Below are 56,812 nucleotides of genomic sequence, written 5' to 3'. Positions count from 1 at the left end.
GATTTATAATTTGTGAGAGTTTGGCCATTAATAAAGAATTCTGAGAATTTCCCCATATAATGAGTATATGGGGAAATTCTCAGAATTCTTTATTAATGGCCAAACTCTCACAAATTATAAATCATAAATTTAATCGTTTTAATTATGCTTATTAATGTTTAAGGCTACTTAAACTGTAAAAGAACTATAAACAGATAGTGGTGAAATGTCTACTTCCAGACAGTATAATCCAGGACTTGTTTACTTTAAAATGTATGACTCATCTCCACTTAAAAAAACAGCCATTGGTTGCTGCATGAGAGCCACACAGTCTCAGATGGGCCAATCTTCCTTTGAGGAATGTTGTGCAGAGCTAAATTAACAAGTTTACAAACGTAATATGATTTTTTTTTAATTAGCATTGTTAGTGAAAAAGTTACAAGCCTTTGGCAGTTGCACATCTGAACACTCTGTTTGAATCAGTAGTACTTATTATTGGGGGCAGGGCTTCTGGCCCTCCAGATGTTGTTGGACTCCAGATTTCATCGTTCCTGACCATTGGCCATGCTGTCTGGGCATGATGGGAGCAAGAGTACGCTTCCGATCACAATTCAAAGTGTTGGTGCTGGCCTTTAAAGCCCTAAACGGCCTCGGTCCAGGATACCTGAAGGAGTGTCTCCACCTCCATCGTTCTGCCCGGACACTGAAGTCCAGTGCCAAGGGCCTTCTGGAGGTTCCCTCGCTGCGAGAAGCCAAGTTACAGGGAACCAGGCAGAGGGCCTTCTCGGTAGTGGCACCTGCCCTGTGGAACGCCCTCCCACCAGATGTCAAAGAGAAAAATAACTACCAAACTTGTAGAAGACATCTGAAGGCAGCCCTGTTTAGGGAAGCTTTTAATGTTTAATAGGTTATTGTATTTTAGTGTTTTGTTGGAAGCTTCCCAGAGTGGCTGGGGAAACCCAGCCAGATGGGTGGGGTATAAATAATAAATTATTTTTTTAAAAAAAGAGTCCAATCACATCTGGAGAACTACAGGCTCCCCGCCCCAGACTTATGTACATGCCATAGGACTGCAGCTAAGGATTACAGTCCAGCAATTATGTCATATGGCGGTCTCGCTACAGTTCCATAAATTGACACTGTATACAGCTGTATACAAAGATGAATAGCTTCCTTGTGGTGCCTAGCCAGTATTTCTCTCCCTCCAGGGTGACAGCGACAAGCCAATGTTTGGAAATGTAGGTACCCTAGGTATGCTCACTGGCAAACTGGGATTGGCAGCATCGTGTGTAAGAGAGAGACCCAGGATGCATTATGTGTGTCAGCTGAGTGAGCCAAACACAAAGTTTTTGTGCAAGACCAGCTGCAAGAGATGTGGGTAAGGATACCATTTTGTTGTTTGTGTTGTAGCAGTCACACACACACACACACACACCATTCCACATTCAGAATTTTGTTCATGAACCCCCAGTCAGAAGAGCACCTCTTACTGAAGTGACACCTCAAGCTGTCACACTAACACCTTTGATGGGTAGGCAGAACTTGAAAGCCTGCAGGCCCATTAATAAACTTGTTTTCTTTAGCTACCTTCTGTAGTAAGGAATCAAATTCCAAAATCTGATCAGCCTAATTTGCATGTTTGCTCATTAGGTGTCAGGACTGGTTCAGCTGCAGGTCAGCATGGAGTCTCAGAGATGAGCGTTAATAAAGTTAATTCTTTATTCAAGGAAACAGAATACAAACAGGGAAACCTACAGGGAAGATTGGCTCCCAGTAAAGCAGTTTCCAGAACTGACAATCTATGCCTCCCTCTATTCCTACTTTTCCTCAGCTGGATGTTTTCCAGGCAGCCTTAAACTCCATCGGGGAGGAGCTCCCTGTGCTCTTTGTTCTGCTACATGCAAGGCCCGCCGTGCCCCTGGAGACAAAGGAGGAGGGGAGCTTAATACATTAGGATCAGCAGGCTGCTGTGAAGTTGCTGCAGCCTCTGCCCCCTCTTCCTCCTCAGCTGCCTGTCCTGTGTCTGCCCTGCTTTCTGCCTCTGGTTCCTTTCTCTCTCTGAAGCCTGTTGCTTGTTCAACATCCAAGCATTCTGCTCCTGCCCACTTCATCCTCTGACCTGTCTTCAGTGTCCCACCACCACTACCTTGGCTCTGATCCTTCCTCCTCTGAGGCTTCCCTGGTGGGTTCTCCAGCTGGAGCCTCCCACCACTCATCATTTAGCCAGTCCCTGACATCATGCAAACCATGCATTGGGTTGGGAAGGGGTATTTCCCATGATTTGCATAATGTGCAAATGAGCAGTGTATGGCATCTTGGGGCAGCTGCTTTGTTGTTTAGTCGTTTAGTCGTGTCCAACTCTTCGTGACCCTGTGGACCAGAGCACGCGAGGCACTCCTGTCTTCCTCTCCCTCTCGCAGTTTGGTCAGACTCATGTTGGTAGCTTCGAGAACACTGTCCAGCCATCTCGTCCTCTGTCGCCCCCTTCTCCTTGTGCCCTCCATCTTTCCCAGCATCAGGGTCTTTTCCAGGGAGTCTTCTCTTCTCTTGAGGTGGCCAAAGTACTGGAGTCTCAGCTTCATGATCTGTCCTTCCAGTGAGCACTCAGGGCTGATTTCCTTAAGAATGGAGAGGTTTGATCTTCTTGCAGTCCATGGGACTCTCAAGAGTCTCCTCCAACACCATAATTCAAAAGCATCAATTCTTCGGCGATCAGCCTTCTTTATGGTCCAGCTTTAAACATCAGCTGCTAGGGCCCCAATATTGTGGCAGGGCCCATTGTTGATGCCTTACTTGGCCTCATCTTGACTTTTTTTTCCTGGCCCAACATTCCACAAGCGCAAGGCAGCTGGATGTAGCCACCCTTTTAATTTTGCACAATGCTTCTGGCCTAACGGGGAATTAGCAGGGCTGTTGAAGCCAGCCACCCAAGACTGCTTGGAATGCTTCGCAGGAACATGCTACTTCCTAAGGAAGAGACTGCAGCATGTTTGCTCTTCCCTGGGATTTGTAGGTTAGGGTGGTGTGGCAGATAAACTAAAGTTTGGCTTGGTGTATTTATCCCAGTCCAGGAACATTAGTAATTTCCTTGATCACAATCTGTAAACAAACTTTGGTTACAGATCATGGTTAATGAGAAACCTTCATCGTGATCTCAGGTCTGGACGACACACTAAGCCAAACTTGGTTTACCTGACACATTGCACTGAACTAAAAAGTCAGGGGAGGAGCGAAGTAGCTGCGATCTTCACCTAGGGAGCCAGCAGGCTCCTGCTAGGGCTAAACCATGGTTTGCAAACATAATGAATAACTGGTCTTTGTTTAGCATCAATAGCAGGTTTCCTCCTGGGACAAAGAGCAGCCACTAGCAGCTCAAGACTGTCAGGAGGGACAAAAGGTTAAAAACCTTCTCTCCCTCCCCCAATAGGTATTATCTCCCTCTTGTGATTGCCTTCAGCTGATTAACATTCTGTGTCCTTTTAAATGTATTGAGGGCGATTATTGTTTTGTCCTTGTACTTGTCTTCTATTATGTATCTTGTGTATTTATGCCGTGAACTGCCCTGAGCTCTTTGGTGGTATACAAATTTAATTAATAATAAGAAATCGTACAGAAAAAGTAAGCAGCCAACTGCTGATCAGGCAGTTAAAACCATGTCTAGTCTGAGCCCAACATTGCTTTTCTTAATCTCACAACTGTCTAATAACAAAAACAAAAAACCTATACCCTTCTGCACTATTAACAAATGCTAGTCTGATATTGACTTAGTCTTCATAGAGGTGTTACTTTACAGTCTTTTATAGATCAGATCAGCGGTGTAGCTAGCCGCTTGGGTGCCCGGTGTGGCTTATGTGTCCTGCAGATGGGGGCAGGGCGAGCTGCCCATGGGGGGGGGGGCATGGCAAGCCAAGTCAGGGCACACTGCATGGAGCCTCTCCACAGCCGCCCCCTCAGCTGTAGGGCAGCTGAGGCAGTGGGCAGACGCAAGCCCCGTGCTACTCAAAAAGCAGCGTGGAGCTTGAAGGCAGTCCATCCACCGCCTCCCCCTCAGGAGAGACACGTGGCTCAGGTACACTGCAGGCCCCGTGGTGTGGCACCCAGTGCCCCCCACCTCAACTAGCTGCCAGTGGTGAAGGAAGAGAGGTGCAGTGTGTGCGGGAGTTATTTTTTCGAAAAAAATGTATCATGAGCCCAATTTTTATTTATTTATTTTAAAAACACATATTTTTGCCATTTTGTCACACACACACACACACACACACACACACACACACACACACTGTGATGACACCCAGGGTGACCCACTCACCGCACCCCTCTTCCTACACCACTGGATCAGATATAGATCATGTCACAATACTGAGCATCATAATCTTACAGATCACAGGTTCTTAAGGTTTCCCACCTTCAGTTGTTACTTTTATCATCTTTTAATCCAAGTGTTTATTCACCAATTCTTTCCTTTCACATCAAAGTATGTACTGTTATAATCTTGTGGGTGTTGCCTACAATATGAACACAAAAGGAAAGCCAGTTGTGATTGCTGTCCTTTTACTGGGTGAACTCACACAGGGGTGTGGAGGGCCTAGGAACCCAGACAGAGTAAAAGCAACAGAGCAGGCTGGCCTCCGTGACCTCAACTGTAGCTCATGATTCCAGCAGAACTGAAGATAGACCTCCATACATGCAAGAATTTATCACAGGTGATACCAACACGGATACAGACCTTATCTGCACCTTATGTAACACACTCCGCTCTGCAATACAGCAGGTGCCAATGACTGTTTGTTTCTGGCACCTATTAGAAAGAGTTCTTTGCCCAGGTGTTTCCCAGTCATTGCTGCCAGGTGTGACTTCCTTTGGGGTTGTAGTGACATTTTGCTGCAGTGACACCTCTTTTACTGGTTTTATGTTTACTGTTGTTTTTTCCATAAATCACTTTTGTTTTTGAGTTAAACACAAGTCTCAAAGTAGGCAGATAAATAAAAGTGCAGCAAGCTGCATTTGCTGCAGGACCAAACCATACTGCATGTGGGAGACTGAATGTTCAACTGCTCCTTTCCTTTCCTTTCCTTTCCGTTTTCCTTTCCTCTTTCCTTTCCCCTTTCCTTTCCTTTCCTTTTCTTTTGATGGCCACAGTTGTGGCTCACTGTTAAGGAAGAGTCAGCTGAATTGCATTCTGCCATTATACTGAGAAAATAGGTTCACAGTGGAAATCAGTTTTATGGCTTATAGTTAGAAAATGGTTCAGTGGACTTATGTGATACAGTGGTACCTCTGGTTACCAACGCTTCTAGTTATGAACGCTTCAGGTTACAAGCTCCGTTAACCCAGAAGTAGCTGCTTCTGGTTGCAAACTTTGCCCCAGGATGCAAATGGAAATCGTGCACCAGAGGCGCATGCCCCATTAGCAAAAGTGTGCCTCAGGATAGGAACGGTTTCAGCTTAAGAACAGACCTCTGGAACGAATTAAGTTCGTAACCAGAAGTACCACTGTACTTTGCTGTATAGCCAAGGTAAGCATGAGGATCATTCATGCTGGATTTAGGGTAGAACAGATAAGAAATGACTTATTTTGAACAAGTTGATGGAGTGACTTTGGGAAGTTGACAGGTGGTGCACATTTTTCTACCTGCAGCGAGTTGGGGAGAAGATTTTGCCATTCATACTGCATCCTTTGGGAAATCATTGAGCTAGGGAGATGTCTAGCATGTACTGTTAGCCACAACTTGTGTACCATGGCTGTAATTTTTATTTTAAAAGCATTTTTGTGGCCAGTGTTATTCAATGGGAGACAGATCAGGTGTCAGCCTTGAAATTTCTACAATTCAGGTAAGCCAAGACGTTCCACTGAGTGAAAGGAGACAAGAAACCACAGACAAATAAAATAAATAGTTTAAGGGGTACACAGAGAATATCCCTGAGGTGAACAGCAGCTGGATTTCTGTATAAACAACATATGAAGGTGCATGAGAATATTGACGGTGGGGTGGGGAGTCTTACAGCACACTCTTAGCCTTATCTACTCAGAAGTTAGTTAGAGCCAGCGTGGTGTAGTGGTTAAGAGCGGTGGACTCATAATCTGGTGAACCGGGTTCGCTTCCCTGCTCCTCCACATGCAGCTGCTGGGTGACCTTGGGCTTGTCACACTTCTCTGAAGTCTCTCAGCCTCACTCACCTCTCAGAGTGTTTGTTGAGGGGGAGGAAGGGAAAGGAGATTGTTAGCCGCTTTGAGACTCCTTACGGTAGTGATAAAGCGGGATATCAAATCCAAACTCCTCCTCCTATTGAATTCAATGAGGCATCCTTCCAGTTAATTGCAGCCTTAGAGGGAACCTGTGTTTAATAATAATTTTATTTATAACCCCGCCCATCTGGCTGAGTTTCCCCAGCTACTCTGGGTGGCTTACAATGTATCTAAAAAACGTAGTAAAACCATCAATCCATAAAAACTTCCCTAAACAGGGCTGCCTTCAGATGTCTTATTAAAGTCAGATAGTTGTTTAATAAGAAGCAAGTTAATTGCTGAATTTCCTTTTTCTGCTGCAACTTTTAAGGCTAGTCTTGCCAGTTGATCTGCTTGGCCTTCTCCTCCTGTGCCTTTAATGACCACACAATGTGCAGTGGGCTGGGGTGATTATAGGGCATGGGAACCAACATGAGCACCTGCTCATGTTACCCAATGAACTGGCTGTTATAGGCAGTAAAGCAGTAGCCCACAAAAGTTTGCCAGCCCATTAAGGGCACAGGGGTCTAGTTAGGAAAAAAGCTGGCAACCTTTGTTTCTAACCTTATTTCACTTAATTAGTCACCTAATGGGTGTAAGTCGTTTGTGGATTGCTAAGTGGTATGTAATTTCTTACTGAGGCTATTTCTTCCTTTATTTGCTTATAATAAATATGAAACAAGCTCTACAGCCAGAGACACCCAGGAGAGTGTCCAGTAGCAAGCTCTTTTTAGACTAAAGTGTTTAAAGAAATATCAGATATTCTTAAGGAACCTTTTCAGTTTCCTCCACGAGTAGTACTCCTTTACTTGACGATACAAATGATGGCATTAAATCTAAGCACTTGTTGACCTTTTATTTGGTAGATGCACAAAAATGAAAAATGCTGTCTAATCTTCATGTTTCTTCTTGGTTACATAACGCTTGGAACACCGCATTTCTAGAAAAGAACTTGGCATATTAGAGCTATAAATGTAATAGCAAAACTGGACTCCTTCCAAATACCTTGATGGAATTTTGTTTCCTATGTCAATGCAGAACAATTACAACAAATTACAAATGTACAAATTACACCTGTCGCCTTGTATGCATAGACAAGGCGATACTGTGAAAATCCTGGCATCACCTTCTGTCCTTATTTGATATGTACTGGATCTCCTTCTTGCTCTTTTACATTATGTATTCTTTCTTTAGTGTTATATTGAGATTTCTGTTATTTTTATTGGATTTTCCAAAAATGTTACTTAAAAAACAACTCCCAGAGTCGCTTGCAACAATTAAAAGAAGACAGTCCTTGCCTACAGGCTTGTAAACTAAAAGATATAATGCATAAGGGAAAAAAGACAGTGAAGAAAGAGTGAAACAAGCAAACAAAGATACCAATTTTTAAAGTTAATTGTTGTTGGCATCAGCATCTGTCCGTCTCAAGATGCAATGAATTGCATCTCTGGTGGTGAAGTCAAACCACTGTTAGCAGCACTGAAGTGATCTTCCATGGAGTGCAAGCCTGGGCAGTGTGTGAAGGTCCTGGGCTGCCCAGGTGACAAGCTATGGTTAACTTGTTGCCTGTGGAATGTAATTTATTAAATTTGCATACTGCCCTTCATCTGTAGATTTTGGGCAGTTCATAACAAGACCATTGCCATTGTGTTGTGTCAATCAGGCCACTGAACCAAAAGCATATATAATGGGGACTGGAATGCTCTCCACAGACTGAAAATCATTTTTACCTATGCAGAATAGCAGTCATAGGGAGCCCACTGCTGCTGCTGTAGCCCAGCCACCCCCCCCCCCATGCTATTTGCTTTAGGAGAGAGTTCCCATTTAGAACCAATATAGGTTTTCTTCCCACTGTAAACAGTAACTACAGGAGCAGAGGTTACACCCCCCGTTGCTATTTACTTAAATAAAAACCCAACCTCACCATTAATTATGTAAACAATTATTATATCTAGTTTTAACGCAAGTCCTGATATTTCAGTTCTTGAATTTTGTTACAGCTCAAACACACTTTTAGTTGTTGTGCCTACTCAAAATAAACTGGCAAATAAATAAATACTTTAAAATAAATAAATAAGCTGCCAAAGCAAATTGTTGCAAGAGCCACCAGCAGCGTAACATTTCATCCCATTGTAAGTCACACACACACAAAAAAAACCAATAGCCTCAGCAACCAGGTGACAAATTCTGAAATCCAAGTGGCTGAATACAGGTGAGCACAACGTAGTTTTATTGAAACGTGTTTACAAGGAGTGGACAGAACAGGCCACGTATTTATAAGAATGCAAGGATAAAGAATTCAAGCTGCCATGAAACGATATTTACAGACATTTTAGCAGCTGTACACAAGGAAGCTTGTAATGTGGCACAGAGAGGTACCTCCAAAGAATAGATGAACTGTACATGTAAGTAAGGCATCTTTTACAAACGCTCTTTTACATGAAGAAATAAATGCAAGCAGTATTTCAACTGTTTATACACCTCAAAGTAAAAGAAGATCAAGCAAGAACTCTCACTTGTGCTTGGGGTGGGGGAGGTTGAAGCAAGGAGGGGTGTAGAAAAACTGGGTGGTCTTAGAAGGGTATTTCCTCTAAATCAGAAGAGGTTCCAGCTTTGCCTAGGGATCACTGAAGAAGAACTGTGAAATGCAGCAGTCAGTTCTTGTCTTAGCTCTCTCAGCAGAGGCACAGTAGACTCGCCTTTTGTGTTTAGAATTCTTTCAAAGAATTTACTCCACAAGTCACTGCCAGCAGACCTAAAACCAGATAGGAAAGCAATTTTCATTCAGAATGTCACACACATGGATGCTTGGGGATGCTTGCTAATATGTCAGTCTCTCAATTTTCACTGAAAAGGGTATTTTGAGTCCATAGTTAAAAGTAGATAAAATTATTAAATTTCTAGCCTATAACTTTTAACACAATTTTTAGAACATAATTTACAGTAATACTGTAAACTGTACACTGACTGGATGTGGCAGATTTGAAATTTACTGCAGATCACCTGGGACTAAAAACAAGCTAGTTGCCAGTAACTAATGCAGAGCTACAAACTGAAAAACTTGCGGACTCTTTACTGTTTGCTTCATTATGCCATATTGATTCATTCAGTTTGTTTACCCAAAGGGCAGGCCCAGTTGAAGACAAATAACTCCAAGGAGATATATATTCACTGCAGCTCTTGCCTCTTGCAATGCACCTTTTCCCTGTTAACCAACATTTTTTTTTTTTTTTAAAGTGTACTGGTTGTACAAGAACCATACTGTAATAATTTTCACTGGCTAAAAAAGGCAACACCACATTTGCATTCACATGCTTCATTAATTCAAGATATGTACTCAGAGTAGTGCAACAGAATTCAGACTTGCTTATAAGATATGTGCATTGTGTCATGGAATTTGAACTTTAAGTCTGGTTACTAATATTCGGCCACGTTTCAAAAGCAATATATACACAGCTCTTTAGAAAGTTAGTTCCTGCTTTAATGCTACAGGAATGCAGAGATCTCCTTTCTAATTTCATAGATAGTATATGCAAGTATTGACCATCCCCCTTTAAAATGGAAAATATAGTTGCGCTTAATCCAACAATCTAAACTATTTTGCACAGAGTGCAATTTAGCAAATATTAGTTGATATTTGATCACTCAATTTTGTCAGCCTACAGCTTTCTGCTTAAACAGCAGCACTGGAAATCTTTGAGGACATGATAAAGGTAAAGGGACCCCTGACCATTAAGTCCAGTTGTGATCGACTCTGGGGTTGCGGCGCTCATCTCGGTTTATTGGGTGAGGGAGCTGGCGTTTGTCCGCAGACAGCTTCCGGGTCATGTGGCCAGAATGACTAAGCCACTTCTGGCGAACCAGAGCAGCCCACAGAAACGCCATTTACCTTCCTGCCGGAGCACTACCTATTTATCTACTTGCACTTTGTGCTTTCGAACTGCTAGGTTGGCAGGAGCAGGGACTAAACAACGGGAGCTCACCCTGTCACGGGGATTAGAACCGCCGACCTTCTGATCGGCAAGTCCTAGGCTCTGTGGTTTAAGCCACAGCGCCACCCGCGGCTCTTTGAGAACATGGTAACATTCAGCATAAACCTTTGCACAAGGAATCAAACTCTGCATGTGAGAGTTCTGTGGCACTTCAAGTAGGAATGGGGAACCTATGAACGCTCCAGAAGTGCTGGGCTACAACCCTCATCATCCCTGATCATTGGCCATGCTGGCTGGGGTTGATGTCCAACAGCATCTGGAAGGTTACAGCTTCCTCACCCCTGACCTAAAGCATTCCTCCTACCAGCTCTCAAGAAAAACCTCATCCAAGAACCAGGAATGAAACAAGTTGAAACAAAAAGCATAACAACACCAGCAGCTGCAAACCCCATGTAGTGCAAATGTGTTTAGTATCTGTATTTTAGAGAACCAGGCTTGCCTAGACAGAGTGTTAAGTGTTAACCGAAACACCTTAGTCAGTTTTGCCTATCTGGAAATCTATCTACGTAATTTAAGATTCAATTTAAGAACAGGAACAAGGAGTTCCTGCATACATACACAAACACTTTTGGCAAAGGTATCTCTTTTTCTGCAATATTCTGAACCTTCCAATCAACGTAAGAAAGCGCTGAATATACTGCTCCTTGCAAACCCATCACACCCACACCATGAGCCAGCTCCATGAAGAACTGCTGCTGATGTAAAACTCTCTATATTAAGCCCATCTATAAAAGCAGATGGCTATAAAAAGGCAGCTTTGTTCCAACTCTTTAGAACACATAAAGTGCAACAGATTTTTTCTGCCTTGGAACAGACTTAAACAGGAATTGCCAGGATGGTTGACAGCAAAAAGGAAAAGCATCAATTTGCATCAAACAACCATCTATATACCCCCTTGATTCTACTTATGTAGGGGATTAAAATCAAAATATAATAAAGAGACAGGAGAAGTTAATTGGTAAACATTGCACAGCAGACCACTCTCCTGGGCAGCCTTCACCATTCTGATGCCCTATGGATGTTCTGCACTGCAATGCCCATCAGAGTCAGCCAGCCCAGTCTACAAAAAGTTAACATTCCTCCTTCAGAGAAAAGATTGGTATACTACAGATCTAAAACACATATCATTCCATGTCTGAGATAAGCCAGCAGGTGCAAGGTCAGCCAAGTCAGTTTACTATGGCAATGGCCCAGTGCCATCTTTATAAGTAAGGCGAGTCAGTGAGTGCTGTCTATGAGTCGGAGTCTGTGTTATGTCTTGAATTGCTGGAGCAAAGAAATATTTCCTACTTGCATATAGATGTATCTGCAAAGCCTACAAACTATATGTATACAGCAACGTCCAAAACTGAAGCTTGATCTTCTGTACTGGTTAACAATTTGGGACCTTAAGCTATCTCTATGTGGTGACTAGAACTGGGGGCAACTTCCACCTGGGGGGTATCTCACCTAAGATCTCCAACACATCATCCCTGACCACTGGCCATATTGGCTGAGGCTAAAGGAGTCAGAATCTATCATCTGGAGGGCCACAGGTTCCTCATCCCTGGGTATACGGCATTGGGAAACAGAGAAGCAATGGTGTCACAGCTGATGATGTCTGGCCTCTGACACCTTGGCTTCCAAGCTAAAGATGTTGGCCATTCCTGAACCAGAATGTAGCAGTGGTGTGGATATAAATTTGCTCCAGAAAATCAAACATCAAACTGGCTTGAAATTCAGTTGCACAGCTACATTGGTATCCCTTCTCCTCCCTCAAGACCTGTTAGCATCCTTCACTTTACAATATAAATAGTTGGGGAATAGGGATCTCCTAACAACTCTTAGCACCCTTAACCACACTTCCCAGTGTTCTTTGGGGAAGCCATTGCTGTTTAAAGTGGTATATTACTTTAACTATACAGTGCAGATGGAGCCTCCAATTTGCTCTGTTCATCAACTGATCAATACATGTAGCCCTAACTCAAACATGCACATACCATTAGCTGGCAGACGTTATCACTTCTACAACTATGAATCAGAACCAGTCAATAGAGGAGATAGAACTAATAGTCTAATACAGGAGATAGAACTAATAGTCTAATACTTACTGAGATAAGTCTCTCATAGTTTTCCAGTGGCCTTTCTCCTGATAAACTTTCATGGGCTCCCCACACAATATTAGATGTATTGTGTCTGCAATGCCAAGCAAGTCCACCTAAAATCACAACATCATTAGTCAAACTTGGTACTGTCCTCACCTGCAGTTTTAACACCCATCATCATTTAAGTTGCACAGTAAAACAATTTGAAAACTACTCCAGAAATACCATTATCAGCTTCTATGATGTCATTATGGGGTCTTCCAGTAAGTGATGCAAGAATTTTTTTTTAGAAAACAATTCTTACAAATTAAATATAAAAAAGCAAATAGTGGCAATTAGCTGCACATGGGAATAAAACAACAGGAGAAGTAGGCTGCCACCTTCTTTTAGCCAATAGAAGAAATGAAGACTAAGGTGAAAGGGGTGTTCCCATGTAAGAGAGTCTTGCATGGTTTGTGCAAAGAGCTCCACAAATCCAGACTACATGCCACCTACATAAAAGGTCAGGACATCTGATTTTTCATAATGGCCAAGGGCTATCAACAATATTTTTTCTACAGATACATGTATTCACCTGGTGAGGAAGTGATTTATCATCAAGGATCTGTTTCCCGTTCTGGGTCTGAGCTATTGGAAAACTTTTTAGTGAATTCACTGCTGGCTGCAGCTGCAGGTCTAAGCTGTGGGAGAAATCCACTATTTTGAGAGCACTGGTGGTTTCAGCGACAGCGTTCGGATTGCAGATTCTGAGGAAAGATTTGTGGACACAAGTTTCTTGAATGCTCCATTGCACTTGCACTTCGCTATGCTGCTAACTCCCTCTGGTGTTTGTCTTAAGAACTGGTACTAAAAGGAGTTTACACTAACAGCAAATTATTCTATTATAGTTCTCAGTGTAGAATTACTGTGGATGAAAAACACGTTTCTGCTCCTTCTCCTTCTGTCCCCTTATTTCCCCGTAAAAGCTTCTCCAGAGGTTTGGGAGAAGGAGTTGAAGGAAGAAGTCTCATTGCATTAGTGCAAGTACACTTAACCAACATTACCTTTTTTCCCTATAAGAACACATCATTACAGATTGTAGAATAATCAGAATCTCACCCTCTGTTGGCATTAACCAGTATAGGACCATTTCTGCTATAGTTCCTACGTTTGAAAGCCAACATCCCCAGGGTACTTGTAGAAGTAAGCGCATAGTATAGCTACATATTTATGATCAAGACCATCAAAGGCCATTGAAAGATTCAGCCAGGTCAACAAGCTGCTTAGAAGCCTCAAAGAAAGGTAGGACAAAAATAGAATCCACAAAGCTTTAATTTACTAGCAACAACTTTCTACATTATGATACTGTAATGATACAGTATATTAATAATAATATTAATAAATACTCTGCATAGTCTATTTACTCACAGCACTAGTACAAAACAAACATCCGACATTTAAAATTCAAGCCATCTGAACACCTTCTCCTCCCACCCACCCCAATCCAAATGACTTGTATCAATTCAGGATTAACTTTAGAAAGCACAAAGCCCAAGGTATGGGGTCACTGGAAAGGAGCAGCCAACCTGTCTCCCAAGAATAGTGTCCTTGGATGCAAATTTCCATGGACTATCTCCACTCTGTGTAATTTCTCCACCACTTCTAGAAGATTGTTGACAATCCATGTGACTGCTTCTTGGGGCAGGGTATGAATCATATCCTGAGAAGGAAAGAGCAACATAATCTATTACAGTACTATGCCATCATGGTCCAAGCAGGTACATTTGATCATAGGTGGGAACCTATTGGGCTTGAAGAGGGTTGTCAAAACATAGAAAATAGCAAGCGTAATGTGTATTATAAGGACTCAGAATTGGCTTCCCCTTACTCAACCAAGTGATCACACTGATAAAACAAGTCTCTTGTACTTTTCCACATTTATATGACCAAGACTCTGGATGGATCATTTAAACAGAAACATGTACTTTAAACCATTTAGCACAAGTTATACTGGAAGCATTTGAGTTCATGCATTAGCATCAGCATTCTACTAGCTGGGGGCAAAGGGATCTGCATTATTAACTATATGACTGGGGAACCACTCAACATTGTAGCAATGTGCTTTGGTACAATTGGGGTTACGGTCATACTCCAGATCAGGGCTAGGCAACCTAAGGCCCTTGGGCAGGATGTGGCCCAATTGCCTTCTCAATCCAGCCCACTGACAGTCCGGGAATCAGCATGTTTTTACATGAGTAGAATGTGTCCTTTTATTTAAAATGCATCTCTGGGTTATTTGTGGGGCATAGGAATTTATTCACCCCCCCCCCAAAAAAAATATATATAGTCTGGCCCACCACATGGTCTGAGGGACGGTGGACCAGCCCACGGCTGAAAAAGGTTGCTGACCCCTGCTCTAGATAACAAGCATGGAAAATCTCAGAGTGCCAGAAAACAAGGCCAAGAGGATGCATATATCACCCGCACCTTAGGATTGATTCTCGCATACAAGTCCTGCTTGGCTTTTTCCTGCACTGTATTGCTTGAAGATGCAAACTGTAAACTCAGGGATTTATTTATGTAGCACCATCCAAGTTGCACATCATACTTGATGCAAATAATGAGGTGACTTTCTGCCCAACCACAGCAGACTTACACTTTAAACAAAGGCAAATGGGAGGTGACGGGAGACGGGGAAGGAACTGAAGGCAGGGCTAAACAGAAGAATACTGTATGCTGTTACTGCAGTTCCTCCAGCTTAGTTATGGTAGGGATATGGGGGACTCCTATAATCACTTGGTGGGGGAAATTAGAGAAAATGGCTTCCAGCTCTGTCTATGCACTGCCTAGTTCATAGTAAACGTTTCTTCACACGGTTGTGTCTATGCTCACATGGCCACATGGAGAAGGATAAGTGGAACCAACATTTTCAGACTCATTTTCAATATGCACCTCAACTCTGCCCATCATACTAGGGTTATCCACACTGACCTGGACAGTAAAATCATTTATCCCCTTGTGCAGAGTCACACAGCCATTGTGATATAAGAAACAAGAGCAGTTTGCATTAAAGCTCTGATCAAACTCAGTGCCTAGACGCTCTTGGAGTTGCAGTGTGATATAGAAGTCCCATGGCAGAGGTTCTGAATACACCTAAACAGAAGGAAAATAAAAATACCTATAGTTGAAACTGCACCATTGACCTAAATGATTGTTCACACAGAATCCAGATGACTTCTGTGCTGGATGGCAGCCTTTATGCAGCATATTATAATCCTGAGCTGACATGACAGGCCTCACAGCATAACTAGGAAGGACATTTTTATACTGTCATCTCACCCAACGACATCCATGCTTACAATGTGCTCTAGAATTACTGCCAATACAACTTATATTGGATAACACAGCACAGCTCCACCAAAGCAGTTTGGAAGAGATGTGAATGCAAAGTGGCCCTTCCCAACCTAAACATCTTACAGGGAAGTTATAAATGACCTGAAGAAGTGTGCATGGACACAAAAGCTCATACCAATAACAAACTTAGTTGGTCTCTAAGGTGCTACTGGAAGGAATTTTTTTTTTTATTTTGTTCTGAATTAGAATGTTCTCCTTCATGAAGATGCAAGAATATGGTAAACAAAAAGAGAAATCAAAACACGAGGACTCCTCATTAAAACTTGCAATCTTCATCAAGACTCTCACCCAGCTGAATGAAAAGTAAAGTTATGTTATACTGCTTATTTAAACTGAACTGCTAAAAGCTGTTTTCCACACACCCCACTACCAATAATGTCTGGAACAAGCAAGCCTTCAACAGCATGATAGAGCCCATTCGGAATATTAAATATAAGATAATAACTAGTAAAAACAGCACATGACGGAAATAGTATATCATTTAAACATTATAAAACCCCAAGAAGTCAAGGAAAAAAGAAAAGGAACCAAGGACATTAACCATAGGTGATCAAGGATAAGACCTTCTCCACTATAAAACCAGTGTGGTTGCAGTCCCTTCCCAAGAAAACTTCAACTGGTATGAAGTCTCAGTTATGGACACCAGGTTAATACAGTTTTATTCTAACATGCTGTTAGCTGAACTGAACTTATGATTTTTTATAACTGCTGCTCTTTGGATAGGCTATGCCCTTACACTTCAAAGTTGGTTTTATGGTGCCTTTCTGCTTTTATGCTGTTGTAAATTTAAGATACTTTATAATATCAACACAACAACATTTTATTGTGTATTTTTGTTCCTAATTTGGGAGCTACCTTGGAGATTTCAACAAATTGAAAAATGGGGCATCTAGCTATTCAGAACAGAAATAAGAGGGCCCCAACACAAGTCAAGGAAAAATAAGAAGGGGGTTGATAAAGGAGTAGTGAAGATAAGGAGGACACTTATATACCTTTATTAAAACTGTATTTGAGTCTTCATCTGCACAGCTGGTTGCTACAGCAGAAAACAGCTTGTCACCTTCACTGATCAGATGCTCCTGAGTGATAGAGTATTTCACACCCCCTGTTGAAAGAGAATTTTAAGACTGAAGTAATCATGGCCACCACATGTTGAAAGCAATCTATGGAGAGAACATTCTACAATATAGATAATTAAAACTTAAGAAAGCTGACTTCTGTTGCCTTTAATGTTTTCAAACCTGAAGTGTGAATCATGAATAAGATCATCCAGCCCTTTCTACAAATTTGCAAATAACATGTTTTTCAATCACTGCCTCACAATGGGCAGGAGTCAACTAATGAGTCCCACCAGCAGAAGCACTGTGCAAGGACTTCCACTTTCTCCCCCCCCCCAAAAAAAAGGCTTTGGGGAGGGAAAAGAACCTACAGAACTGCATGTGGAGGAGATTTGAGGAGGGGGTCATTACATCTGGCAAACCAAAATGCTTTCCCTGACATAAATTGTCTTACCATGACATCAAATTCCTGCCCAGAATTGACAGGTTCTGGCTTCCGGTCGGCGCCAGCGCTTAATGGCGGCTCTCTCCCCGATCTCCGGAGAGAGGGCTGCTTCACGAGTTCGGGTCTGACCGCTACGGCGAAGCGGGGACCCCTAAAATCACAGGCGCGGAAGCCTGTGAACAAGGAGACTCGGTGGGCACCTTTTGCGCCCCCCTTTACTGCAAAAGAGCCTTTTTAAAGGCTCCGGAGGAGCATCGGGGGATCGTGCGGTGCTGAGAGTCGCTACCCAGCCCGTGAAGTGAAGCCGCGTCGCCATAAGCGGAGAGCGCCGATTCCTTCCTGAAATCTGGACTGAAATTGAAATACCCGTAAGTAGGATTGGGAAACCTACTGGGATTACAAAAAAACGTTTGAAATTTGGCTGAAAACGGGGTTGGTAAATAAAGGAAGTCTGCCTCCCCCGGTTTGCATGGTTTTTAAAGCAATGGAACTGGAAAGCTGCAATTGAAGGAAAAGTAACTTTGAACTTTTGAATTACCTAACTTTGGCATTGAACTTTAACTACCCCTCCAGCAAGCAGGAGCAGGGGGGGGGGGAGAAAAGGAAATTTGGCTTAACCTGCGTGAGAGGAAATTTAAGTGATTAATTTCTGCTGTCTCTGACTCTGGGAACGGACTGCCTGGGTGAAGCGCTTTGACAGGAACTGTCTGATAGAACCTGCTGCAAAGCGGAGAGCTTAAATAGATACAATTTTGGGGACTTTACAGATACAATTTTTGGGACTTTACAGAAATAAATACTGTTGCAATTGGAAGACTGAAAGCTTCTTTCTCCAAGAGGGCTTTTGGTTTCTTTGTTTCTTCTGCTTATTGGATATAATGTACTGCTCCCTCTAGAGGGCTGAAAGGCTACAGTTTGTAACATAGACTGTCAAATAAAAACAAGTCACTGGATTTTTCCACTTAAGAGCTGTTCCTGTGGGAACGACCTTGGGACATGAGTGGTTCCGCAGAAGACATAACAACAAGATCTAAGGCTAAAGCTGCACAAAAGAAAAGAGGCTCAATATCAGGCTTAGCTGGACAGGAGAAAGGAATAAATGCATTCATGGAATCAGTGACTCAAGCATTACTCAAAATAAATGAATCTTTAGAAAATTTGACCAAGCAGAGCACGGAGAATACCAAACAATTGACAGAACTTACAACAAAATTGGACTTGAATACAAAAAGTATTACATCTAACACAGAAACTATAAATAGATTGGTTCAAGAAAATGCTACAATTCGAAAAATTGCAGAAGAGGCTAAAGCCACTGCTGAAAACACACAGGAAAGTTTAATACCAGTCTGCAAGAAGTTGGACCAACATGAGGCGGCCTTGTCTTTGTGGGAGATGCAGAGGAAAGAGAGGAATTTGAGACTTAGGCTGGTCCCTGAAAGTGAAGGGGACAACCTAGTGGACTTTCTCACAAAAGAATTATCAGAATTTTGGCAGGTAAATTCAGAGGAAGACGACTTTAAGATAATAACCGCCTTCAGACTGGGCAGAAGGCAAGGCAGGAAGATCCCAAGGGATTGTCTGATAACTCTGAGATCCAAAGAGGAAAGAGATAAAATTTTAAATTTACATTACCAGAGAACCCTTCAGATTGGAAATGCTTCTGTTCAAATTTACAAGGACATCCCAAAATACATTCTGGAGGTAAGAACTTATTTTAAGAATCTGGTTGACCTGCTGAAGAAGAATAACATACCTTTCAGGTGGGAATTTCCACAAGGCTTGTCTTTTAACTTCAAAGGAAAAAAAGTCAAAATAAGAACAGTGCAAGATAAAGAACAATTCCTAGACAGAAACGAGGAGGACCTTGTGAAAGGAGTGCTTGACTCGACCTCTGATACAGACCTTGGAAACTTGACATTTGGACTGAAATCACCTACGGAAGAAGAACAGCTGCAGGGAGCAGCTGGAGGCAACTAACTAATAATGTCTCTGCAATTTTTAACATGGAACTGTAATGGGCTCAACCTTCCCAGAAAAAGGCGCGAGGTCTTTCATATTTTGAAAAGAGAACAATTGGATTTGATATGTCTACAAGAAACCCACATAACAAGGGCACACAGAAGATTACTTACAAATAAAAGATTAGGACAGGAATTTATCTCATCAGATAAAGTTAAGAAAAGAGGAGTGGTGATCTATGCAAAGGAAAAATTGGCCCCAAAATTGATCTTTAAAGATGAACATGGAAGAACTTTGGCAATTGAGATACAAATCCAAGGAGAAAAACTTTTGATAGTTGGCATCTATGCACCAAGTGAAGGGAAGGCAGAATTTTACAAGAAATTGCATGAGACATTAATGGACTATTTGGATCATAAGGTGATTTTACTAGGAGATATGAACGGCGTGGTCTCTACAAACATGGATAAAGCACAAAGACAGGTGGTCTCTAAGGACGGGAGACTACCTAAGACCTTCTTTGAAATGACTGAAAATATAGATTTGATTGATATCTGGAGAACAAGAAACCCTCTTGAGAGAGAGGGAACATTCTTTTCAGAGGCACAAATGACATGGACAAGAATAGATCAAATATGGATTACTAGTGGAATGGCTCCAAGGATAAAAAAGGTGGAAATCTGCCCAAAGACATGCTCCGACCATAACGCAGTGAAGATGGAAATGAAACTAACAACAGCTGGATCCTTCAGATGGAGAATGAATGACACCCTATTCAGAGAGGTGGAGATTTATAAAAAGGCCCAAAAAACCTTGAAGGACTACTTTGAGATAAATCTGAGGACAGAGGTCAAGAAAAGAGTGATTTGGGACGCAAGTAAGGCCGTGATGCGAGGTTTTCTGATACAACAGAACTCTTTAAAGAGAAAGAAACAAAATGAAAGGAAGGATAAGATTCTGGAAAAAATAAAAGAAGGAGAAAAGAAACTGAGGTCTAAACCAAAGTCTCATGAAATCCTGAGAGAAATTAAGTTCTACCAAATGCAATATATGGAATTGATGAACCAGGAGATAGAATGGAAAATTAAGCAAATGAGACAGAGGACATTTGAATCAGCGGATAAATGTGGGAAACTTCTAGCATGGCAATTGAAGAAGAGACAGAAACTAAACACAGTCACAAGCTTGGAGGTGGATGGAAAGAACATTTTTAAACCAAATGAGATTAGTAATTGCTTTCAGAGTTATTTCAGGAGATTATATGCACAAGGGCCGGAAAATGAAGGAGACATGGAAGATTTTCTTAAGAAATATGGATTACAAAAAATTTTACAACAAAGTATGTTGACTTTAAATGAGAAAATAACAGACCAAGAAGTGGAGGGTGCCATTCAAAATATGCAACTAGGGAAATCTCCAGGACCAGATGGACTAACCTCCAGATATTATAAAGCATTGAAAGAATGGTTAGTACAGCCGCTTAAGGAGGTTTGTAATGAAATATTAGAGGGGAAAAAGGCACCTGAATCGTGGAAAGAAGCTTTCATCACACTTATACCAAAGACTGAAACTGAAAAAAACCAGATTAAGAACTACCGCCCTATATCACTACTTAATGTGGATTACAAAATATTTGCTGACATTTTAGCAAAAAGACTGAAGAGGGTGTTAATGGAGGAGATTCATAAGGACCAGGCAGGCTTTCTCCCAGGAATACACTTATCAGATAATGTAAGGAACATAATTGATATTATGGAACTGCTAACTGTAAATATTAACACAAAGGCAGTCCTGATTTTTGTGGACGCGGAGAAAGCCTTTGATAATATCTCTTGGAAGTTCATGAAGAAGAATCTTCATGGGATGGGGGTAGGTCAAAGGTTTGAAAATGGTATAAGTGCAATATATTCTGAACAAAAGGCTAAGTTAATTGTAAATAATGTGGTTACTGATGAACTTTCCATAGAAAAAGGGACACGGCAGGGGTGCCCGATATCCCCATTACTTTTTATATCAGTCCTGGAGGTTTTGTTGAACATGATCAGGTGGGACCAGCTGGTAAAAGGAGTTCAGGTCGGAGCTAAACACTATAAATTGAAGGCATTTGCAGATGACCTAGTATTGACTTTACAAGAGCCAGACACTAGTACAAAAAGTTTTAGAGTTAATTCAATTCTTTGGTCAGGTGGCATGATTCAAGTTGAATAAACAAAAAACTAAAGTTCTGGAAAAAAACTTAACAAATGTTGAAAGAGAGAGATTCCAAAATGAAACTGGGTTAATGGTGGCAAAGAAAGTAAAATACTTGGGGATTAACATGACATCTAAAAATGTGAACTTATTTAAAGACAATTATGATAAATGTTGGACAGAGGTAAAGAAAGATCTAGAAATATGGTCGAATTTGAAGCTTTCCTTGTTAGGCCGAATTGCAGTGATCAAAATGAATGTATTGCCTAGAATGTTATTTTTGTTTCAGACATTACAAATTGTGGATAAACTGGATTGTTTCAAGAAGTGGCAGAAAGATATATCTAAATTTATCTGGCAGGGCAAAAAGCCCAGAATAAAATTTAAGATACTTACTGATGCAAAAGAAAGAGGGGGGTTTGCCCTGCCGAATTTGAGACTGTACTATGAATCGGCAGCTTTCTGCTGGTTGAAAGATTGGCTACTTCTTGAGAATGCAGATATTCTGGATTTGGAAGGATTTGATAATAGGTTTGGTTGGCATGCATATTTATGGTACGACAAGGTTAAAGTTCACAAGGGTTTTAAAAACCATATTGTTAGGAAAGCACTATATAATGTTTGGATTCGGTACAAGGATTTGTTGGAAAATAAAACTCCTAGGTGGTTATCACCTATGGAGGCTAAGGAGGTGAAGAAACTTAACACGGAATCCAAATGGCCAAAATATTCTGAAATTTTAGAAGAAGAAAGCGGTGAATTTAAACTACAGAGTTTTGAGAAATTAAAGCCCAAGGTGCGAGATTGGCTTCATTATTACCAAATAATGGAAACTTTTAAACAAGACAGGAAAATTGGCTTCCAGGTGGAGAAATCGAAATTGGAAACAGAACTGTTAGAACCCAATACTAAGAATGTATCAAGAATGTACAATTTGTTGCTGAAGTGGAATACAATAGATGAGACAGTTAAATCAGCCATGATTAAATGGGCACAGAACATTGGACATGACATTATGCTTGCTGACTGGGAACAGTTATGGACCACCGGTATTAAATTCACGGCATGTAATGCCCTAAGAGAAAATATTATGAAAATGATTTATAGGTGGTACATGACCCCAGTTAAGCTTGCGAAGATTTATCATCTGCCCAATAATAAATGTTGGAAATGTAATGAGACTGAAGGTACCTTCTTTCACCTTTGGTGGACCTGCCCAAAGATTAAAGCCTTTTGGGAAATGATTTATAATGAAATTAAGAAGGTACTTAAATGTACTTTTCACAAGAAACCAGAGGCATTTCTCTTGGGCATGGTCGGCCAATTGGTGTCAAGGAAGGATAGGACTTTTTTTATGTATGCCACTACAGCAGCAAGGATCCTTCTAGCGAAGTATTGGAAGACACAAGAACTCCCCACACTGGAAGAATGGCAGACGAAAGTGATTGACTTTATGGGACTGGCAGAAATGACTGGCAGAATCCGTGACCAAGAGAAAGAGATGGTGGAGGAAGACTGGAAGAAGTTCAAAGCTTATCTTAAGAACTGTTATAATATTGATGAGTGCTAAAGTGTCAAGGGGAAGGAAGATGCAGAATTACAGCTGACAATGTTTGATGATTTAAGGTGAAATTGAGAAAGACAACAAATTTAAATTTAATTGGCTAAAAGGGTTGCTGAAAAACTGTAAAATAAGGATGCAAAAAGGGTGAGGTATGGGGAAGTCCGAGAAAGGAGGTTTATGAAAATGAGGTTAAGAACTTATATTTGTGTGTTTGTTTGTATTTGTTGACGTTTTTATGTTGTTGTTGTTGTTTTGTTTTAAAATTGGAAAACTAATTAAGATTATTATAAAATAAAAAAAACAGAATTGACAGGTGCTGTCATATATTTTTTAATTAATTCGGACAGCTACAGCTCGCTTTGCTTAGTTACTATGTATTTTGGAAAATGGCCCAAGTGTTCTCTATGCCTTTGGATACCTCTTAAGATATTATAACCAAACTTTGCATTTTGGTTCCCAAGCTCAAAGAGCAGGCTTTTGTCTGCTTGGATACAATTAGAGAATTTTGCTTCAAGCTGCAGGCTTCACCTTTCAAAACTGTACTAGTTTTGGTATTTCTTAGAATTTCTGAGCAATGCCAAGTACAAGGCTGCTAGTGTTACATAACAAAATACTAGTTCAAGCAATTAAGTAATCCATTCAAGATACCACAAGCTAGGCTTAAACACCGTATTTTTTGCTCCATAATACACACTTTTTTCCTCCTAAAAAGTAAGGAGAAATGTCTGTGCATCTTATGGAGCAAATGTGTGGCTCCCTTTCTGGCCCCGCACCCTTGCCCAGGACTCCATTGTTGAATGTTCTGCAGACGGAGGCTGTTTGTTTCCCCAACTACATGTGACTGGCTGATTAGATTATCTATCTGGAAACTGTAGAAAAGGCTCCCTTTCCTTTCCTAAAGAAGCTGCAGAACTGTGAGTTGAACCCCATAAACACAGGATTTTTTCCCTTTGCAAAGTAAGCTCAACAACTTTGAGCTGATCCTCAAAATAGGGGTCTTTTCCCCTTTGCAAAAGAAGCTGCACAAGTGTGAGCTGATCCCCCCCAAAAATGGGGCTTTCCTCCTTTCCTCCTCTAAAAACTAGTTGCGTCTTATGGAGCAAAAAATACAGTATTCATAATATTACAAAGTTTACTGACAACTATTCTTCCACACAGCAGCATTATGAGACCAAGCAAAGTGAACTAGGTGGGAAAATAAAGCATACTGGTTTGAGGAGCTTGTGTGCGCACATTTTTTATATTTCAAATAAAAATAAATCAGAAACATCATGTGCAAACTAGGCTACAGGTTTTAGTTTGCTCAGAAGAATTCTAGCATAACAAAAAAATCTAATCATTTTTACCAATACAAATTTCTTTTCCTAGCTCCATCCAAGGCATAGGCTGAGCCTCCAATTTAAAGTCAGGAGACTTTGTCAACAAGTCTGGAAGGGGTTGCAACAGTTGTTTGCGCTGCTCGGCATTCCACAGCCTGACAGGAGAGTAACCTAAAGCAGGCAAACAAGAAAAACTATCAGTTACAAGTTACAACTATTGATAAGGACTGCATGGGCATCTCTCTCCACTGAAAATATTAATATTTCTTTTATTTCCTAATACATTCTCAAAATTCAATCATTCAAGCAATTTAAACATTTTTGTTCTAGAATCAGTTCTGCTTTTTCTGCCTTAACACTTAAGATCACTTCTCTTTTAACCTCTGCTTACACTACTAGCTTTAGCTGATTTTTCACTGCCATTTGATAAAGCTATAGGATACACCCCATACCAAACACTGTCAATCATTAAGATAAAAATACTTATTGTTCCATCAGTCATTTATCAAGCTAAAGGTAAAAAGGTAAAGGACCCTTGATGGTTAAGTCCAGCCAAAGGTGACTATGGGGTGCGCTGCTCATCTCACTTTTCAAGCCAAGGGAGCCGGCATTTGTCCACAGACAGCTTTCCAGGTCATGTGGCCAGCATGACTAAACCACTTCTGACGCAACAGAACACCGTGACGGAAGCCAGATAGCATGGAAACACCATTTACCTTCCCACCACAGTGGTACCTATTTATCTACTTGCACTGGTATGCTTTTGAACTGCTAGGTTGGCAGAAAGCTGGGACAGAGCAACGGGAGCTCACCCCATTGGGTGGATTTGAACTGCTGACCTTCCGATCGATAAGCCCAAGAGGCTCAGTGGTTTAGACCACAACACCACCCACTCCCTATGGTCGTTTATAAAGATCCTGGAGGTAGAAAGCAAGTCATCAGCAGCATACTCACTAGAGCCATTTTCAACGTCACTGACTTCATCAGCTGAGGTATGACCCAACTCCAGCTTCTCTGGGATTTGTTGAAATTTAATGGTGGAGATATGTGATGGGGAACATGAAGACGCTGAAGATGCTGAAGAAATGGTATCTTCCTGACTTGCCTCCATAATTGGGCTATACATAATTGGGGAAAGATATTAAGATTTGCATCTGACAGATTTATTCAGACTCCCTTGACAATTCATAATGCAACAGTTTAAGATCTTATCCCTTTAATGAAAATAAGTTTCAAAAGCATCATATAAAGCAGGGGTGTCCAACAGGTCGATCGGGATTAACTGGTCGATCCCCAGGAGGTTGCAATCGATTGCGGGCTCATTTTCCTTTGCTTTTGCCTAAGAGCACCTGACCCTGGCCCCTCTCCCCTGCCTGGATTTTCTCCTGATATCTGTAACAGAAGATGGAGTTTTTCCTGCAAGGCAAAATGCTTTCACAGTGCTGTTTTGATAAGCAATTAATCCCATCCCCCCTTAAAAGTCTCCCCCCCAAACGGAACCCCAACTAAATGGGCATAAAAAAAGGTCAACAACTTTTACCGGAACCCCAAAAAACAGGGGTAGATCACTGTCAGATTTTAATTCTGAAAGCAGACCACAGTACCTCCAGAGTTGGCCACCCCCGATATAAAGCATAAATAGAAATGTACTAGTTCAATTTTTAAAGAAAATATTAACAGGGGCTTCAATATTCATACCAAACTGCCCTACTTGGAACCTGTTTGGAAGCTATTTCACCCCAGGATTCTGCACAGGATTCTTTTGGGAGTGGACCTCAAGATTGTGCACTCATCACCCATGCTCCTTACCACATTTTTGATACAAACCTGGGGGTGAAATAGCATCAAAGCAGATTGAGTTTTCAGTATCATGAATCCGTTAAAGCTTTCAAAATTCTCACAGGACCCAAAGAAAAAGAAGTTGTTTTTGGAAAAGAATCAGAGAGAGAAAAAGGCAATACAGGCAACAACAACAAAAAAAAAAAGATGTATGGGTAATGAGTGCGAAATAGTAAGCAATATCTTAGTATATAGAAAGAATGTCTCCATGCTGCAGCTTGCATGGTTGCCAGTAGGCAAAGAAGGCCACTGAAAAAATTGAGCCACCATGGAACACTGAATCATGCAGTTCCTAGTATATGAAGGCAAGGCATACATGTGCCACACCCTAGATAAAACCACATGAAGCCCACTGAATCCTCTTCAGGTACCTCAGCTTCTTTGTAGAGAGGGCCTCAGCATACTGATTTTCACTAAGAATTGTCTGCTGGCTCAGAGATGTAGGCTTAGATTCTGGATGTTTTTCCTTTGGTTTGTCTTCAAGCTTGTCATCAAGCTGATTTCTCTGTTCTGTTATCCCATGGAAAGGGGTTGATGCCAGGTGGGCAGCTCTAACAAAGTCACAGGTGTCTTCAGGATTAGGGCAAAGGGTTTTGTTCTTATACGAGCTTGTGAGAATTGCATCTTCATTCAACGGTTCAATTCCATTGAGTTCAGCCTAGAGAGAAACACATAATAGCCACCACCAAAAGGTATTTTTTGTTTTCAGACATTTTGTCCAAAAAAAAATAAAAAAAATCTACCTGCTGAACAGCATGCAGGTACATCTATGGTAAGAATTTACTTCTGCACCCTTTGCTCATTACCCAAGTAAGAGACCACCTTCTAAATGAAACATGGAACCAGGGAAATTAATTCAAGTCCAGCATCCAGAAGGGACCCAAAGTTTATAGCAGCTATGCAATAGGGCAGACCTCAACTTAAGATGGTTATTCTAGCTGAATCACCAGTTACGAAAGTCTGCCACAAGCGGCATCAGTACAAGGGGTTTTATAGGCAACACACAAACAGCTAAACATTTGAACATTCTTAAAACAAACATCCTTAGGATGGAGTCTGAATTAGGTCACCCATATGTCTTAAGTCAGGGAGTATCAATTTTGGATTTCTCAGGGGACATGCTCTTCTCAGATACTAGTCCTGAAAGCCAGAAGGAATTACACTAGACTGTGGGTAGGCAAACTAAGACCCGGGGGCCAGATTTGGCCCAATTGCCTTCTAAATCCGGCCCGCGGACGGTCCAGGAATCAGTGTGTTTTTACATGAGTAGATTGTGTGCTTTTATTTAATTTGTGGGGCATAGGAATTTGTTCATCCCCCCCCCCTCAAAAAAATATAGTCTGGTCCCCCATAAGGTTTGAGGAACAGTGGACCGGCCTCCTGCTGAAAAGGTTTGCTGACCCCTGCACTAGACAAACCAGCCCCTTCACAAAGTCAACAGCAGCAGCTTTAAGAAATAAGAGCTTTACCTTAGGAATGCCTAGGCTACTGAAATCAGAACATTATTATTAAAGTGCGGAAACAGAATTATCTTTAAAACTGTTGAAATTTATCTCTCACACTTATACTCTCATAGGGTTGCTGGAGGCCAGACAAAATTTGTTTAGTGGTCTGACCCAGCTCAGAGTTGTCCCACCCCACCCCCCGCAAGTCTACACTGGTGTGAAACTGATTTAACACAACAGATCCTTCACACATGATGGGTGACATATATTTAAAGGTAAGCAGTGCATACATATGTACACTTTGGTCAATGTGTGAAGTGGTCCTTAGTGACAAGATGCCACAAGTGTTCATGTGTGTGCCTTCATTTAAGAGGTAACAGGATATTCTACATAGATCTCAATAACTCTAAGCTATGAAAAACTTACAAATTTTTCAGGGGATATATTTTCCTTGGCAGTTATACTTTCTGAAGGTTTGCGAACAGCAAGAACTCGTCTGGAACGTACCACTGGAGGGCCAGTAGAAAGACTAAAGGAAAAAACAAATATATGAACAGGTTGACTTCGAATGCCAATTCATTCCATTCAAGAATTTCACCACTTACATTCATTTTCTTCTGGGTTACAGGATTACAACCATACTGTACAAATACAGCTCTACACGTACATTTAAAAAAAATTATAGGTGGTATAACCCGTATTTTAATAAACTGGTTTTTGTTTATTTGTTTGTGTCCCCCATCCCCATTAGGTTTTATTGTAATTTCATTGGTGTTAGCCGCCCTGAGCCTGGCTCTGGCCAGGGAGGGTGGGTATAAATAAAATATTATTATTAAAGCATAAAGAAAGATCAATGAATTTTCTTGATCATGAAATTGATCCCAACATAGAATGCTTTTAAAACAAATTGAGATCACTCTGTCTCCTGCTGAGAAATTAGTTACACACAGTTACCTGGTACTCGCATTTTCTGATGCAGATTCCTCAACAAATATAGAAAATGTCAAAGGATTCACTGCAGAAGGAATCTCAAAATCTGTGGAGAGGAGAGCCAGTAGACTTTAAAAGCTGTTTGGAATTATTTGAGAATATACTTTTTACTGAACACATTGCAAAGGTGCAGTGCAATCAGCCAATTCCAGTAGCCCATCTTCACATCAGCTGACCATCTAGCTCACCAGCAAGTTCCACTATAACAGTGAGGATGAAAACCTATAGCAGGAAGCACATGGTATCCACTAAAGAAGTTCTCAAAGCAACACGTGTGTGAAAGAATGCAACTGTTTCAGCCATTTTACATTCTGTTTGTTGTAAAAGGTTTAGAGCTTTCTGTGCAGGAAGACAAGAAGTTCTTCCTATGACACTTGACACACAAAAGGAAAATGGCAAGTCTAGCAACTAAAAGGGGGAGAATAAGCAAAGGTAATTAGGGGGAAATGAACACACATAGAATCTACTGTCCTGATTAGTGAAAAGGTTGCAAGACAGAGTAACATGATGAACTCAGACTAGATGTTCTCTTGGCCTAACTTAGGTCACATAATTACAGTTTTGTGGCTCTCACAGTGGCTAGGAATAGATTTTTTAAAAACAAAATGGGTTTGTTTTTAAAACTGTAAATTCTACACTTCTGTTAAACAATTTAGATAAACATGCTAGCTCCTACAGTTAATCTACAAAATGTATTTGAGCTAAAGGAGACTTCCTCTTGTCAAATGAGGAACCAACTTTATCATTTCATGTATTTACACTCATTTTCATCTGAGGAAAACAAGCTGTTCTACTGTGACCAGCAACTTTCAAGTTTTCATTTTTGCTTGCTGCTTTGTTTTTGTGAGGGTGCGGATGGATCAAACCAAAGTAAAGCAGGAAGGAACAATACTGGAAAGAAGAGATCAGTTGCTGACTTCTGTGTGTCCAGGGCCAGACTACCTTATAGCAAGCCTTCCAAAGCAGTAGGCCCAGAGTCAAAGAGCAAGCAAGGCTTTAGACAATTAAGTATCAGTAATTAGTCAAATATCAGTCACCCAAAAGAGATTAAGCATAAGTAGACATAGGGGTCAAGTGACGGGGGGAACTGAGAAGTAGGGGGAACTGAGAAAGAAAGATTAGAGGCAGTCTCAGATTCTATTCCATCAAGGTAAAGAAAAACCTCAAAAACAAGTAGGCAGACACACACTGCCCATTGCCCCCTCCTGCTGCTCCTCAAATGATTAAAATTAGCCTCAGTCATTTAACAGAGTGTGCATACTGCTTAATTGTAACTAAAACCTCTAAGTGGTTTTATTGAACACATAGGAGGAAAGTCAAGAGACTTCCTTCAAGCAGGAGCCTACGAACAAAACTTACCGCTAGAACTTGATTTCTCGTGTGGAACATTTCCAACCAGATCAAGATTGCTATAAAGAAAGCATTGGATTAAAAAAAAATACAGGGCACCGTTCAGATCACAAGAGCAGACAATATAGTAAGCCACCCCACACCACTCTGAAACTGGCATATTTTGAACTGGCATATCATTTAAATATCTGACAATTTAAAAAAAGAATTTTCTTTTCTCCAGAGCCAACTCCCACTTTACCTTTTCAATGAAAAAACATCTGAAAGGCATTCTTCAACAAATGCTTCATCATCGGCCAGAGAGAGCTGTCTTTCCTTTAAAGGATGCTTCAGAATCTCAGCCTCTGCCTTGTCAGAAGACACACCTGCAGGCTCCTGCTCCACTACTTGCTGAAATAGTTAAAGAGAACAATTTGCTCACAAACCATACTCCAAATTACGTTCCATATGCTCTAGAAAGGCCACTGCAAACAAATAGCCTACCAGAAATTAAGGTGGGATATTACCTGTGCACATGATCTCTGCTTATCATTTCCTTGCTGCTCTCTCCCCATCTTCTCCAACTCCTCAATTTTCCTTTGTAACTCAGCTTTTTTCTGTGCTAAGGCCTGTAGTTCCTCTGTATGAAAGAAGGTAACAAATCACCACATATTCTCCACAACAGAAGCACAGCTAGAAAGACCACGTATAGTCCCAACCTTTTTCCCAGGTTGCCCTGTTGTAGACTTGGGGTGGGAAAGGGACTGCACATCTGAAACACAAGGCTCCCAACCAAAAGAAAAGAAAATGGACGCTAGCCCCTTGTCAAGTTTATTTCCTACCACCTGCAACATGCAGTGGAATTCTGTTGTTGACTAAGTTGAAACACATTTCTCCGAGGAGAGGGAAACTTAACTGAAGGCTGCAATGATCCTACACAAACAAGGTTGTGGAACAAATACTGTAAGGCATTTACACATTGAGTATTCTAGAGTAAAAAGAAAGGGGGAACATACTTTGTTCTTCCTTGACTAACTCACCTTCCATCTCTGGGTTTTTTTGTTTAGAAAGAGGATTGCCCCAAGGCATAGACTTACACAGAAGGGCTTACTAGCAAACAAGGCAGGACACTACAGTGCATTCTGGCCAGCTTAGAAAAATAATCTACAGGACGAGAATTCTTTGAAGAAATAGAGTATTTGATGATGAAAGCATTTCCTTGACTTGTAACATGATCCAAAGGTGCTTTTCAACCAATTTCTTTCTAAGAAACTAGCACAGGCTCTGGAAATCTATACATTTTCTGACTAACATTAAGCAGCACTGGAAGATTTTCCTGTATTTGCCCATTTCTAATAGATACCGTCTCTTCTCTTTTTTGCTTTCTGTCGGTAGATTTCAGCTCTGATCTCCTCCAAGGAAAACTCCTCCACTCCAGCATACACTTTCTCTTTACAATACATTGGCTTTTCTTTCTTCTCCTGGCCGTCCTGTTGATGGCTTTGCACACGATGTAGGGGATCCTCCTCCTTTCCAGGCTTCCAAGTGCTTAGTACACAATTTATGCTAGACTCTATTTTACAAGGAGTCCTAAGGAGGGAAGTATGAAGCAAGAGTGAGGATTGGACCAGGTACTTAAGTGCAAACTATTAGGACGAGCTCTCTATCTAATGGGTATGGGATTATGCAATGGAACAAGTAAACAGGATTGAAATTTTGGTATTTAAAACTGCCAACTATGTTAACACAAATATCACTTGGAAGTTACTGTCATGTTCAACAAGCAAATGTTTGAAACCAAAACGAGGAAATGGTTATATCGTATAGCAACATACTCAACTTCATACGAATCAAATTATAAACTAAAATTTTACTATGTGTTCAGGAGCAATTTAAGGGCAAAATCTGTCTTGGTCATCCTGATAAATGCCCTTCTTCGTGAGAGGGACAGGACAAGTGCAACACTTGCTCCTGCTCGATCTCTTAGCAACTACTGATACTGTTGGTCACAGTATCCTCCTGAACTGTCCCTGTGAGCAGAGGGTTGGTGGCACTTTGTGTTTCAGTGTTCTACTTCAGTTAATGGGGATTATGCACCCATGCCGTTGCAGTTGTTATGTGGGATGCTACAGGGTGCTATTATGTCCCCAATGCAATTTAATACCTATTTGAAGCAGCTAGGAACACTCATTAGGAGTATAAGCTGATGACATCCAGCTCTTTCTCTGCAACATTTGAATCAGGAGAGGATGTGACTGTTTTGAACTGGTCCTGGATGCAGTGATGAGCTACGTGCAGACCAGCAAGTTGAAACAGAATTCTGTTAAGAGGAAGACTCTGTGGGCAAGTGGTTCCCAGTTCCAGGCACTCCCTCAGAAATAACAGGGGGGTGTTTGCGGGGTGGTGGTGGTGTTCTAGAACTATCCTTGTCAATGAAAGCCAACGTAACTTCTAGGGAAAGGAACATCAACCATGTCCTTTTCTGTGCAGGGATAACTTGCCATTGTGATTCAAGCATTGGTAACATCACAGTTGGGTAACTGATCCAGGAGCTGTGGCTGTTACAGAATGCTGTGGTCAAGTTGAGATTATACCAGAAGGAATTGCACCGGAAGTCAACTGCCTACTGGGCCATGTTCAAAGTCTTGTTACTAACACATGAGAGCCCTCAACAACTTGGGGTCAGATTACCTGTGATACTGCCTGTGCCTTTATAAACCTATAAACTCATTTATTTCCCTATACGAACATTTAATCATAGCACTCTACAGAATATCACTGAGTGGGTGTGTTACCCAGGTTCAGGCATTTTCCTGCTATTTGTCCTGCATCCCTTTACCATGCATGAAGCATCATCAGTCGCTTTCGACATCTTGTAAAGACATACTTTTGTCCTGACCTTCCCTAACCCATAAGATTGAACATTAGTTAATACTGAGTTTGTTTTTATTATACGAAGACATAAAACCTACATTGTTTGTTGTTGTGCAGACTCTTCAACATATGGAGTAAAGCTGGGGACTACAGCAGGGGAGACAGTAGCAGAATCCAAATTGTTCCGAGGACGCTAAAGGGAAAGATAACCAGTATCAGTATGTTCACATATGACCACACCAATCTGTCACAGTGGCCTTTTAGATACTTCCATCAGAAAAAGGGAACCCTGACCGTTAAGTCCAGTCATGAACAATTCTAGGGTTGCGGCGCTCATCTCGCTTTACTGGCCAAGGGAACCGGCGTTTGTCCGCAGACAGTTTCCGGGTCATGTGGCCAGCATGACTAAGCTGCTTCTGGTGAACCAGAGCAGCGCACAGAAACGCCATTTACCTCCCCACCGGAGCAGTACCTATTTATCTACTTGCACTTTGATGTGCTTTCGAACTGCTAGGATGGCAGGAGCTTCCATCAGATAGCCCTTTACAAAAAAAAGTGCACCATATCAGCCCTGCGAGCATTCCTTAAGAGTACCTAAATATAAAACCTGGGAAGCAATATCACTAGAGACTGAAATTTCTTCTTCATTAGTTCATTATAGTAAGATAAATCAAAGCTAAATACAAGGCAAGAGCCTTTTCTGTCCCTGTGTAGAACCCACTACTTTGAAGTTAAAACCATGACTTCAACCTTCTGATCCAAGCCGCAAAGTATACCTTGGGTTTTGCCTCCTATAGAACAAATTTCTTTTCCCCACATTTCCTGTTATGCAAAACAATGCACAGAACACATTTCTCGTTCAAGGATGAATGGCAAAGCGTTTATATATCCCATCTAAGGCCTAGAGAGTGAATAACCAGGAGCTGCAGACTCTCCAGAAACCCAAGAGGTATCCCACACCCAAGGTTAAAACATCAGATGCTACCTGGTTTATGCATGCTAACCAGTGCTGCATGAAAAAGGATTGCAAGATAGATTTAACTACCAGGACATTAAGACAGGAAATACTCAGACCAAAAACTTTGAATGGTCTGAAATAGTCAGAGAGAAGAGCTTTAGTTTTAGACTGAGCCCAAGATTAACATTAAAAAAACAAAGGTGAATTCCCCACTCAAAATAAGCATTTACTTTTGAAAGATATTCCTACATAGGCACCCATTATGTTCCAACTGTAGTGGGAAGTTTCACCCTTTTTCCTTACCCTGCCTGTGTTCCAAGGTCCTGCCTGGAGTTCATTCTCTTTAGCCTTTACTGCTGGCGGTACAACCCATGGCTGTGGTACAAGCGCAGGAACCTCAGTTCTAGGAGCTACAACTCTGTTCTCATCAAATATGGCAAAGCCTGGGCGATGTGATGCTTGCTGAGATGAATTATGGAGTCTCTGTTCTTGGCTTGGAACTAGAAGATGACACTGAGGTTAAAGGTAAGTGTTCATTGTTCACATGCGAGACTTATTGTTTCTAACATAGCCAAGCTCCACTTACGCTTCAAAGCATTTCCTACACGGCTGATTGGCGCTTTCACCATTTTCTTTCCTCTTCCCTTCAGTTCTGCCAGTGTAGCTCTTTGGGGTTCAGAAGCAAGAGCACCCAACTCCTCTTCCCCATCAGCATCTTCTAGATCTTGCAAGGCCTGTCGAGACACACGGGCCTGGAACTGCCTAGACACAGAAGTAGCAAGTTCTTTGCAGTGTAAACGACATTACTAGGGGTTTTTTTTTGGGGGGGGGGATTGTTTTCCGTATTCCCACAGGCCCAGTCTCTCTTGTGATAGGTTACCTGTGATGGGACTCTAGTTTATCTAAAGGCTCAGCTTTCAACTGCAACCCATCCTGGAATATCAAGTCAGCTTTCTGGTAATTCCCTCTTGCCTCAAGTTCCTCGGCCCAAGTGATGTAGAGTTGTGCCAGGGATTTGCCTATACCTTGGCTGTACATATAGCTATATAGGTCCAGCGGTTCACTACAACAGCTACCCTGCAAAATGCAATAGAAAAGTAAGGCTTTGTTGTATCAAAAGGGGGAGGTACAAATGTTCTTTTTCAGAGCAATTCTAGACTTCATCAACTTGGAATGCTCTGCAGCAATATGGAACAAAACAAAGCACACTTCTAGTCCTTGGGGTCTCAGAGACATTGGACTATGGGAGAATGAAGTGTTCTTTAAGCTGTTCACTCTCATTCTGTGATAAGCACGATCACCAGGATACTAAACAGTGCTCAGTCTGACCTGTGCTCAACATCCAAACTAGCCCTCATCAAAACATGAGAAGCAATTTTAAATTCAAATCATTAGCCCTTAGTCTTTTCTTTTTTTGGCTTATTTGTTATTCTAATATTTTTATTTTTTGTAAGCTGCTTAGAGGTTTTATTGTAATCAAGTAGAAATTAATATGGTTAAAACAATGTTTCTAAAGCAAGAAACATGCTTAGTTTTTAGATAATTTACACATGACATAGCAAGCATCCCTTCCTGGATGGAGAGAGAGAAAGAATGCTTCTTAAGAATCTACTCGGCACCTACAGATTTTTAAGAGATCACCATATCCCTTATATAGTGTGGGAGTTTCTCCTAAAGGTCCCAAAGAGATCAGAAGCCTGCTCCACAGTAATTAGGAGCAGGGCTTTCAGTGTATCTGCTCCTGTTCTGTAGAGCAGCATTCCTATTGAGATATGGCAGGTGATCACTATTACACTTTCAAGAAACAATTGAAGGCATTTTTATTCTGACAAGCTTCCCCAGTTGAGTCAAGAAGTCCCTGCCATGGGCATCTCCTTATTTTCCAATTCACCTGCTGTTATTTTTTGTACTGTTCTTCAGCCATTTTTATTATATTGTGCGCATTGCCTTGAGACATATTGAGACATATTTCAAAGGTGATTAACAATCAACAACAAATGTATAATATATACAAACTACCTGCTTAATCAGGGCTCCTTCTCAGTTTATTATTACATTTTATAGTTGCTTAGCATCTAGCCTGTCTCATGGCATTGTCATCAGTTTTGAAATGTACAGTTTTGATATTGTAATAGATACAGTACAAGGGATATGTATTAAACTCTTTTGGAAAACTAAGTAAGTCCAAACATGATACAGTTGGATGATTCAGAGGAGAGGAGCAACTAGGTAAAGGTTAGATTCCTCGCCCCAATGAAATCTAACTTTTTTGCTGTGGCGCATGTGTCATTTCAGCATGGGCAAGAATTAGCCAGTGCAAATGAATGCACACATCCTCCCATAAATGGAGACAGTTCATGTGGAGTGAACTGCCTCAAGAAAACTCATGAAGTACAATAACTTCTGTGATGGAATAAGAAAGTCAACGAAACTTATTGATGTTCAGAGTATAAAGTAACCTACTACAGTCTGACAAGGCTTAGAGTTCAGCAAGCTGGAAGAGAATACACATGAGAAAATTCAAATAATATATCTATCACTCACAAATTTAAGCCAGAGACTGAGATAGCGGGGATCTTGGTAATATCTCTGCTGCTCATTCAGTGCTTTAACAGCTCTCTCCAAAACAGCAGAAAGGTTGCTCTCTTTACCACCTTGAGGAAAGGTTTGCTCTGTCCATTTAATATACCTAGAGATATCAGAACAATTATGAGCACAAGGAAATGACACCTCTATTTGAGAATTGCCCATGTTCTTATGTTCTCATTTTAAGTTTTTTATCCAAAGATCATCTGAAAACCTCAGGATATAAATACAAAATAAATAAAACAGAACAAGAACAAATAGCAACAACCCCCCCACAACAAACCAATAATGCCCCCCTTCACAAAAGCTTACCTGTCCCAGACATCCAGTGGATCATCTCCATTATAAAAGCGAATTTCAGATTCAAATTCCCTGGAATTAAAGTAATCAGTATTTAAGTAGCTAGAAATATATATTTACTATTTCTTAGCATAATTTAAAAATTAGCATCAGAGGTTTTTTCTCAGTTAAGTCTACTTTTCCTCACTATATACAAAGTATTTGATTAGCAAGATACCACATTTTGGAAAATTCTTTTTCAAAAGGTAGTAAAGATTCCAGGTTTATAATAGTGACTAGCTTGTTTGAAATACTATTTTGAGGAGAACAGACAATGTTTTACTTGACTAACTTGTGCTGTTTGGATCTCAGGTAGCAGGGCTAGGAAAATTCAGATCAAAAGTCACTGAAAGTTGAAGGAGACAATACTGAACTAGATTGACCAATGGTCTGAATGAATACAAGATAGCTTCTTATAGCTGGCTTATAGTAGCCTATGTAAATATGAGGTTCCTGGATCCAGCGCAGATTCAATTGCTGGAATAGCCAGGCCAGCCTGGTAATGGCCCTATGGAACCTTAAGAGAACAAAGAGAGTGACTGCACCAGAGGGGAAATGGGTGGGCCTCCTTTAACTGTTAGAAAGAAAAAATGCCAAAGTTAGGAGTCATGTAAGCCCAAAGCTGGAAGAAAAGCTGCAGGCTGCAAAGGCAGAGAGGCGGCCATGTTTTATTTCTATTTGAATCTAAGGCCACTTAAAAACAAAGACCTTAAAGCAGTGGTTTCCAAAAGGTGTGGCACCCTGGGGTGCCTTGAATGATGGTCAGGGGTGCCTTGGGCAACACTGGCCTCCATTCCTCTTTCCTTCCCTGCCTCCTCTGATACCCTTTCATGTCTCTGTCTCCCAAAGGCTTGCATGGCTGTTTGTTGCAGCAGCCCTGGCTACAAGCTCCTCAGGTGAATGTGGTGCCTCTGGGGCTGGCCAGGGGGTGTTGGTTGCCAGGAGCTGAGGTAGCCTCTGAGTAAGCAAGCAAGTGGGGGAGGGAGCCCAGCCAGCCAGTAGGCCAGCCCTTGCTGTTGGGAATGGACAGATAAGTGGGAGGCCAGGCAGGCAGGCCTTTCTTGTGCTTAATTGTGCAATGCCTGCCTAGGAGCTGACTGCACTGTACTTTCTTGTGCTTAATTGCGCAATGCCTGTCTAGTAGCTCAGTGCCCGGTGCTGAAGGAGAGCCTTTCTGCCATGCAGGCCCAGTAGTACCCGCTGCTGCCAATCAACGTAAGGTGCTGGCCTCACATTCTCCTTTGGCCACTCTCTGTTGAGCCACTAAGGCTGAGAGCATCCTCTTCCCAGGCCCCTGTGGGGTGGCATGAGGAGGCATTTCTCTTTGGGGCGGGGGGGGGGGGGGCCAGCTCAGAGACCAGGGGCAGCAGCCCAGAAGACTCCCAAGGAGAAGGAAGAGAGGGTGGGAGGCTGAGGGAACTGCTGACATAACTGGGCTCCTGAGCCCCACAGGGGTGTCACAGAAAGAATGTAGTTGGTCAAGGGAGCAGTGGACTCAAAAAGGTTGAAAACCTTATGCCTTAATGGATAGAGAGACAAACAAACCATACTATGCTCACCGCTTTTGCTGCTGGATGGCTGTATGGCTGGAAACATCCAGCTGAGCCAGAGCTTCCTGTAGGGTAGCCATCACTCGTCCTTGCCTAAGAGGTTGCACATTCTCCTTGCTCAGCTCCCACTCGCTCCCATCCGAAGACATGGTAAACTGTATTTTATGCACACAAGGCCACAGTGCCTAGGTGCACGACTCCAGGATTACAAACCCTAGTGATAAAGAGAAATGAAAACAATGAGGATATTTGTGTGGAATGAAAGCAGGAATTCAGCTTGTTGGTATATTTCCTAGCAACCTGACAGTATACTTTTGCAGGCCACCCCAATCTGAGTGGTGCAAGATTCCAGGGGTTCCAGGTGCTTACCCTGGGTTCATGTTTCCTCAGAATGGGGACCAGAGAGACAGTCTTTAGGATATATGGCTTATTTATTTACACACATATATACAACCTGAGCTTACGGTGGAGGGGCTCCCAGCATTAACACCCCAGAGGATATTGCTTCTCCCATAGCCACAGCCTTGGATTCCAGCAGTAATCGGGCATGTCTCTCCCTTACAGGCTTCCGCCTGCTACCTGCTTCTAGCTCACTCTTTCTCACACACAACTCTCCACTGTCTACTCGCGTGTCACAACTGCAAGCAAGCAAAAACGTGGGAGGAGAAAGAAGCGTGTAGGTTCTTACGCTCTTGCCATTCCCTTCGCGGGAGCAAACGGGTTAGCAAGAACCTCGCCCCTCCCTAGCGCCGTATTTGTCCACCGGCTTAAGCGCGCTTAAGAACTGGCTCTCCACGCCAAAAACAAACGAACAGAGACTCGCCACCCTTCGGCTTCCCTGCCCCGCAGAAGAACCGGCTCAGCTAAAGGAAAAGCAGAGCGACAACCGCTCACCTCAGCCTCTCTCTCGCACGGCCTGGGCCCGGGGGGGGAGGAGGCGCCTTCCGAGGGAAGCTGCTTCTCCGGGCTCCAGCTCCGAACTCTCGAGGCTCCTCAGCAGGTCTCTCCTCCGTCCACGTTCAAATATTAACCGCCGCACACACGAACACCCCTCACGAGACCCCGCTCCGCCTTATTGGCTGCCTCCGAATACTGCCGCCTGCCATTGGATGGTAGGGAATGCAAAGCATGACGGGTCCGCCGGTGCATGATGGGAACGGTAGTTCTCTCTGGGTGTCGCTTGAAAGCGAGGAGAGCGGGCGAAACGGAGCTCGGATTCGCAGTGCCGCCTTCTGCAGGACGTTCACTCCCAGCAGCAGCGAGAGAAGACACTTGGGAATATGCACAGTGGGGCTTCCGAGTAAGCAGGCGCAGGGTCGGGGGGCGGTGACCGAGCAGCGTGCGTGGTGCTTTACGGAGTACAAAAGAGCAGGTCCCTGCCCCGAGGACTTTACCATCTTAAAGTACGGTACAGAGAAAGAGAAGGGGAAATAGTGTGTTGCAGCGGGCAGGGGCCAACACAGAAGTCAAGAACATGCCTCGTCAGGGCCGGATTTAGGTTTGATGAGGCCCTAAGCTACTGAAGGTAATGGGGCCCTTTATACCTCCAGCTGTCCTTTGTCAACAACAAATTGTCGCTGTGTTTTGAATATATGCTATATCGTAATTTATGGACCTAATAGGTATCTAAAGCCATGTGCACATGCAGAATGTAGGCACCCTATACTGTATTTAGAAATGAGCAAACCAGTGATATTTTAGGGAGCAGGCTAGCAGGCGGGGCCTATTACTTTTATCATAGGAGCCTATACAACACAAAATACTGTTGCTGTATGTAGGTTTTATTTTATTTGTTTTTTATCTTATATTTTGGAAATGTACATCCAGTTTTTTTTCTTTAAAATTTTTTGCCCCCCCCAAGAGAGTGGGGCCCTAAGCTACAGCTTTTTTAGCTTATACAGAAATCTGGCACTGTGCCTCATGTTCGTGTATGGGGACACCTGAGCGCCAGGTTTGCACATATGTATGCACACATGCGCTCTTGCGTTTTGCTCCTAGTGTTGCCAGGGGTGAAATATGTCAGGTGGGGAGAGACAGTGGCTTTCCAGGTGTTGCTCAACTCGCATCATCCCTGGCCATTGCCATTGGCTATCCTTGCTGGCCGTTCAGCAACACCTGAAGGATCAAAGGACCCCACACACCTGAGATATGTGATTTTTTTCAGTGAATTAAGCTAAGGCAGGAGCTAGGGAGCTGTGGCAAACGCTTCATGGAAAGAAGAGTAGTTATTTGGGCAGTCTTTTGAATGACAAAAGCATTTCTGGGTGCAGCAGAACGATTTCCTGGCTCCACACTTCATTTCCTACTGCTCACTCATATGTCAAATTAAATCCCAGAGAAAAGGAGTCACGGTTTAGCAGTATATATTGGGAGTAAATTACAGTGAATACTGCAATTGATGGGGTGGGGAAGAATGCAACTTTAGTTCTTTGTTTTATTTTATTTTAAAATGTTTTTGTTACAGTTTTTGAACAATACAATTTAAGCAACATGCAAAAAATAAAATAAAAAGTGAAATAAAATAGGAAAGAGGGGCAGGGGTAGGCAGTCTAAGGCTCGTGGGCCACAAGCGGCCCACAGGGGTCGTTTAACCATCCCATGAGCTGCCCCCAAACCAAGCTGCCCGCTCAGCAAATCCTCGCGTGCTGCACTAAACCGGTGCAATGCAGCGTGGTGACTCGCTTCTGCGGTGCTGGAAATTGCGTCTGCGCAGACACTGGAAATCGCGGGTGCGCGCAGTCACATGCGCACAATCCAGCAATCTCTGCTGGAGTGAACCAGCCCAGGCAAGGTAAACCTTACCAACCTCTGGGTTAAGGTATTATTATTTTTTAATAATATTTATTAAAGTTTCAGAAAAGTTACAAGAAGAAAAGAAGAAGAAAAAAGAAGCAAAAAATACAAAATACAAAAAAGTAAAAACAATTAAAAACAAATCAACCTTTCCATGTCTTGACTTTCATTTACTCGCACCTCCCTTTTTTGTATTCTAGTTCAATTAGTATTCTAGTTCAATTAGTTATTTCAGCAAATCCTTTCCATTTTTGCTTTTATCTTAATAAGGATAAGGTATTTTGACCATATCAATTGTTAATACAAATATACTGGACTGCCAGCTATGATTAGGATTGCCATATTTCAAAAAGTGGGAGCAAAGTTGTTGAGCATTTCCCACTAACTTTTCCAGTCCTGTAACTAACTACCTGACCCTTTAAACCTTTTCTCAAGGTCATTTGGGAAGATAATTGGGTGGTACAGAGGGGAGAAGCGTACAGAAGTAAGAGCTCATTATTGGAAGCAGGAAGTCAATCTCATTATTTATCTCCCCATGAATGATGATGCCTAGCCTTTATACCTATATATATTACATTGGAAGCACATTTTCCTCTCAACAAATTCTGGGCAGTTTGAGCAGGGAATGTACTTCAAATGTGCTTTGAAAGTATAGTATGTGGAGCAAGACATTTTCACTGTAGTTTGTTTCTTTGCATGTCTGGCCGCTAGGTGCTGCTATTAGGTTAGGATACACACACACACACACACACACACACACACATATATATTACCGACAAAATATTTTTTGTCACAATCCTCTTTCCTAAGACAAGTGTTCAGAACTGTACAATGTTCACCCTGTGGAATACCTCTTGTGAATATAAACAGGGCCAGTCCAGAATAAGGGGCCTGTCCATATGGCTATTGGTAGGAAATCATTATTAATCCAGGAGCACTTGGTGAGTTTCATGAAGCAACAGGTATCTCTTCACCTGACATTATGTCAACCATGTGAAATGGCGTTACAATAATGCGGGTTGGTATCCCTTCTAGCACAGGAAGATGAGATCAGATACAGGATTCATATTTTTGAAATTAAAACCTTCACATTTATTCTAGTAGGCTAGATGTCTTCAAAAGTTACTTCAAATAAGAGAAAGACTTCCTCAATTAACTATCCACAACCATTGGTACTATGTATTGTGACTTGAAGCAAATTGTTTGACCTAATAAACTTGTCCTGCATTCTTGATCAAAAGCAAAAGCAGTGTGTAGAAACATATCAGAGGCACTATTTAGGCATGGAACAATTGCCCCACATTCCACGTTACATTGCACATGTACTTATTTTTGTTTTTTGTTTCAATTGTATTTATTAATTTCATTTATATCCCATCCTGCCTCCAAGGAACTCAAACGTGGTTCTGCCCCCCCCCCCATTTTATCTTGCAAGGTAGGCTAGGTTAAATGAGAATGACTGCTCAAGGACACGCAGTAAGCCAGGAACCGATGGTGCGGAGCTGCAGAGCTGCCATCCCAAAACTGGCATTGCTGCAGCTTACCTGGATGCTATGGAGGTGGGGTTATGACAGCAGTAAGAACAGAATTGTGCAGGCACACCAGCAATAGCACCAGATTGGCTCTGCCGGCAAGTTTACATAGCCCCCAGTCTCATCATCATTCTGCCCTGAGGCAGCTCTGTAGCTGGTTGTGCAATAGCCACACTGGAGTGGCTCATCCAGTGGGGTGCAGAAGCAGCAGCAGAGGTCCCAACAGCAGTGTCACTGCTGTTTACTAGGAGGGTAAGGTTGAAGTAGTGGTGAGGTTGGGGCCATGCAGGTAGGCTAGTACCGGCTCAGCCTCAACCACACTGCCTCTTCCTCCTCCTGATAAACAGCAGCAACACTGCTGCTGGGAGGCTAGTGCTGTGCCTCAGCCCCATTAGATGAACTGTCCTTCACATCCTCCTGAAAGCCTGGCATGGCTCCCTTGAACCTCATTATCATCTTGAACTAAGTGGAGTTTCTACATGATGCATGTATTGTGGAATAGTCACACTTCGTTCATTCACTGCAGTGGGTCAGTTTGTCTAGCTGTTAACAAGAAGATTAACATTTGGATCCCTTCCAGTCGGGATTCAGGCCTCATCATGGGACTGAAACTGCCTTGGTCGCACTGGTTGATGATCTCTGGCGGGCTAGGGACAAAGGTGAGAGCTGTTTCCTAGTTCTGCTGGATCTCTCAGCGGCGTTTGATACCATCGACCATAACATCCTTCTGGACCGTCTTGGGCTGGGAGCTGGGGGCACTGTCATACAGTGGTTCCGCTCCTTCCTCCTGGGCCGTGTTCAGAAAGTGGTGGTGGGGGATGAGTGTTCAGACCCCTGGGCTCTCACTTGTGGGGTGCCTCGGGGTCCTGTCCTCTCCCCCATGCTTTTCAACATTTACATGCAGCCACTGGGAGAGATCATCAGGAGGTTTGGGCTGGGTGTTCATCAGTATGCAGATGATACCCAGCTCTACCTCTCTTTTAAATCAGAACCAGTGAAGGCGGTGAAGGTCCTGTGTGAGTGTCTGGAGGCGGTTGGAGGATGGATGGTGGCTAACAGATTGAGGTTGAATCCTGACAAGACAGAAGTACTGTTTTTGGGGGACAGGAGGCGGGCAGGTGTGGAGGATTCCCTGGTCCTGAATGGGGTAACTGTGCCCCTGAAGGACCAGGTGCACAGCCTGGGAGTCATTTTGGACTCACAGCTGTCCATGGAGGCACAGGTCAAATCTGTATCCAGGGCAGCTGTTTACCAGCTCCATCTGGTACGTAGGCTGAGACCCTATCTGCCTGCAGACTGTCTCGCCAGAGTGATGCATGCTCTGGTTATCTCCCGCTTGGACTACTGCAATGCGCTCTACGTGGGGCTACCTTTGAAGGTGACCCGGAAACTACAACTAATCCAGAATGCGGCAGCTAGACTGGTGACTGGGAGTGGCCGCCAAGACCATATAACACCGGTCTTGAAAGACCTACATTGGCTCCCATACGTTTCTGAGCACAATTCAAAGTGTTGGTGCTGACCTTTAAAGCCCTAAACGGCCTCGGTCCAGTATATCTGAAGGAGCATCTCCTCCCCCCATCGTTCTGCCCGGACACTGAGGTCCAGCTCCGAGGGCCTTCTGGCGGTTCCCTCACTGCGAGAGGCCAAGTTACAGGGAACCAGGTAGAGGGCCTTCTCGGTAGTGGCGCCCGCCCTGTGGAACACTCTCCCATCAGATGTCAAAGCGATAAACAACTACCTGACATTCAGAAGACATCTGAAGGCAGCCCTGTTCAGGGAAGTTTTTAATATGTGACATTTTAGTGTATTTTTCATCTTTGTTGGAAGCCGCCCAGAGTGGCTGGGGAAACCCAGCCAGATGGGCAGGGTACAAATAATAAATTATTATTACAGTGGTGCCTCGCAAGACGAAAAGAATCCGTTCCGCGAGTCTCTTCGTCTAGCGGTTTTTTCGTCTTGCGAAGCAAGCCCATTGACGGCTTAGCAGATTAGCGCTATTAGCAGTTTAGCGGCTTTTAGCGGCTTAGCGGATAAGCAGCTTAGAAAAAGGGGGGGAGGGGAAAAAACCCGCAGGAACTCGCAAGACATTTTCGTCTTGCGAAGCAAGCCCATAGGAAATTCATTTTGCGAAGCACCTCCAAAACGGAAAACTCTTTCGTCTAGCAAGTTTTCCGTCTTGCGAGGCATTCATCTTGCGGGGCACCACTGTATTATTATTATTATTATTATTATTATTAAGATTGGTGGTTTGAGCCCACCCAGGGATGGCTGTGGGCAGGATTCCTGCATCACAGAGATTTGGACTAGATGATCCAGCGTCATGTAGTGGTTAAGAGCGGTGGACTTGTAATCTGGTGAACCGGGTTCGTGTCTCCGCTCCTCCACATGCAGCTGCTGGGTGACCTTGGACTAGTTACACTTCTCTGAAGTCTCTCAACCCCACTCACCTCACAGAGTGTTTGTTGTGGGGATGGAAGGGAAAGGAGATTGTTAACCACTTTGAGACTCCTTAAGGGGAGTGAAAGGTGGGATATCAAGTCCAAACTCTTCTTTTTCATCCTCAGGATCCCCTCCAACTCTACAAATCTGTGTTTCTATGATACAAGACATCTACACGACATCATCCAATTGCTGCATTCCTGTGTTCCTCGCCCCCGTCCCGCTGCTTCCATCTTTTATAGACTGTTGAAAATCTTTTTTTCTTTAAAAGAACGGCAGTAGCACAACCTTCATGGGTGTGGATGACCCTTTTTATTGCTCTTTTGGCTTTTTCAAGATGTGTGTAGTGACATACTTGGCAAGTGAGTCTATCACCTTCACTGTTACCTTTCCAGTCAGCACCATATCAGCTGCATATTTTAGTTATGGTAATCTTTTAATATTATTACTGATACATTTATTATTATTAAAATATTTGTACAATAGCATTTAAATAAAATAGGATGACTGCATAAATTTTAGAAACTGCATTGTTATTTTAAAAGGGAAAATTGTCATTCTGTTTTTTCTGCTCACTACTATTTTTATCACTGTGTTGTTGTTTTTAAAGTTTATTTTCTCTTCTACCCTTTAACATTGAAGTAATTGTGGAATACTGCTGAAATTCAAAAAGTACTTCAGCAGGTAGAGGCTAATAGGTGTTGTAGTCTAAAACATCAGGAGGTCACAAAGTTGGCAAAGTCTGGATTAATGTGTTGTAAGTCTTCTCCTTAAACTGTTAACAAAAAATTGTCAGTGAAGGATGTATTACAAGGGAATGATGTAGAGCTGATAGTTGTTCTTTGGGAAGCCATTCAAAATGACCAGGGGTTTCATTATTTCATTGTTTTCACTTGTAACAAATATTCTGAAGTTTGGTAATGATAACTAGGAACAGCCTTACCTCAAACATTAACCTTTAATTAGAAAGTACTGTACAGGAACTGGAAATTTTTAAAGAGTACCAAGCATCATTGGGTTTGCAACATTCATATGCCTTATCTGAAATTATTAGCCCAGTTTGGATTTCACATGGCTGCAACTCAAAGCAGTAACAATGACATAAAATTCACAGATTAGAGGGCTTGTTGTATTAACTGCCTGTTTCATTAAGTGCTTTACATCTCACCCAATTGACTATCCACATAATACAAGCCACAGAGGTTATCATAAGCAGTACATCATCACCAAAAACTGCGATTAGGAGCTAATATTGTTACAGAATGGTGCTTGTGATATCAGAAAACTGTAACAACCTGCACATTACATGTTGCCGAAATAATGAAGTATGATGATAACAACCTGTATGCATGCACACACACCTTACCCAGTACCACCCACAGAAGCAAACATAAATAGAATCCAAATAAATAGAATTCACCTTGTTTATGATGGGCACACATTCACACTGGCTTTTCCTAAACTCCCAGGGAGTTGCTATTATCTATCCCTATTTTCTCTTTTGAACCGTGGCCCTAGTTAGGCGATACAGCTCTGGGAAGCTTTCCCACTCTTCAGATAGTTACTCTGTTACTGTGCATTTGTTTAATTAATTGCTCATTTTGTTCTCAGGCTGTTGTATTGGCCTGGTGTGTTTAAGGTATGCATGAGTGCCTAAAAGGTGACAAGCCTCTGAAGGATGACTCTGTCCCTTTCATTTATTTATATGACTTAGGCACATGATCCCCTGTTAATTGCAGGCACTGTTAGCTTAGTGTGACTTGAGATAATGTAGTGTTGGCTCCAGGCCTCTTAGCTGGCCGTAGGCTGGTATATTAACTCAAGCCTATATCATCAAGATCCAAACCCCAAAAGTGGCAGGCGTTCTCCCGCAAAATGGGCATGCAAGTTCTAAAAATGTTTATTCTTCATTTGGCATTGGAGGCAGACAGGTTGAAACTAACCTAGAGGCGAGTTCAGAAATTGCAGAAATCATATTAAGGACAAGGTGTCAAAAGGCATAAGAACAGAGTGTCTGTTCATAGAGAAAGCTTAGCATACCCAAAGAACCCACATCCAAGCACAGGACGATGTTAATAACATTCCCTGAAGGCAATTCTAACTCGCAAGTACAAATCAGACGATCAAGCAAGTGGTTGTTTACTAGTCTGGCATTGGCCATCAAGACTAAGACTTCCACTCCATGCCAGCAAGTGTGATCTATCAATGGCCACAGGCTTCTGGATGTGGATCCCTGCACTGGAGGCAGAGGAAACGGGTGCTACAAGGGAGAAAAACGCTTCAAGCAGCTAGGATCCAAATATTATGCTCTTATTCAGGAATGGGAATATTTTAACAAGCCTGCTCAAAGATGGTAGTGCTGAGCATCCTGTTGTATATGAGGGCCTCTAAATCTTTCAGAGGGTTGCATGAGTTGTTAAGGTATTTTTAAATATTTATTCCTTCATTGAAAGTTATAGCCACTGTAATTAATGTTGTTGTTGTTGTTCCCCACCCATCTGACTGGGTTGCCCTAGCCACACTGGGTTGTTTCCTACAGAATATAAAAACACAGTAAAACATCAAACATTAAACACTTTCGCATGCAGGACTGCCTTCAGACATCTTCTGAATGTCATATAGCTGTTAATAATAATAATAATAATAATAATAATAATAATAATAATAATTTATTATTTGTACCCCGCTCTCCTTGTACCCGGATCTCCTTGGCATCTGATGGGAGGGACTTCTACAGGGCAGGCACCACTACCGAGAAGGCCCTCTGCCTGGTTCCCTTTCTTTCTTTGCAGCACTGCAATCTTCAACATACTTATCTGAATGTAAGGCCCCAACACTGCTTACCTTGGAGTAAGTCCAATTGAACTCAGTGGGACTTATTTCTGACTACTCATGAATAGGATTGCCCTGCCAGCTTCAATGAAATCTGCAAGGATAAACACTTAAGGATTGCACTCTAAATCCCAAATAAACATAGTTAGGATTTGGTTCTACTTAGTTACCTGCTAGTAAGCCCTCCTGAATGCATTGGGAGTTACATTTGAGTATACCTGTATGGCAGGGATAGCCAAAGTGCTCCCCTCCAGATGTTGTTGGACTACAACTCCCGTCATCCTTGATCGCTGGCCATGCTGGCTTGGGCTGATGGGAGTTATAGTCCAACAGCATATGGAAGACATCACTTTGGCTACACCTGAAGTATAGGATTACATTTGTAAACCAGCCTGTCCTAAACTTTAATCACCAAATGCTAGTTTAAATTCAGGGAAATGACCTCAGCATCTGGAAAGTGCTCTGACTTGTTGTGTTTTCAAAGGAAGGACTAGGGAGCAGCCACATACAGTTATCTCTGCACCGTATACAGTGGTACCTCAGGTTACATACGCTTCAGGTTACAGACTCTGCTAACCCAGAAATAGTGCTTCAGGTTAAGAACTTGGCTTCAGGATGAGAACAGAAATCATGCTCCAGTGGCGTAGCAGCAGCAGCAGGAGGCCCTATTAGCTAAAGTGGTGCTTCAGGTTAAGCACAGTTTCAGGTTAAGAACAGACCTCCAGAGCGAATTAAGTACTTAACCCGAGGTACCACTGTATATTTTTTTTGTTCAAACTGTATTCCATGGAAGCCTGGAGTTCCTCAATGAAGGAAGTAATGTTCTTTGTTCATTGGATTTATATCTTGCTTTATCATAGCTTCAAGATGGCTACAATAATAAAACCCCAGTAGCATCAAAATTTTATTTTCCATGTTGAACATGGAGATGGTCCATTATAGACAACCACAGTTTGAGACACAGACCCCCTAAGCAGTGGGGCTAATGTTAACTCCTCCTTCACTGCAGATTTCCTTTCTACATGGTCTGTGCACAGAATGAATACTCTGGAACAGCTACCCTGGAAATTAGGATGGTGCCAACAATTTTTAGGCATCTACTAAATACTTTTTTTATTCAACCAGGCTATTCCAGGGCACCACAACTGGATATTGTTCCTGCTGGTTTTACAGATAGATTTAATGTGGGGTTCCCACCCCCCTTTAACTTTGTACTTTGTTTTTATTTAAAAAAAATTGGTATGCCATAACAGTCTTTTTGAAAGGTGGGTTTTTTATCATTTTTAAAATAAAATAAACTAATATAAAAGGAGCATATTGGCTATTTTGGCTAGCATTCAGTATTCACTAGATGCTGGGAGGAAACCACCCCCCCCCACCTCAATTGATCTCTATTCTATTCAACATGAAGATGAGATGCATATCTGTGAGCAGCAGGGAGTTAATTACACTGATGATATGCCGGCAATGTAAATAACACCTGCTGCCTCAGCAACTGAATACTATCAGTTATAACCACACCAGTATGTTTTCACAGTTACATATTACTAGTGGTATGGGCACACTATAGATCCGATAAACACACCCTTGTTACATTGTGCACTAGATTCTGTGTGACTAGGGTTGCATACGGATGACCAAAAGATATCCACCTGGGTCTCAATTTCTTTCAATGCAGCAGACGCTATTCTAATTATAATTAGGGTGACATTATTTACTGGGGTAAATAATACTTTAACACACAATGCTTCTTCCAGGAAGGTTGCTGACTTTGTGTAATTTCTGTTAAGGTGGTCAGGTACCACTCAGCAGAGCATGTGATAGATAGATGAGATTAGAGTTTTAAAAATGCCAGGATCAAATGGCCGTTTTCTGTTACTGACTTCCAGACAGCTGAGATAGAGCTCAGATACGACTATGATATGCACCGTAGAAAGGTTTACAACTGACATTTGTCATTGAGAAGCCACTGAATAAACCATCTACTCCTTACACAACAGTGTAGTACAGATGCTGAAATATCAGCTATCATCTTTTGATTGACATTTCTAGCTACACTGATCCCTGTCTCGTAAGATCTGGTGACTGCCCACTATTCACGCTCATCGTCTTTAAATATCTTGGGAAAGTAAATGGATCTACATTGTCACAGAAGTACATTTATTTTTCCTTCCTTAGTTGTCCTCCAAGGAAACCAAACATTAACCATTTACGAGAACATAAACATGCATACTTTCCCTTGCATTCAGTCTCAGACATTGAAGCTTACACGCCACTGCACAACCACACACCTTCAGAATGTATCTGAGAGAATTGTTTTGTGAAAGCACTTCCACGTCATTCGTTCATTAAATTTACTGGTTGCTTTTTTGCCACAGCAATTCAAAGCGAACTTACAATATTGTAAACAAACACTTAATACATTAAAACTGGAATTTAAAAAATATATATCTTAAGAGCAATTCTGTTTTTAAAAAGCTACGTAGATTAAAACTTACCACTCAACTTTGTTGGACTGGTCATGATTATCGTCTTCCAAAGCAACTACTCTGTTCCCAACTTAAGAATGGAAAGCGAAATACCAGTGGACAACAAAAGAGGTTTAAAGTATAAGCACTGATAATTGGGAAATACTGGCTTGTGAGTGCTCCAATTGGATAATAGCCTCTACCAAAGCATCATGGACTTTGAAGAAGCACAAAGTCAGGCCGAAAGGGAGAAACGAGCTAAGAGGAAGGCACGGCTGGCAGATCCTCACCATGATCAACTCCCTTCTAGAAACCTATGTCCTCACTGTGGAAGGACGCGTGGATCCAGAATTGGCCTCCACAGTCACTTACATACTCACTTTTAAAACCGTGTTTCTCTTCGAGTGATTGCCAAAGAAGATTATTTTTTATGTTTTAGTATTGTAAACTGCCTTTTGATCCTTAGATCACGGGGGAGGGGGTGTTATATATTTAATATATAAATACATAAATCATTGGCAAGCATTTATCAGTCAGAGTTTACAGCACTGAGCTAGGTGTGCCCATGAACTACCTCAGTATAACTTAAGGCAGGTTCAAGTGCCTTGCTCTTTCTTTTTGAAGGGTTAGTGAGTAATCATCTGCATGTGTCCATAAGCACTGTCTTTCATGTACTAAAAATAAAAGCTTTGGAAGTGTTTGGACCTCTATATCCTGCATATATATATATATATATATATATATATAATCCTTTAATGTGAACTGGGACCTGCCTGTGCACATAAATAAATAACTATGAATTGACTGCAATCAGGTGGGCTGTCCCCTGCAAAATAAATAAGAAAGGCTGGATGAATTGTATGAACAGAGCTCACTTGCCATCAGTTGTGTGTACAGGCCTCAGTTCATACTGCCCCTTCTGTTTGTTGTGAGCTCAAAGTTCACTCCCAAGCCTCAGCGCATGTGAAAACTATGTTGAGCCCACATGTAAACTGGACCTAAGAGATGTGTGACGGTTCTGTGTTTGAGAACGTATTGTGTAGGTTCAGTTATAAGAACATTATCTTTCAAAAAGCAGGCAGGAGGTGTACAAACAGCCTCTCAGCAGCTTCTGCTGGAAGGGTGTTCAGTAGCAAAAGTGAGTAAGAAGTGATTACTTGAGTCTGTCATCTCCTTTGGCATCTCTGCCGTCGAAATCCTGGCACTCTTTCCTCAGAGGCCAGCTCTTGGCTGCCCCTGGCATCGCTGAACAATTGCTTTGTGAGGCTGTGTTTAGACTTTGGACTGGTGCCTGGTTTTCAAATCCGACGCACTTTGTGCAGTGAGTTAAGGTGCCCCCTGAAGGATTTCCTCCCTCCGCCTGCTGCTCAATCCCTGGTGTCACTGTTCCACAACAGGCTGAGACTACAAAGCTTGAGGCCAACAACTTCTCCATTACCTCTCAGGTAACAGTCAGCTCTTCCGATCAGATGCAGTCTCAAGAAGTCCCTGATAATGTGGTGTGCATTCCAGATTCCACTTCAATTATTCACACCGGGATTGTACTTCAGTATCTTTCGCTCAGATAGTCTCTATCTCACTTTTCTTTCTTGCTTCTCTCTTTAAATAAGACATGCCCCACGCTCAAACATAGAGAAGAGTCACCAGTATTTATCCCTCAGCTTTAGTTTCTACCTCTTTTTAAAAAAATAAATCAGTCTGAGATACATTCCATAAACTGTCTGAAAAACAATATTGTCTAGAGATACCGATCAAATATGTCTTTCCTAAGTTTTTAGGTCCTTCCCCTCCTCCACTTGCACAAAGATGTCTACAGCTAAAAATTGGGGCAGCAAACATTGTGGGCTAGAGTTAGTTAACAAATTGAGGCTGCAATCCTTAACATATTTACACAAAGGCTGCATTTACACATCAGTTTATTCCATTTTCCCGACGTTTCCCTAGCTGTTAATTTCCACTTTATATTTGAGCTTTCACGTGAAGTAAAAGCCACTTCCAGAAATATAGTGGAATATATTACAAATTTAGCACTCATTTCCATGTTATTTGCTTTAAACAAAATTCCGTTTTCGAATAACATGGAAATGAGCGGTAAACCTGTGCTATATTACACTATATTTCTGGAAGTGACTTTTATGTAATATGAAAGCTCAAGTATACAGTCATAGAATCATAGAATCATAGAATTGGAAGGGACCACAAGCGTCATCTAGTCCAACCTGCTACTCTGCAGAAATCTCAGCTTAAAGCATCCATGACAGATGGCCATCCAACCTCTGATTTAAAACCTTCAAGGAAGGAGAGTCCATAACCTCCCAAGGGAAACCATTCCGCTGTCAAACAGCTCTTATTGTCAGAAAGATTTTCCTGATGTTTAGTTGGAATTTTCTTTCTTGCAACTTAAAGCCATTGGTTCCAGTCCTACCCTCCAGCGCAGGGCAAAACAAGCTTATTCCCCCTTCCATGTGACAGTCCTTGAGATATTTGAAGATGGCTTTCATATCTCCTCTCCGTCTCCTCTTTCCCAGGCTAAACATACCCAGCTCCCTCAACCACTCCTCATAAGGCTTGGTTTCCAGACCCTTGATCATTGTGGTTGCCCTCTTCTGCACACATTCCAGATTGTCAACATCCTCCTTAAACTGTGGTGTCCAGAACCGGATATAGTATTCCAGGTGTGGTCTGACCAAGGCAGAATAGAGTGGTTAATAATGTGGAAATTAAATAAAGGAAACATTGGGAAAACTGATGTGAATGCTGCCTTACGCTATATTCCAGGTGTATCCAAAACCAGAACAAGCATTTCTCAGAATTACTTCCTTCAGATTCTCAGACAAAACTGAAGAGAATCATTGCAAGCCTATTATCTCTGAATACCAATTATGTCAGGAAGCTGGACAAACAAAACCCATTGCTTCATTATGTCAAAAACCATTGAGGGCTACTGAGCTTAAATTCCTCTACGTTCAATGGGACTTTGCTCCTTATTAAAGTGCCTAAGATTTCAGCCTTACCGGATCAAGAGGGATTTATTTGTTCTGTCACTATCCAGTGAGAGGCAAACATTTCTAACGTTAAAAATTCAATGAACTATTAGTGCATAAAAAGCAAGTTGAAAAACGTAAAAGGAAGATGAGCCCCAATAATACTTTAATGATGCCTTTTTTCAGTCGTATCACTGACTTGGCATGCATATTGATGGTGTTTTAATTCATACTGTGCTTTAAGGTATCGCCTCAGGTTAGAATGAATCCCTGGTGCTGGCCCCTCTCGGCAGTAGCAGGTTACAGTCTGAAACTGGTCTTTGACTGACAGCTCCTTAGATACAGCGAGACTGGCGGAACCCAACTGCAACCCATCACTCTGTCTAGCCTTGGAGTCACTTTGGTCAGCAGTGGCCTGAGCTGAACAAAAGGGTAAGGAGACATTTGAGGAAAACACCATGCAAATTTAATGGTGTTCCAAGAAGGCCAAGCATAATAGACGAGAGCCAAGATCTCCCCATTCCCCGCCTCCACCCCAGTACATTCATGAATACTTTTATTTACAATACACAGAAGCACACAGCGTAGAGCAGGCATAGGCAAACTCGGCCCTCCAGATGTTTTGGGACTACAACTCCATCATACCTAGCTAACAGGACTAGTGGTGAGGGATGATGGGAGTTGTACAGTGGACACTTGGGTTGCGAACATGATCCATGCGGGAGGCACGTTCACAACCTACAGTGTTCGCAACCTGCAGCACCACATCTGCGCACACGTGGGTCGTGATTCGGCGCTTCTGCGCATGCGCAAAGCTCGATTTAGTGCTTTTGCGCATGTGCTGAAACCCGGAAGTAACCCCTTCCAGGTTCGGTGCGGTGCGCAACCCGAAAATGCGCAAGTGTCTGTAACCCGAGGTATGACTGTAGTCCCAAAACATCTGTAGGGCCGAGTTTGCCTATGCCTGGCGTAGAGGTTATGATGACATGCACACACAAATGTGCAAATGCTGTAGGGAAATCCTAGCACATATGGACAAGTGTATAACTCTAGAAAGTCAGGATGCATGATAGCATAGCTGTCAACGTTTCCCTTTTTTAAAGGGAAATTCCCTTATTCCAAATAGGATTCCTCGCAAGAAACGGGAAAAGTTGACAGCTATGCATGATAGTCGCCAGATTAGTATCTGAAACAGCTGCAGCCTGATGATGAAATTTGCTGCTGATCATTTCCATAATCCAAAACTGTAGACATAGGAACGACCCTCAGGATAGACACGAGAAGTTGTTATTCACATCACTGAAGCAGCCTACCTATTCCTTCCTTCCTCCAGAGCTCAGATCATTGGCATCAGTGCAGTGGCCTGTAGGGGCAGCTAAAGAACAAATCTCGCTTGTAAACCTGCACTGGGCATGGGTACCAACCCTGAGCCAACGCAGACAGTGATCCATGCCTGGTCTGGCAGGCCTGCTGTTTGTTTTAGTTAGTGATGGACTGTGCATGCTGAGCATCATTAAAGTGCAGTCTAATAATTCATTTAGCTGGTGTGAAAGTGCACTACAGATAAAGCACAATATATACATTTATTTCAATAGTGTGCATGTGTAATTGTTTTAAATGGAAAGGCAAAAACATATGTGTGTGGTATGATGTGCACTACCCATCAGAAGGTGCCACTACTCTTCCAAAACTTGAGCATCTGCGGAAGAGGCATCAGAAAAGCAAATAGCTGTGAATTTTTGCTGTTTAATACTCATAGCCATTCTTTGGAGTATAGGTCCACTGGATCAAAAAAGAGGAGGGCAGAATTCCATCTGTATGCAAAAAGTACAAACTATGCAGGGGACCATTCTGCTATGCTTAACTGATGGATTGCTAGCAAGCTACCTCTCTTAGCACTATCAAGGCAAGCTAAGGGGATGCAACAAAATGAGGTCAAAATATCTTGTTCTACTTCTTCACAAGGGCATCTTCTAAGATCTTGGGGATGGGTGGAGGAGATGAAGGCCCTGTAAACATCTTATCTGATTTAGGGAGGTGTCTTTACAAGGGGTGGGATGGAGAGGGGGTAGTAAGAGGATCTGTTCTGTCTCTTTAATAAATAAAGAATTTGGGTGACACAAGACCTTCTTGTATCCAATGGAGAACATTTCTTCCCTTGGGAACCTGAAGCGGAGTTGTTATTAAAAATGAAAATCTGTTTCTGCCTTGCAACCAATTTTGTAGAAACAACAAATGCTTAAAAGGAGCAGAGGAGGAAAAGGAGTGAAAGGACAGAGGAGCCTTCCTGACACGGGGATCTGTGACTAACAACCCTAAGAACCGGCAGGACAAAGAAAAAGGGTGAGCTCTTCTCGTTCGTTTCTTTTACACATGGTATATTTCCATTTTCACGCACAGTGTAAAGGATGTGTCCCAGCAGCAGTGCCAGCCAATTCTATGCATGCTTACTCAGAAGTAAGTCCCACTGAGTTTTACTGCCTACTCCATAGCACAAACTATAATTTCAGAAAACTGCTTGGTGCCATTGTCTGGAAAATAAGCTTTCTCCTATTATTCCCATGGTCACTTCCAGATGACTTGTTTAAAGAGCATTCAGCCTGATTTGTTTGTGGGGAGATTATAAAACCATGGGCCCAGCAAGTGTTAACCGACACTGTTCAATCCATTTCCCTTTCAATTTTTGCATTGGTGATAGATCTTTGGAGAAAGCAGGTTTGTTTCACAAGATCCCCAAATCTTCTTTAATTGCAGTGCTTAAATCTGCCAGATTGTGACTGAATCTCATCCCAAAAGTGACTGCTTGGAAGCGCCCTTCGGCCAAAGAAGCTTTTAGTATTTATGGGAGTGAAAGCTAAATCAAAGGCCATTAGCAGTAGCTTAAAAAAAAAACCCACACGCTAACTAACAAAGTAACCCCATGTATGTCTGATCAGACGTAAGTCCCCTAGAGTTCACTGAGACTTACTCCCAGTCCCCAGTAAAGTGTATATACTTTGTCAAGGACATTCTGAGATTTTCATATTGGTTTTCAGCTTCCTTTTGGTTTTCACATTTAGGATTAGGCTGGAGAACCTTGCAGAAAAGGGTGCTGTGAATCCCCAGTGAAAACGGAGGCACTTTTCCATAGTCACACTTCACTGCTACAAAGATTAGGTCTTTAATTTATGTTAGCACCTTGAGTAAAGCATAACAAGATGAAATGATAGTAAATTTACAATTAATTTAGGAAAAGGGAAACATTAGTGCACAACAGACAGTCAAAAAAGCAGGCATTTGTATATGCATAACACTTTTGAATGGGAAAATGGGGAGAGCATTTTACAAATTTACTGTTATCCTACATTAAAACTTAAGGGGGGGTTAAAAAATAAATATGCAATATACTTAGGTCAAAACAGACCCTCTCCTTCACTTGTTTCCATGCATTGCTAGATGTGTTGCTAACTATGTCTTTCAATTTAACCTGAAGGTTTTTAAAAATGCAAATTGCATCAACTTGGCGTGGGGCTGAGAATTAATTGTTTCAGAGCATGCATGGAGGGAGAATTTAGCTCTTTCCTTCCGTTCTATGTTCCTGAGTAAAATCCCTCCTCTGACGATAATATCTGCTTTGGGAGGAAATCTCCCGCTGGTGCC

The 56,812-nt window shown here is 42.1% G+C and overlaps 1 protein-coding gene across 2 annotated transcripts; it reads right to left on the bottom strand.

Moving 5' to 3' along the window:
* Positions 1-8,412: 8,412 nt before the first annotated feature.
* On the bottom strand, positions 8,413-38,356 carry BUB1B (BUB1 mitotic checkpoint serine/threonine kinase B). 2 transcript variants are annotated; one of them, XM_079995887.1, is made up of 22 exons: positions 38,132-38,356; positions 36,546-36,605; positions 36,192-36,336; positions 34,528-34,724; positions 34,234-34,409; positions 33,951-34,147; positions 32,788-32,882; positions 31,179-31,405; positions 30,343-30,455; positions 30,078-30,226; positions 29,846-29,895; positions 28,451-28,532; positions 27,923-28,025; positions 26,423-26,709; positions 25,167-25,330; positions 24,240-24,383; positions 16,667-16,779; positions 15,252-15,413; positions 13,847-13,980; positions 12,856-13,027; positions 12,288-12,394; positions 8,413-8,960 (listed from the first exon to the last, which is right to left on the bottom strand). In XM_079995887.1, exons 1-22 carry the CDS (start codon positions 38,269-38,271, stop codon positions 8,801-8,803), a joined length of 3,177 nt encoding a protein of 1,058 aa, XP_079852013.1. In that variant the 5' UTR covers positions 38,272-38,356; the 3' UTR covers positions 8,413-8,800. The 2 variants fall into 2 exon arrangements, with proteins under 2 accessions (XP_079852013.1, XP_079852014.1); XM_079995888.1 differs by lacking the exons at positions 8,413-8,960; positions 12,288-12,394; positions 12,856-13,027 and adding an exon at positions 13,040-13,551.
* Between the last annotated feature and the right edge of the window lie 18,456 nt (positions 38,357-56,812).

Source organism: Podarcis cretensis, assembly GCF_951804945.1.
Source record: "Podarcis cretensis genome assembly, chromosome: 1".
Lineage (NCBI taxonomy): Eukaryota > Metazoa > Chordata > Lepidosauria > Squamata > Lacertidae > Podarcis > Podarcis cretensis.
Note: the sequence above shows the minus strand (reverse complement) of the source record. Positions and strands in the feature narration are given on the sequence as shown.

What these genes read in the sequence shown, in the direction of transcription:
- BUB1B (XM_079995887.1), bottom strand. Translation starts at nt 38,271, where the DNA reads ATGTCTTCGGATGGGAGCGAGTGGGAGCTGAGCAAGGAGAATGTGCAA. An exon ending in AGCAAAAAAGAGAAGAGACG is followed by an intron (nt 30,456 to 31,178) that starts GTATCTATTAGA and finishes TCTTTCATACAG; the next exon opens with AGGAACTACAGGCCTTAGCA. An exon ending in ATATATCCCCTGAAAAATTT is followed by an intron (nt 26,710 to 27,922) that starts GTAAGTTTTTCA and finishes GTTTCTCTCTAG; the next exon opens with GCTGAACTCAATGGAATTGA.